The 60,948-nt window shown below is 29.5% G+C and overlaps 3 protein-coding genes and 2 long non-coding RNA genes across 5 annotated transcripts in view; 4 read left to right on the top strand and 1 right to left on the bottom strand.

Annotated features, from left to right (window-relative positions):
- The first annotated feature begins 267 nt into the window (after nucleotides 1–267).
- LOC107438334 (deoxyribonuclease-2) lies at nucleotides 268–18,197 on the top strand. The gene is made up of 7 exons (XM_016050606.4): nucleotides 268–667; nucleotides 2,039–2,222; nucleotides 5,016–5,085; nucleotides 8,378–8,533; nucleotides 11,772–11,978; nucleotides 15,138–15,385; nucleotides 16,747–18,197. Exons 1-7 carry the CDS (start codon nucleotides 549–551, stop codon nucleotides 16,852–16,854), a joined length of 1,092 nt encoding a protein of 363 aa, XP_015906092.1. The 5' UTR covers nucleotides 268–548; the 3' UTR covers nucleotides 16,855–18,197.
- A 2,777-nt stretch (nucleotides 18,198–20,974) lies between these two features.
- On the bottom strand, nucleotides 20,975–25,339 carry LOC147811049 (uncharacterized). The gene is made up of 3 exons (XR_015433131.1): nucleotides 23,783–25,339; nucleotides 23,137–23,278; nucleotides 20,975–21,086 (listed from the first exon to the last, which is right to left on the bottom strand). It is a non-coding gene; the product is annotated as an uncharacterized LOC147811049 (long non-coding RNA).
- Nucleotides 25,340–33,260: 7,921 nt separating this feature from the next.
- On the top strand, nucleotides 33,261–39,234 carry LOC147811048 (uncharacterized). The gene is made up of 3 exons (XR_015433130.1): nucleotides 33,261–33,381; nucleotides 35,143–35,234; nucleotides 39,078–39,234. It is a non-coding gene; the product is annotated as an uncharacterized LOC147811048 (long non-coding RNA).
- A 9,012-nt stretch (nucleotides 39,235–48,246) lies between these two features.
- Nucleotides 48,247–51,855, top strand: LOC147811047 (uncharacterized). Its single transcript, XM_087162203.1, has one exon. It carries the CDS (start codon nucleotides 48,247–48,249, stop codon nucleotides 51,853–51,855), a length of 3,609 nt encoding a protein of 1,202 aa, XP_087018329.1.
- Nucleotides 51,856–55,899: 4,044 nt separating this feature from the next.
- Nucleotides 55,900–60,948, top strand: part of LOC107449075 (deoxyribonuclease-2-beta) — a 20,310-nt gene continuing 15,261 nt past the window's right edge. The window contains exons 1-4 of the mRNA XM_071181802.2: nucleotides 55,900–56,073; nucleotides 57,710–57,893; nucleotides 60,564–60,636; nucleotides 60,712–60,867. Of these exons, the coding sequence (XP_071037903.2) occupies nucleotides 56,072–56,073; nucleotides 57,710–57,893; nucleotides 60,564–60,636; nucleotides 60,712–60,867 (415 nt within the window). The 5' untranslated portion in view covers nucleotides 55,900–56,071. The remainder of the gene's footprint in view (nucleotides 56,074–57,709; nucleotides 57,894–60,563; nucleotides 60,637–60,711; nucleotides 60,868–60,948) is intronic.

Raw genomic sequence — 60,948 nt, 5'->3', positions numbered from 1 at the left:
ATATAAAAAATTTAATTAAAAAATGTTTTTTTTTCTTTTTAAATTGTGGCTTATTATTATCCATATTGGCATTTTGCATAATTTTAGGTATCATTGCTGGCACTGGCTAAAGGGGGAAAAGCATTACTTAGCAGCTATAATAATCAATTGTGACGACCAAGCAATAGTAGATTATTAAATTCGTACATGACTGCGTCTTTAAAGAACGGCAATCTTTATAGCGCCATCTGCAAATTATATAGATGACGAATGAAAACAAGTTTTTATGATGTTTTCAGTAAGTCTTAACATTCGCAAAAATAAACAGTTAAAAGCGTATCAAAGTTGAGTCACATGTTGAATCACACTTCCGATAAAAACAAAGAGAATGGATATAAATAAAGACTATCTTTATATCTATGGATTTAAATGAAAACATTGCATCATTGATGAAAACATATGCTAAAAAGAAGTATCTATTGGCTTCCGAATAAATTTTAATGACAAGTTAATGAATTAACTAAGAATACTGTGTTGCATTTTATTGATACTTTATTCTGCTAACTTATATGTTCAACGAAATGCTTCATAATTTAAAAAATGTTTTCTATTTTATCCTTTTATTTTCTTTTGTGAATTGTTCCCAAGATCTCTATTGCAGGGATGAAAATAATCAATTTGTTGACTGGTAACTTCTTATTTTTATTCGTAAAATTTTTATGTTGATAATTGCTTATTACTTTTTAATTTTAAAATATAAAGCAGTCAAATGATAAAAAGGATTTCTTTCAAGTTTTAATGCAATTTATTTTCTTGGAAGTAATCTAGGAAGAATTTATTCTTGCCTTTGTCTGATACTACATTGTACTAAAATTGAATAAATTGAATGTACATAAATATTGATGTATTTTAGTTTTTACACATCTGAAGATTTATTTAGACTTTAAAGTTAGGGTTTCAATTTACTTTTGCTATAAACAGTTATTATTTTAATTACGTTTAAAGCAAAGTATAATGTTTATTTAACGTTACTCAATTAGATGTTCATTTAGATAAGAAGATTAAATTTAAATGTAAAAATTATTTATTATTTTTATGATATTTAAAAATGCAAAATATATGTGTCCATATTCAGATGTATAAAAAAGTTACATTAGTTTACGATTGCAATACTCTTTTGGTAGATTATATAAAGGCTTTGCTTGAATTATAATCTGAAATGTAATGTTAAGAAAAAGAAATAAGCTCTGAAAATTGTCTTTATTTATGCTTGAACTATATCTAAATATCATACTAACTCATAGTTATATGGGAAGCAAGATTGAACGTAAAAAATAAATAAAAATTAAATAAATAAGTAAATAAAAATTAAAAGAGAGAATGAAAAGTAAATAAATGAAAAAAAAAAAAAATAATTAATAAAATCTAATTGAAGGATTAGCTGCTTTACATTAATTTTAATCGTGTATACTAAGTGAAATTCTGGATTTTATATTTTAAAGTTTAATTCTTGGATTTTTATACAATAAAATTAAATTCATATTTAATATGATTTTGATATTCAAAACTGCTTACTTTTTATAAATATGCATACTAATATTTATATACATGTTACTATTTAACATTAGAGCATGACAGTGTTAAAAATGTTCACAGTTTCTAATAATTACGGTGAACAGTTGAAATTGTTTTTAAGTTTCTGTTCTATTCTCATAGATTGTTCTTAAGTTCCTATACTTTAGGAAAGAGGGAGCTTTAATCTATGTGCCATATTGTTTTACAATCTTTTTTTTCTCAATATTTTTATCTAAATACTTGTCAATTAAACTACAATATTTATGAGAAACCTTGAATTTAAGTATACAAAAGGATAATATACAATAAATGATTTCTTTTCTTTATTGAATTATAAGAGATATATTATTTTATTTGATTATTATGTTTTAATTTTGCATTTAATTAAGCGATTATTACTTGATACATTGTTATGAGATATAATAATTTTTAGATTAATTTCATATTTAAAATCTTTAAAATACTTACTTTATATTTTTTCTAGGTATGTAAACTACAAGCTTCCTAAAATTGAAAAAGGTTATTCTGGAACTTATCTTTCAGAAGGTAAAGCATATACTTATATTACTTCTAACATACCTGAATACTGGGCACTTTCTTCCAATAGCATCAATAGCAATGCATCGATGCTTGGTTATACAGTGCAACATTTGTTTAATGTTCAGAAGGTAAATTTTTTTTAAATTGTTGTGTGCTAATTTTTATTCAAATTATTATACCTACGCTTTGATATATCTTGCAATACAGTAGAGCGCTGATTATCCGAACTGCTCGGGACTGAACGTGGTTCGGATAAAAAAAAATTCGGATAATTGGAAAGTTGTTTAAAATCTAGTTTAGATTATTATTATTTATGCACTAACTTCCCTTCACACTTTGTCCAGATTTAGAACTGGCAGTACTATCTAAAATAGCTCTGTTTAAAAGTTTTTTTTATTTCAATTTTTGAATATTTTTTGCTTATTTTTTTTAGTTTTCTTCATTTTGAATTTTTGTTGTTGTCATATTTCAGCATTTTATAATTTTTTTTTGTCAATTATTGACTTTACTACATTTTTCTTTATTTTTTATTGCAAAAGAAATCCAGAAAAGACTTTTGTTTCAAAGAAGATGCTCTTTTTTAAGCAGCCATATCCCTTATTCTTTTTAAATAAATCCGCTGAACTGGATCAACATTATTTTGACGTTCTAGCCAATTCATTGCATTTTTCTACATGAGAAGGTCCACTATCTTGAACTTGATCACCTTCTTCCTCTTCGTCTGTGGAATTCCGATTTTCATTCAAAATTTCAGCAACGATTTCATCATTATTTAAAATTTGAAATCCTGGGACGTTTTCTGTGCATGGACCAGGGTTGGGTTTTTGCCGTCAAAAACTGGTTTTTGACATGACAGTGGTAAAAACTGTGTTTTTACCGGTAAAAACTGTCAAAAACCTACTGTTTTCTTTCATTTTTGGCATATAGCGGACAATAAATTTTTTTCACTGAATTGCCCTTATAAATGAATGTTGTAAATGATTGCTATTGAATTTGCAACTATATACATGTTTTCATATAGAAGGATATGCATTCATACGGAAATATTGTAATATACTTATTGAAAATAGTGATACTTAACTTTCATCATTATAGCTTGATTTGCAAAGGATTCAAAATTTTGCTCTTAATTGTTAGAAATAAACAAACAAACAGACAAAAAAAACTTGGAACTATTAATAAATTCAAGAACTAAAAAGAAGAATTTAAAATTTGGCATTTCTTAAATATTAGAAATAAGCTAAAAAAAACTTTCAAAACTTGTAACTATTAACTAACTCTAAGTCAGGAATGACTTGACATTCTTCAGTAATGTAATATGCCAAACAAAATGATGTTTGGAAATGTTGAAAATTTTGTTTAGCATCCTAATATTTTACTTCAAACAGTATGATTTGATATAATCATGTTGGGAAAATGCAAAAATCTGTTCTTAAATATCTTTTAACAACTTTTTTTCTAATTTTATTGCCCAAAAATGAATTAATTTTAAATCATAAGCAGTTAAACTCAAGTTAAAATACAGTTTTATCAAAATTGTGTTTTTGACAGAGGGTTTTTTGACATGACGGTAAAAACCATGGTATAAACCGGTAAAAACCGTCATGTGTCAAAAACTTGCCAACCCTGGCATGGACACCAGTCTTCTATTTCTTCTGCTGCATAACCTGGCATATTTTCAGTCAGAAGATCTACTGGTTCCAAATTTTAGAAAAATTGTTGATTAGTTAAAAAGTATTCTAAACTTGAAAAAAAAAAAAAAAAACTAATTCAGACATAGTTCGGATAATTGGATGTTCGGATAATTGGGGCTCTACTGTATCTAGAAAAAGCATCAGATATTGTATATAGTGTTAAACCGCACTTTTTTCAAAGTGTAATTGATTGTTAAGGATTTAGTTTAAAACTATTTTTTAATATTGATGGGTACTTTACATTTGTCCAGAATTTTTGTCAGCTAATAGCAGAGTTCTTCCTAAGTGTAAAATAGGGTCGGATATTTTTTTTAAAAAGGGTATTTTGAGTTTTGAAAGGGCACTAACCACTTAGCATCGTAAATATGTAAAATGTGTAATATTATGTAATAATTGAATTTTTAAATTTAACTCTCATACTATTTTATGAGTATATTTCAAAAAATAATCCTCTCTCATTATTAAAATATGAGAAAAATTTGTAGTTTATAAAAATAATTAAAGGCACGCTAAAGGCAATCTCTGTGTATATTTTTTTCAACAAAAAGAGAACTAACAAAAAATGATTAATTGATAAACAGTTTGAAAGCTTTTTCTATAATTTGAACTGAAAATTATGAAAAAAATGAACTTTTAAAGGTTTAGTTTTTTTAAAAAAGCTATTTATTTAAAAAATAGTTTTAAAATTTAAAATCTCTTAAAAAAAATATTAATATTCTCCCTCCCCAAAACAGAATTGTATTCCAGTGTCTAAATATCAATTTCATTTCTAAAGGGTATTTTATTTTGATAAATTTTTCAGAGCTCTTATTTGCTTTCGATTTTCCTTTTCCCAAAACTCTTTATTTGTACAAACATTAATTATTATATAAATTCAAGTATTGGAAATATTTCTAATCAAACTCTTAATATTTCAAGTCAGAGTATTAATAAGTTAAGATGTTCAAATTTGAAAAAATAATGAACAACTGATTTTTAAATTTTTTTCCTTTCAATTGAAATAACCAAATATATCTCATACGGATAAATTGTTTTAACAAAGAATACAGTATTGATTTTATTGTATTGATGTAAAATAAAATTTTTACTTTATTTCTTTATTCTATTCTTTTATTGAATATTGAATATTTAAATGCTTGTTCCTTTTTTTTTTTTATCTATCTTGTGTACAATTAAAATACAGGTTTTAAAAACTTTCATCTATAAGTTTTATTATTTCATTTTTAGAAAACTTCTTATCTCCTTTATAATGATGAACCACCTTTTGATAATGGAACTGCCATCGGACACTTGAAAGGTATGATATATCATTATTGTTGTTAAAATAACTAACTAGATATCTTTATTAATGTTTGAATATTCTAATTTATTTTTAGAAATATTAAGATTACCTATTTGTAGAGTTTTATAGTTTGCAATCATCTCAAAAGCAAATTTATTTGATGTGCTTAGATTTAACAAATCGATGTATCTTGGTATGTTTGTCAAAAAAAAAAAAAAAAAAAAAAAACTTTATTTGCTTTCATAATTGAAGCAGAAAAAAGGCAAAATTTTTTGAGTACTAACATGCTGCTCTTTTTCAAGACAATATGTGAATGATGAAAAGAAAACAGTTAAAAATAAAAAGAGGCATAACACCAATGACAGGATAGTAATGGAAAACAAAACAAGAAGAAAGACTGGAGTAGACAAAGAGGCAAAACTAAATATACATTTCCATACAGTATGCAGGACTAAGGGAAAATGTTAGTCAATTATTTTGAATTGGTATTTGAATGATTGAATTAAGACTTAAAAATACAGTGTAACGTCCCATATCCGGACGTCCCTTTTCCGGAAGGGTCAATTTCCCGGACACTTTTTAACAATCAAAATAAACAAACATTTCTTCATCTTCCCCACTCTCTTAAAAAAAAAAAAGTATTTTGACAGGTTTTTTCCTTTCTTAGCTTCTAGTGATCTATGCATTAAACCCATAAATCAACAGAAAAGAGAACAGAAGATCTACCAAGACTGTACCGTTAGTAACACTCCTCCTCTGGAATGCAGGAAAGGAGGGGGGGGGGGAGATTTGTTTTCAAAAGAGCACAATTGAGTCCCCTCCCCACTTCTTTCCTGTGCAGCTGGCTAGTAAAAGAGGCATTTCCTGGAACCTTTTTGATAAAGTGTTAGGGAAAGAAGTACTATGAAAAAGGGTAAACACAGCAAACGTTAAAGTGGAGGGGGAATCCCCTTTAGTCACACAAGAAAAAATAAAGAGAACCCAATCAGCATGCCACGCCTTTATGCTTGATTGATAGCCAATGACAGGAGAGAAAATAAGAACTTGTCACTTCCCCCCCCCTTCAACTTGAATGACAAGTAAGAAGGAAATGAATTTTGCTTCTTCACCTACCCACCTTAGTGAATGAATGACGGGAATTTCCCCTTCTTGCTTGAAACGCTCTAGTTCAAAATGGCGGAGAGAGCAATTAATATTTTCATAACTGTAAATTTTTTTAGTTTCCTATATTTATTTTTATAATAGCAATAATTATTTTTTTTAAAATATTTTGTTTTTGATTGATTAGATATCATTCTAATACTAAAACATTATTGCCCGAAAAATAATGTTATTTAATTTCTGCTTCTTAGATTCAGATCATTTTAATCTCTGTTTACCTTGGGGGTCTATTATACGGAAAAATCGATTATCCGGACTTCGGAAAGTCCCGCCGATTCCGGATACGCGACTTTCCACTGTATCAAGAAAAGGAAAAAGGGTAAACACAGCAAACGTTAAAGTGGAGGGGGAATCCCCTTTAGTCACACAAGAAAAAATAAAGAGAACCCAATCAGCATGCCACGCCTTTATGCTTGATTGATAGCCAATGACAGGAGAGAAAATAAGAACTTGTCACTTCCCCCCCCTTCAACTTGAATGACAAGTAAGAAGGAAATGAATTTTGCTTCTTCACCTACCCACCTTAGTGAATGAATGACGGGAATTTCCCCTTCTTGCTTGAAACGCTCTAGTTCAAAATGGCGGAGAGAGCAATTAATATTTTCATAACTGTAAATTTTTTTAGTTTCCTATATTTATTTTTATAATAGCAATAATTATTTTTTTAAAAATATTTTGTTTTTGATTGATTAGATATCATTCTAATACTAAAACATTATTGCCCGAAAAATAATGTTATTTAATTTCTGCTTCTTAGATTCAGATCATTTTAATCTCTGTTTACCTTGGGGGTCTATTATACGGAAAAATCGATTATCCGGACTTCGGAAAGTCCCGCCGATTCCGGATACGCGACTTTCCACTGTATCAAGACAATCTGATATGCTCGAAAGGAAAAGAATTTTGGTGGCAACAAAGTTAGATTTGTGTTTAAGGTTTCAACAATGTGCGGCTTGTAGATGATACATCAAATGTTTCTGTCATCTAAATTTAATCTAAATTTTGGGGAACTTTTTGTTGCCTAATCTATCTCAGATTTCATCTTGACCCTGTGGCAGAATTTTTTTGAGCTATCTGCGACATAACTGTCCAGCATCTTTCTGCAAGATACTTTAAATAATAAAAAACATATATGTTACTAATTTAAAATAACAAAAGTTTGTGTAAAAAAGTGTTTACAAAAAAATATATATTTTTATTTAATTGAACATGTAATAATTTTTTATTCTAATATTATAGGTGATATTCTCGCATTTTGTAGGGGATGGAACGTACAAATTATTTCTTTCCTTGCTTTTTGTAAATAATCATCACAATAAAAAAATAATTAAAAATCAGGAGATCCGTAGTAGTAATTGCCGAAAAAAGATAGACGATGAAATTGCTCGAATCGGACTTCTCAAATGCGTGTTTCCTTTTGAGATTAGGTTGTTGTAATAAATAACATCATATAAAAATATCTGATTTAAAAATTATGGAGAAATAAATAGCTATAACTGCCAAAAATTCGATAGAATTATTATAGAATTATTATTCAATAGAATTTTTATTAGTAGTAGAATTATTGCCTTAAGTAAATAATCAAATTCACGTTTCGAATTTTTCATATTGTTTGAAATATATCGGGATATTTAAAATCCATGTGAAAATCAATATCAATAACTGCCGAAAATACAATCGAAACATTACATCGATTTACGATACTATTGGTGTAAATTGAACACGTCAAAAAGTGATTATCTAAATGCATGATTCAAATATTAGGTGTAAATTTCTGTAGAAAAGAAAAGTATATATTTTTTTACTTTTCAAACGAAAAATCTTTCTGCAGGAACTCTGTACCGTTCTGAGACGATGTTGCTGTGTCGTTGCGATTCTGTCACAGGGCATCTTGATATGTTTTATTATAATGATGAGTGGTTTGTATCATAATAATAAATTCTGTTTAAGCAATTTAATTATTTGGGTTTTAAAAGTAATGCTAGGATGTAAAAAAACCCCCAGTTAATTACAGTTTGAAACTTATTCTTTTTTTTTTTATAATCAAACTGTTGTAATCGCAATGGAGATTGCTAATTTAGTTAGTATATGAATTATACTAATTATGAAACATGTTTGTTTTATTTTTTCATGTTTGAAACTTTAGGTATTGTTGCATTTGATGGGACTTCAGGATTCTGGATAGTGCACAGTATACCAAAATTTACTGGTATTGACAAGTATGAGTATCCTAGCAATGCCCTAGAAAATGGTCAAAGCATTCTTTGTATGTCATTTCCAGCTTCAGCCTTAAATGCTATTTGTAAGTCAATATCATTGAAAGTTATGTTTTAAAAATAATTTTTATTAAATGTTTAAATACATGTTTTTGAATCAACTCTGAGTTATATTTGATTTTAATTTTAAACGGATATTAAGTATGTGCTCATATTATTTAATAAAACTAATATTTCTATGGAATTTTATTCAGTATAAAATCAATATATTTCAAGCAATGGAATAATAATGAAAAAGTATTTTTATTTCCAACTATGTTTAGTTTTGCATTCTAATATTAATTGAATACTTATTGCAATATTTAGTTTCTTGTTTTGATCTCTCATATGAAGTCCAAGACAATATTATTAGGAGAAGTAAGATGTCAGTTTCTAGTTCAGACTTTTAAACTTTTTTCAAACAGACTTCTAAACTTTAAAATTATTATTTTTTTTCTGGACCTAAACTAAAAATGGATACATACAGTAGAGAACTGTTTTATCCTCTAGGATAAAAATTGGAAGAGTTTTTCTGCTCGTTGAAGTAACTGAAAATGTTTGGTTTGGAAGGCATCGGTCCAACCTAGTTTGCTGTTCCATGATTGATAAAAATGCATATTTTTATAACTATTTCAAAAAATTTATCACAATTTTTAACTATGGATATCTTTTAAAATATTTTTTCTTATTCTTTAGCAGTTGAAATATGAAGAATATAATGATTTGCTAGAATTCATCATTGTTAAAGCATATTTTAAAAATTTAGTGACAATATTTTTATAACTATTTCAAAAAATTTAACGCCATTTTTAACTATGGATATCTTTTAAAATATTTTTTCTTATTCTTTAGCAGTTGAAATATGAAGAATATAATGATTTGCTAGAATTCCTCATTGTTAAAACATATTTAAAATTTTAGTGACAAAACCAAGAATGAATAAATCATTAATGAATATTATTATAAATATTATAATTAATATTTTTAAGATATGAAATCTTAGTTTTAAAGTAGACTTTTGATTATGTGGTATCTTGATTTTCTTACACATTTGGTTATTCAATGACCTCTTTACTTAAATATTATATGTGCGAATATATAATAAATGTGTTAATATGAGAATAATATTTGAGATGGAAGCAAAACATCCTGAATTTTATTTTAAATAGATTTTTCATTGTGTTAGATAATTTTTTTTCTAACAGCGGGCGCTTGAAATTTAGTGACAAAACCAAGAATGACCAAATCATTAATGAATATCATAAAAATATTATAATTAATATTTTAAAGACATGAAATCTTAGTTTTAAAGTAGACTTTTGATTATGTGGCATCTTGATTTTCTTACTCATTTGGTTATTCAATTATCACTTTGCTTAATTATTATATATGAGAATATATAATAAATATGTTAATTTGAGAATAATATTGGATATATTAGATGTTCTGTTGAACAATCATGACCTGCTTTAAGTCTGAAATTAGCAACAGATTTCTTACAGAATGTATGACTATAGTCTTTACAACTTTCCTAAATCTTTTCCAATCGTTTTGAATTGGATAGTAATTCTTGCTCTGTTCTGTGTATTAATTTCATTGTAAATAGACTCTTTAAAGAACTTATAGAGAGTGGCAAAGTTAGCTGTTTTTCCTGTGTATCCATCTTTTCTAAAGAATCTGCTTTCACATTATCATCTATACCTACATGTGTTGGGATTCATTGAAATACTATGACTTTATTATTATTTTTAAGGGATTTGATTGTTTGTTTAATATGTGAGATTTGTGTGGCATAAAATTCTGTTCCTGAGTTTTTATTGTGTGAAGTTTTTAATCTTGCAAATGTTCCTAGAGATTGTCTCTTTATTTCTGTGGTAATAAAGATTACTGTTATATTTCCGCATGGCCAATAAAGGAGTGTTTTTTTTTATTGCACGTGTGATAATTCGAAGTACTTGTTTTGTACCCTCTCCAAAAAGTCTATTTTAGTCTTAAGTCTTGTGACTGTACTTTGCTTCCATATTTGATGAATATTTTTATGTATGCTTTATAAGTTTTGTTTAGAGTATATTGATTACAGCCCCATTTGGCTCCTGTTAGTCTTTTCATCAGTTCTTTTTTCGACAAGTATTTGATGTGATCTGCAAAATGCAGTCTGTTTTCCAGGATCACTTCTAAGTATGTGGGGTTATTACTATTATTGAAAATTGTATTATTTATATAGAGGTTCAAGACAAATTTTTTGTGTGTCGTATGGTGAAAATTTGGTAAGTTGTTTTTGACGCATTAATAAATATATTATTGTCCTTTTACCAATCATTCATTGTTTTCAGTACTTCATTCAGTGTTCTTTCAAGTGTTTTCTTTTAGTCTTGTTGTTTTCTTGTGTTTTTTGCTTTTTTTCCAAATTACTACGCCAACAGCGAACAGGCACAATTCTATGTTCTTGATTTTTTTAAGTTTAAGCACCAAATCGTTTATATAAATATTAAATAAGAAGCAGCTGGTAATGGCACCTTGAGGTAGTTTTATTTTGCTCTGTTAGTATTTATAATCTTTCTCATTCTAGCGAGTTTGGCTCCATTTTTCGGCAGACCAGTTGATCATTTTACCTCTGATACTATGACCATGATTTTATTTAAACCATGTACATTTTACTTGTCGAAGTTCTTTTTCAAAAGGGAACAGGCCAAGTAATTTCAGAGCAATAATAATTTAAAAATATTACTTTTTATTTGAAATAACAACTTTATTAATTTGTGCTTTTATTGGATAATTTGTGATTTTATTATTTATCTTTTGACTGCTTTTTTTCAGAGTCAAATATTTAAATCCACATTTTTCGGATTGGGATATCCTCCTCCTCTGAATTTTGTTTAATAATAATCAAAATTCGTTGAAAAAAAAAGTGTGTTCATTCAAATATTCTGTTTCGTTTTGTGACTTAAAATGTCACCTCTAATTTACTCATATATTCAAGACCTCAAATTAGAAACTTTCCACGATAAAATCATTATATCTAAAGTTATTCCAATCTTCTTTGCTATTCAAATGTCTTTCACGCTGTACAAGATATAGTTCAATTAATAAGGTAGTATTTTGGCACTTTCTCAGGGTTAAATTAATTTTAAATAAAAAAAAAAAAAATCAAAATGAAACTAAATTGTTATACTATGCTATGTTGTAACTAATGTTACATTTAGGACTTTAATTTATGTAACACACTTTTTACTGAATGTTTTTAATTTTATCCTTGATGATTGGTAATTGCTATTATTTTTCCAGGCAATCAGTTATTGTTTTCTCATCCCAAAATTTACAAATATGGAATTACAGATGAAGTTCTAGGATTGCTTGATGATAAAGCCCGGACAATTTTCTCAAAAAACCCTAATTTTGTTCATAAGCCACCATTTGAAAGTAATGTTGCTCTAAAAAGTATAAATCAAAAGTCATTTGTTAGTTTTGCTAAAGACAATCAGTTAGTAGAAGGTAAGAAGAGAAATATATCAATTTTTGTATATTTTATTTCATGTGAATAAATTACAAGCTGTTATAAATTCACTAGATTAAGTAATATTAATATTTATTATAAAGTAAACTGACATTCAAAGAAATTTTGTTATGTAAACTTTGCTTCAGCAGTCAATTATAATTCTATTTGTTTAAAATGTTTTTATATTTTTTAAAACAATGATTGAGGTATTAAGAGCAACTAGTGGGCTGCGCCCCCTGCTCTCTAAGGCTCGCCAACCCCCGAAAATTGCTACGCAATCTTATATGGTTTGCTTTGCAAACCAAGCTCGTTTCGCTCGCTACTAACTTAGGTTCATTGCAAACGCACAAAATTCTAAGAATTCAAAACAATAATTCAAATCCATAAAACAACTTTAAAAAAAAATACATCTTTTTAGTAAATACTAAGTCATTAAAATAAATTTGAATTCAAATAAATGACATGTAATTCGTTAAACCTATTAGAAATGTGCTATAGTATAAAATCTTAAGATAAAATTTCTAAAACTGATATCTCTTTAAAAAGGTTAAAATTTTGGCTATAATAAAGTCTATTAAAAATTTAAATAAGTGAATTGCAATGGAAAAACCTGCATAAACAAAACATTATGTTTTTAAAAAATAATAACCATGAACGAAAAGATTACTCACTTCTGCCTAGCTTAATAGTATGAGATTGCAGTAGCTGAATTGAGCAACCTGCTGATACTCTCTCTGGTTATTTCAGTTTCCATTTTAAAAGCGCTATATGTTGAGCCACCTAAGCAAGATTTGGCATGTGACATTTTTAGCGACAATCATTGGTCGATTTTCTAGCCTTGCCATTCGGGGAGTTGTAATGAGGCTTTTTTTTGTCGCAGTGTAAGAGAAATATATTTATAGATAAGGGTTTTAAGCTGATCAACTGGGGGCACATGAAGCAAAATTTATTTAGCTCCTGAACTATCAAGTAGCATGAAGCAAAAAGATCCTTTCAGGTTTGAAAAAATTCTGCAGTATTAGGAAGACGATTAATTTATCTTAATGCTATTTACTTTATTTTTCTTATTTAATTTTTATCTTTTTATTTATGCCTCAGTGCAAGTTTAAGGTTAATTATATTTATTTCCTTTTTCATTTTATGTTTATAGCAATGGATTTACTGTAGGGAGAGAAATGTTATTTTTAGCAAATATTTTCAAGTAAAATGACTATCCAAACATATAAATGATACGAAAAATTCTATTTTTTGTAAAACTTATTGCAACTATATAATTAAACCGAAATAGTATGTGATAAAATTCATTTTCTGAATAGTAAAAGTTAACTTTTGTAATAATGAAAATTTGTAATTTTATTATATTATTTAATTATATACTTATTCATTTATGCATTTTTTTCTCTTCGTATCGTTGGTAAGCTTTCTATACTGGATATAACTCAAAATGCATGTTTGCAAAAATGAACACAGCAAAAATGCCTTTCAACCCAAATTAAACAACTAAACAGGAAATTTCATGTTTACTTTTTCTTACTTATTTAAACACTAAGTAAATTCCAACAATTAAATTTACAACTACTTTTATAAATTTATAGGACCCGCAGCAATTTTGTAAAAACAACTGTTGACTTTTTAATAAAATGTACCAAGTGATTTAGTAGAATTGACTATATCATATGAATTTTTTTGATACACTTATTTATTCTTTATAAAGCAAACAATACTTATAAAAGAAGTTTAAAAAATGGAATCAAATGCTCTGTCCATTTTCGTAAGTTGCTATGACCAATTGCTTAAACACTCATTTTTAGCTACATTGATTTTTGTAATAATTTATTAAGAGCTGTGTCTACATTTGTAAGCATGCATTTTTAGCCATGTCCAGTTTCCTACGCACACATTTTGAGCTGTGTTTATTTTTGAAAACTATTTTGAGCCGTGTTTGTTTTGGTAAACACATTTTTAGTTATGTCTAGAATAAAAAGCTCTCTGATGATATGTGACTCATTCACGCCTCTTTCAAATAGGATTTATCTACACCCTAACCATTTTATTATTACAATACTTATGTTGGGTTCAACATAATATGTTCTAGTTTTTCAATCCCTTATCCAAAAATGTTTCTTAAGCAAATGCTGTCCTTGTATCAAGTTTTTATTTGATAAAAAAAGTTATCAGCTTTTTTGAAAAATTAATTTTGAGAAATTGATTACAAAAACATTTAAATGTCTTTTATGACTCTCAAAAGCTAGCATTTATGTAATTTTAATTTTTTACAAAAGAAACAAACCTCTAAAACCTCATTCTTTTCATTATTTGTAAGGCCTGTTTTAATATATATTGTATTATTTAAAATTAAACAGCAGTATTTAAATCATTGTCTAATGTAAAATGAAATAAAGATGATAAAATAAGTCCTGCAATTTTAATAAACCAAATTTGTGCAGCTTTTATTCATAATAGTAAAAAAAGTAATTATATGGCTTTGTGCAAGAATAATATTTTTCATACTAAATGCTTCAGATGAATTTTGAAAATAGACTTGCCAATTAAATTCACAAATAGCGAACTCTATTATAAAACAAAAACTAAATTCGTCATTATAGAAATGAAAAAACAAAGATTCGTCTTGATAGGACACACACTAAGAATGTCCCCAAAAGACTCAACTAGAGCAGGTTTGATATCGGCATCGGATGAGAAAAGAGGTTGGCTGAAACTGACCTACACACAAATGATAATAAAAGAATAAGGCATCCTGGGATGGCTCAGCTGGGAAAGTGCAAGGGAAGTGGCTTTTGACAGGCAGAGTTGGAACACTAAACTTGCAGCTTCATGCATCACCAGGCATAAATAGTATTAAGTAAAGTCACAGACTTTTGGTAAAAACTAATTGGAATTAAAAGACTCTAGGGGGCATGTAATTTTTCTCACTCTTTTTACCACACAAGAGATAACTGTTGTTACATTTATGCTTAGTTCTTGTACTAAATGAAACAGCTATATTATCTTTAGTCAAAATGTATGAAAAAAAAAATTAAAATTTTTTTGGTTTTTCTAGTTCTTACTCCAAGCGCCTCAATCACATTATCTTGCAAAATAATTTTATATTTCAAGATTTAGTTTGAAGTTATTTATCTTATTTTCCTTTCCAGATCTGTATAGCAAAATTGTTGCACCAGCATTGGGTACTTCATTGGCTACAGAAACATGGCGAAGAGGTTCTGGTGGTTACCTTCCACCCTCTTGTGAATCAAAATATTTAGTTTTAAACATTGAATCTATAAATATGACCATTTCCGACATAAATATCGTTTTCAAATCAACAGAAGATCACAGCAAATGGGCAGTTTCTATGGACAACTCTAAGCCCTGGATATGCATAGGAGACATAAATAGAATGGTAAGCTGAAGATTTTGCAAATTTATTATAATTTTTTTTTCAAAATCATAATTTTCCAATTATTTTGCACTTTTATATGAATGACTTTTATTGAGATTTTTGAAGTATGATTATGGTTATTTTAAATACATGTTTTCATACATGGTTATTTTAAATACATATTTTAAGATCATGTTTTCATGTTAATATACTCGTATGTTAAAAAATGTAACATTTAAAAAATTAGCGTGATTGAAAAATTTTGAACTTGTAATGACAAAATTACTGTCATGTTGTTTTTAAACATGGCTGTAATTAGATTTTTCTAGTTAGTTAATTTCCAAGAGAGCCAGTTATTTTCTTAGTTAGACAGTTATTTTCTAAAATTTTAATGGTATTCAATATTTAAATTTATTTTGCTTTTTACATTTATTTATTAAAATAGTACAAAAAGTCATGGTTAATAACTTTAAATTCATTTCATCTTTTTTCTTCATCCTCCACTTAAGAGCCAAATAATGGATTGTAACTCATAACGGTTCAGAAAAGTTTCATGAATAATTATAGTCACATAATAATAATGATCTAACTAATTGTAACTAACTGATAATTATTAGAATGTTGCAAAATAATTAATTGGATCAAATGAATGAAAGTTTCATGCCATTTATGTGTTGGCATTGGTCTGTTAAGGTTTAAAAATTGGTGGCTGTTGTTCAATCAATTTTGAATTAACTTTTATTCCATCAGTTCAAACTGCACCAGTGAAAACTAATTCCAAAGTAATTGATAAAAAGTAGCCAACTTTATCTAAGCAATTCATTGTTTGGATATTCATCAAAAAATTAAGTCAAGGATAATTAAAATAAATTAGAGGGATTTAATTGTTTAGCTGAGAAAAACTGAAATTTTAACCTACAAAATGTTATTAACTTTTATCCTTGGCAATTTAACGATCAAAATGAATTACTTTTAAAATGCACAGATAGTATTTTAATGATGCATATTAGGTAGTTGAATAAATGTTATCTAATCTAGGAATTAATGATTTTGGTTATATATCTCAAGAAAAGATTTAAATTTATGTAAGAGCATTACAAGTCAATAAGTGGCATGCTATGTGCTATTTACTGAAATTTGTGCTATTTATCTGTGGAAACCTTTTGTTAATCCTTTGTAATTTTAAGTGTAGGGGTAATTAGTACAAGTGTAGGGGGAATTTGTGAAATTTTTATTTATACTGCCATGCCTAGTTTAGTAAAAGACTCATGTTTCTTAATATACAGAGGTTGTTAATCTATGTTTTATGTAATTTGTCTGAAATTGCAATTGAAAGAGTTTTTGGTATGATGAAAAAATTAATAATTTATGTTAAATTATAGAAATCACAAGGAAAACGAGGTGGTGGTACTGTATGCTTCGAATCCAAACAAGTTTGGCAGGCTTATTCTTCTGTAATTTCCAACACTGACAAATGTCCTGTTACTTGAATTTTAAAAATTGAGTTTATTTGTTGTCTTTTTTTTTTTATACAAACATGATTTGATATAAACATGCTGTGTGTTTTTCTTTTAAGAACTAAATTGTGAATCTTCATTAAATTAAATGTTTATTTATTTATTTAATTTATTGGCTAATTTTTTAGTGCTGTGAAATATCTGAGTTTTGTTTTACGAATTTTATTATTCTCCTTCAAATATTATATGTGAATTGTCAACATTATTTTAAACAATAATATATTAAAAAAAATCATTTTCATTATAATTACTTGTTTTGTTATGTATTTGAATGTTCTTAAAAATATTGATAAAGCAAATTGTAGATAAATAATATAATTGCAAATATATTTGTCAAATTTTTTTAAAATCTAAAAAAAAAAAGTTAAATTCAAAAATTTAAATCTTCTGGGGTAAATGCTCGTTATCTTAAAATTTTGATGTGGATAAACAAATGCTGATGTAATGTAAAACATGATTAAATTTCATGGTATTAAGTAACACTATTTTGATCAAATTATTTTTGCAAATTGAGGTTATAAATGTCCTAATTATTTTCGTAAGTTGAGGCTATAAATGACCAAATTATTTTCGTAAGTGGAGGTTATAATTGACAAAATTATTTTTCTAAGTGGAGATTATAAATGACCAAATTATTTTTGTAAATTAAGGTTATAAATGACCAAATTATTTTTGTAAATTAAGGTTATAAATGATCATTTTATTTTCATACGTTAAGGTTATATGCAGATTGAGTAAATTTAGAGTTGGTTTATGAAAGATTTGTATTTGAAACATTTAAAATACAATACATGTAATGCAATATGAAATTTCGCAATTACTTTTCTCATATTAATTTAGAGTAGTTTATCAATTTATCTATTGGTAGATATCATATTTTCATAAGTTATTGATCTGTCCTTTTATTTAAGTATTAATGTAATATTTATCTATTAGAATTTCATTAGATCTGTTCTATTATTTTCATTTTGTATGTATTGTCATTTTTATTTATTGCCCAAAATTGAAGCAATTTGTGATTGGTATTATTAGTAGTATACTTAAGTATTATTTATTTTCATATCTTTTTGTGATTTGTTTGTAAAGTGTATAACATAATTTTTTTAAACCATGTCTTATAGATCTCTAGTGTGATTTTGGTATGAGATTTAATTTTTTAAAACAATTTTACTGAAGATGAATTGAAATTAAAACATAGATTTTGTAAATTATCTGTTGTTTCTGAATTTGATGCTTCTCAATTCATTGTAATCTCCTTTTATTTCAATTAATTTATTTTTGTTGGATTTATAATAAAATATGTTTTTGAAAAAAAATTTTTTTTTAATGTGTATTTTATTTTTAGTTTGACTTTTTGTTTTTATCTCTAACTTTTAAGTCTTGATATTAAATGTTAAATTTTCGATTTCAATATCATATTTGTGTATTGGTTTGCTAAGAGGGAAACCCTGAAAAGAATCTTTTATTATTGACTTAAGAACTAATGCTATTAACTGTATTTTTATATTTAATAGATATTTTGTATGATAATAAAAGTGTAATCACTCTTTTTCTTCTTTTTTTCCATTTTTTTCCCTATCTCCCCAAAGTAATTATTGTAATGAAAACAAAAACTTTTTTAGTTATTTCTGTTTGGTTTACGTAAAACAAATAATGAAAATCATGATGAAAAATGTATTTAAGCAGAAAAATAACTATGCCAGGTTAGTTTAAGAAATAAAATATCTCCTGAAAGTCAAAATAAAAATTGATGTAATTTCTGACATTGCTAATTGAGGTAATTCTAGCATTGCTGATTTGGAAGCAACAGAAGTGAGAATGGCTCATTTCTTCTGTGTTCTCTTTTCTTCAGTGTTCTTTTCTTTGAAATTCCCAAACCATGTTGTATCTTTAATTTTATATTTTTCTAATCAAAACAATATGCTAAAAATTTAAAAAAATTTCTGAAATTTAAAAAAAAAAAACGTGTATTTGCTAAGTTTAAGCTTGAAACATTTTTTCCTAAGTATAGATATTTTGATTTATATTCAAATTTCTTATGAAATCAAATGTTTTCAGAATTGAAGTGATTTTAATAAGCAGTGGGTACTGTATCGTTAAAGGAGGTTGTCTCCATCCATCTCGGGAGTAAGAACAGGGAGTTAAGCAAAATTAGTTTGTCTGCATTGAATTAATTGCCTCTTATACAAGCCACCATGCAGCTTTTTATAATTTTTCATCAGATAGCTTGTAGGTAAGTAATCTATTTACGTCGCACTAAGCGACGGTCTGGAAAACACCCCTGAAGGTGATGCGAAGACATGACATCACAATTTTGATCCTCTGTCGAGGGGATGACTCCCCTGCTTTGGTATCCCGATCTACCTGCGTGCGAAGTTGAGCACTTAACGATAGAACAGTTTAACGAGGACTGATACCACGCACACCGGTCCCCGGCACGCTGAGCAGAGTGATCACCCACCCACTTACTGACCGCAGCCAGTGATGCTTGAGTTCGGTTCTACTGGGTCTTTAAGATCAGTCCACTGCGGAACTTCAGATAACTCATAAAACTCTGTACGTTTGAAGGGGAAATAGCCTTATGTTCTGGTGGCTTAAGACATTCTTTTATTAATCTATTTTGAAGGTCAATGACAATCACCGACAAAAATGTGACGCATAAATTCTTAAACTCGGACTGTCATTTTAGTGTTGGTTTGACGGCACCGGCATTCAACATACTAAAAAGTACTGACCCGATATCATAGATAGTTGAAAACTTTCGCAATGCACTTTGGCGCTCTGTCTTTATTGTGATCCACTTTTTGGTCGATTTAAAAGTTCCTTCGGTTCTCCTGCTACCTTACTGTCTTGATGGGGCTCATCCGAACTTATTCACACCCCAAATCTTGAAAACTTATAAAAGAACATCAGTTTGAAACCATTGGCAAAGTAAAGAGGCTTGTACTAAGGCTCTAAAGGACTTTGTGGAAAAGGATTGTCTTTTTTTTCTTAGATGGTCGGAGACTATTGAGCAATCACGTAAGTAACTGCCCTTATGAAAAAATCGAGGTATAAACGAGGTATATTTTAAAGGTATAAAGGAGGTTGTTGTTTAAATACGTCGTAAAGGTTGAAAAGGGTGCAAATGAATACCTCAAAATCAACCTCAAATATACCTTAAATATACCTCCAGAGGTATATATGTTTCAGCCTGAAGTATATTTTTTTACACTTGTGGAAGTATTTATTCAACAACCTAAGGTGTGTCATTTTACACTTCAGGTTATTATAAATCTACCTCAGGTGTATTTTGTTCGACATCAGGTAATTGTTTTTCAACCTCAGGTATATAATTTTGTGCTTGTAGAGGTATATATTTATCAACCTGTGGTGTGTCGTTTTACACTTCTGGTTGTTATAAATCAACCTCAAATGTATTTTGTTCTACCTCAGGCAATTATTCTTCAACCACATGTATATAATTTTATGCTTGTAGAGGTATATATTTTTCAACCTAAGGTGGGCCATTTTACACTTCTGGTTGTTATAAATCAACCTGAAGTGTATTTTCAACAATTGGAAAGGTTATTTTTAATTAGCACCATGTGTTCCATGTTCTACCTTAAGTTATTATTTCGTAACCTCAAGTATATATTTTTGTATTTTTAGAAGTATTAATTTATCAACCAAAGATGTTTTTTTTAGCACTTACGAAGGTGAGGCGTTATACGGACCACCTAGTTTATTAATTTTTAGACTCACTATATAAAAAATATAATATATATATAAAGATATTATATATATTATATGAAGAATAATGTACATTACATTTTTTTCACTAGTAGAGATCATTTATCAACATGAAATTTTTAATATTAAACCTTCGGCAGTAATTGCTTCTTTTGTTAAGCTATAAAAGAAAGTTTCAAATGCATAATTCTTCTATAATTTTAATAGATTGGTTTAAATCATCTTAAAATAACACTTATCCAAATTCTACAGTTAGTAAAAATTATTTATGGGAACTCATACTCGTATTTTTAGAAGATAGTTGTCTAAGGTGCTTGAATTTTTAAAGCTATAAAACTACAAATTTAAATGATTAGTCAGCTGAAATTCAAAGTTCTTTTATTTAAAACTAAAATTTCACTTTTTTTACAAACCAATAAAATTATTTTAAAAACTGTTTGCGTTTACATGTTGAAACTTGTAATTATTGGAACCTAAAAGGAAAAAAAAAATAAATCAGTAATAAAGTCATATTTACAATAATAGTGGCAGGTCTTAAAATATTGGAAAGTATTTTTTTTATCATTTAAATTAACTGGATGAAATTAATTTTCCTTTTCAGATAAATATCTTCTGCCATTTCTATTCAATCCTCGTAGCTAAAAAGCATGACATGTATCACAGCCACAAAATAAAATACACTGAAGACAGTATTACCATTAACAACATTTACAGAAATTCAAATATACAGGGTGTTTATAAAGTCTCGGACCCATTTTGATGTTTAATAACTCATAAAATAATAAAGATAGATTAAAATTAATAACATGTATGGTTAGATAGACTCAAAAACTTTCATGAACCTTGTCAATGAACTTCCACGTGTGCCCCCTTCGTCGCACGGAGAATATCAAGTCGATAGTCAATATCACGCCAGGTAGCGGCAAGCATGTCGGCATCCACAGAGGCTATTGCGGTTGTAATTCTGGCTTTTGGGCCATCAATGTTCGACACGATCCTCCTGTAAACATTGTCCTTTATAAATCCCCAAAGAAAAAAGTCTAGCGGCGTAATATCAGGTGATCTGGGTGGCCAAGGAATTGGACCTCCTCGCCCAATCCATCTTCCTGTAAAATGGTCATTCAAAGAACTACGAACGATGATACCCCAATGAGGTGGTGCACCATCTTGTTGCAAAAAGACATGTAGCTGAAGCTCTTCTAGTTGTGGAAATACGAAGTTTTCCAACATGTCTAAGTATACGACTGATGAGATTGTCTTTTCTGTAAAAAAGAAAGCTACCTCTCGTGAAATTGACTATCGACTTGACCCCCTCCGTGCGACGAAGGGGGCACACGTGGAAGTTCATTGACAAGGGTCATGGAACTTTTTGAGTCTATCTAACCATTAATGTTATTAATTTTAATCTATCTTTATTATTTTATGAGTTATTAAACATCAAAATGGGTCCGGGACTTTATAAACACCCTGTATATTTGAATTTCTGTGAATGTTGTTAATCTTGTTGTTGTTTCCAATCTTGTTATGCAATTTTAACACTTTTTATTTTTCTATACATCTGTAACATTATGGTACTTGTAAGTTTAATAATTAAATTTCCTTCCCTTTCTTTTTTAAAAATCTTTAAACTCAATAAACTTAGTCTATATTTTTCAACTTTTTGCCAGACTTCATGAAACTAGCAGCTTTTTTTTAAATTTTTGACGCTGATTCTGAAAAGGACTTATGTTATTATCAATTACATCAGAGTTTCTTAAAAAATAGTTATTTTAATAATTTTTAATCAATGTAATCAAGAATCTACAATTGTTTAATAAATTAAAATTTTTAGGTTATGTACTAATTTTTATTCTTTTTTTACACTCAATCGAATAGAACAAATTACAAGCTGCTGAGGAGCATTTATTTTAAAGTTGTGAGTAATTTTGTGAGGAAAATGTCTAAGAGAGAATGATTTGAAATAATACTTTTAAAATAAGTTGAGTATAATATCTCCTATATAACTTATAATACCGAGCAGAATAAAACTAATAGTTAGTTGTTACGAACACTTGTTTAAATATAAATACACATCCCATAGGATGAAACTCAAAATAATGCATATTACTTTCAACAATAAATGTTTTTATTTGCAATTGATTTTATTCAATTCAGGATTAAAATTGCATACTATACTGACTTATTTCTAAAATATTTAAGATTTCCGAAATTCGCACATTTTTGAAGTAGTGAACCATAAACAGCTGCATGAAAAAGCTCATAACTTTGAAACAAATTGTCATATAAACTTGAAATCGGATTTAATTTCATTCTGCCCAATATTCTAATAAGTAATAACAATCTGCTTAGTAAATAATTAACGTGGGTAAAATGCGAGAAAATAACATGTAGTGAAAATAGCAGTTTTGTGATCAAACATGAAGAAGTGAGCTAGTACAGTTACTAGTTTTCAATTATCAAATATCTAGCAAATTATTGTTATCAACAATTACATAAATTCTGTAGTTTATTAGGAGAGATTACTTTTTCTTTTAGGTATAAATTCAGAACTATATCCTAGGGGAAGGCTGAGCAGTAGCTTGCTTGTCTCTTCTTCTGCGCCGCCGCGCATGTGCTATTTACAGCCTAGGCCATCTCAGTAATATCAGGGAACTGTGGATAAGCTCTGTAAATATATATATATATATAAACAATAATATAAACTTTGCAACAAATATCTAAACGATAAGCATACAGCTATAGTAGAATTTCAAAGCAAAATTGCTATTTTAAAAATTTTTCAATTTTCAATTATTTATTTATAAGAGAAATTGTGAACATTTTTCTCAATTAATCAGCGTGCATACTGCTACGTTAAAGCAAAAATACATTTAAGCAAAATAAAAAGAATAGTTCTATTTTACTGAACTACAAAAAATAAAATATACTGTGCATAACCTGCTGTAACGATTCACCAGTAATGTTACCCAAAACAGTGACGAGAAATATTTCGGTTATTCTCTCTTATTGCTAAGCCTACAACGATAGCCTCTAAGAATATCCTCCAACTTAAATTATTTAAGATCAGGACGCGTCGTTAAAACAAAAATAATAAAATTTAAATTTCAAAATTGAAGCATATGTGATTAAAAGGGATAAAACTAAATTAATAAATGTCAAGCACACTTACCGAATTTCGAATAGACTTTCGATTGTCAACACACACGCCATTTGCCGGCTCGCATGGAACTCTGGGAAGTGAGTTAGTTAATATGAAGTGTACTTTAAGCAACCTTAAAACAAGCTTAGGTATAAATAAAATGACTTCAACACCTCAATAAATACCTCACTCTCTTTAGTTGAAATAAGGTATATTTTTTTATACCTCATAAATACCTCAATATCGTTAGTAGAAAAAAGGTTTTTTTTTTATATCTCGTAATTACCTCACTCTCGTTAGTTGAAATAAGGTTGATTTTTTTATACCTCATAAATACCTCTTTTGTTACAAGTGTAAGAGAAACAACCTCGTATACCTTAAAAATCATCTTATCAGTCTGGATGATTTGAAGTGAATTTAAAACAACCTCAAAATACCCAAGACAAAATTTATGATGGTACCATCAAAGGATTTTGATGGTTTATGTTGGTTTCAACAAGATTCTTGATGGTCCAACATGTGTTGATGGCCACCATCATACAACAATTTCCATCATGGTTTGTTGGTTTTTGATGGACCAACAAATTCCAACATAGCAAGATGGAAAATGTTGCTGTATTTCTATGATGGTAAACCATCAAGTAATGTTGGATTTTTCATGGACCAACAGTAACCATCATATTATGATGGATTATGTTGTATTCCCTTTATGATGGTCAACCAACATGGTATGTTTACTATTGATGGACCAACAACAGTCATCAAAATATGATGGAAATTGTTGGTTTACATTTATGATGGTCTACCAACAAGTTATGTATATTAATGTTGGCCCAACAATAACCATCATATTATGATGGAATATGTTGTATTCCCTTTATGATGGTCAACCAACATGGTATGTTTACTATTGATGAACCAACAGCACCATCAAAATATGATGGAAATTGTTGGTTTATATTTATGATGGTCAACCAACATGTTATGTATGTTAATGTTGGCCCAACAATAACCATCATATTATAATGGAATGTGTTGTATTCCCTTTATGATGGTCAACCAACATGTAACGTTTATTATTGATGGACCAACAAAAGCCATCAAAATATGATGGAAATTGTTGGTTTATATTTATGATGGTCAACCAACATGTTATGTATGTTAATGTTGGCCCAACAATAACCATCATACTATGATGGAATATGTTGTATTCCCTTTATGATGGTCAACCAACATGTTATGTATGTTAATGTTGGCCCCACAACAACCATCATAGTATGATGGAATATGTTGTATTCCCTTTATGATGGTCAACCAACATGTTACGTTTATTATTGATGGACCAACAAGAGCCATCAAAATATGATGGAAATTGTTGGTTTATATTTATGATGGTCAACCAACAAGTTATGTATATTAATGTTGGCCCTACAATAACCATCATATTATGATGGAATATGTTGTATTTCCCTTATGATGGTAAACCAGCATGGTATGTTTACTAATGATGAACCAACAACAGCCATCGAAATATGATGGAAATGGTTGGTAAAAAATAGTTATTGCAAATAATAGCAATAAAACTGTTTATTACGATTTTAAAAAAATTAAGAAAGGTTCATTTATTTAAGTACCCAAATGCTCGATTAAAGAAGATAAAATTTTTATGCATATGTACACTACGCTCGAGCTTTTAATTAATAAACATAAAGTGAAATTACAAAGAAGGGAGAAAAAAAAGTGTATTGTAAATATTTTCATTAAGGTGAATTTGAGAAATATAGAACAATTAGGCCTTATATCAGGACTAATAAAGTTAAGAAATATTCATTCATAAAATTTTTATGTGCACGTGAACTGCTTGAGCTTTGTGTGTGACATTTTACTGAAAGGTTTAAAGTTGTTATTTAAATGACTAAATATGTGGTGAAAGTATTATTATGAAAGTTAAAAAATAAATGGTTATTGCTGTTTAGAAACACAAAACAATGAGGCACACGTCGGGTTTAACTTAATTAAGAAAAATTTAAATAAGATAAAATTTTTATTCGCGTGAGTGATAGTCGAATATAGTCTTGTGATATTTTGCAATATGGTAGGAATTTGTGGTTTTAATTGCAAAAAATGTAGTAATATGTTGTTAAAGGTTAAAAATTAATAGTAACTGCAATTGATAACATTAATTTGAATTTTAATTTCAGAAAATAATAAGGTATCATATCAATATTGATTGGATTAAAAAAGATTCATTCATATGGGTACACGACTGAGAAATTATGAGCACGTGTAGTATTTGAGCATCGTCTCGCGGCATTTCATTGAATGCTTAAAGGTTGTGGTTTAAATTATGAAACATGTGGTGAAATTATAACGAAGGGTTTAAAATAAATGGTTATTTCAATTCATAACATTATGGAGAATATTAGAAACACCAAACAAGAAGGCTACATATCAGGATTAATTAAATTAACAGAGATTCAAAGAAGATAAAGTTTTTATTCACACGTGCGGTATAGTCGAACGTATTTTTATGAAACTTCACGATAGGGTTGAAAGTTGTAATTTTAATAGCAAAAATCATAGTAATATATTGTTAAGGGTTTAAAATTTATATTAACTGCAATTAATATCTATAAGGTAAATTTAAATTCAGAAAAACAATAAGGATACATATTAGTAATAATATGATCAAAAAAGATTTATTCAGATGGGTATACGACTGCGAGGGCACGTTCCAATATTCGCACCGGTGTAACCGGTTGCACTGGTTTGCCGCACCGACCGTTCCAATATTAAAACCAGTTACACCAGTGCACTGCACCGATCGTTCCAATATTCAAACCAGTGTCACCAGTTACGCACGAAGTGCACCGGGTTTCTGGTCGGTTTGGTCAGTTCGCATGACGTCATTACCCTTATTTGTTTACAAACTTTATTATACTGCTATTGAGAGATCGTCAAAATTTTGCTGTATTTTTGAATGGATTTTAATATAAATTTGTTATAAAGACTTGTTTTATCATTGAAAATAAATTTTCTTGTAATAAGTTGAAATATAATAATTATTATTGGAAATGTATTCTGTAGATGAATCGTCTTGATGTTGTTTATAGCAATGGATATCATTCATAAACGTGTTATTTCTGATATTAGTATGTTTTTGTTTTCAAGACTAAGAATTCATCTGAATTTTAATACGTGTGGTGATTAGATTTACTTGATAGATTCACATCGAAAGAATTTTGACTTGTGATTTTCAATAAACATATCGTTTTGTAAATCAAACAACTATCCAAATCATTGATAAATTTTTAATAGCGATAGAACTTTAAAATCAGTAAAAGATTTATTGCTTCATATGCATTCATAAACATTTTCGTCCAATGTATATCGTTTTTAAAATAAACAAATCCAATCAATATTTGATTGTTAAATACATTTCTTTTGTGATATAAATTTTTCTTATATCCTTTCTATATTCCATAAAAGACCTGGAACGATGAATATTATCCTAGCATAATAACAAATTATGCTTTTAGTTTTTACTGTATTATACATCATATGAGTTTTATTAAAGAGACTGACCTAAGTTGTTAAACTAGGCCTTCAATGTGTTATGCTTATAATTTGTATTGTATGTATTTCTATTTCTTTTTATAATATTAAATCATTTCTGATAACCACAACATAGTAGTGATGATATGGAAATCTATCCTGATCTATGCCTCCTTCAGCACATGTGCAAATCAATGTCTTAGATTAATAACGGATGATATTATATAAAAGTTTAGTTTTTGTAAAAGGATCTTAAATGGAGCCCAACGACAAAGGTCATTCATTGGCCTGTGTTATTAGAACTAGACTTTTAATGCCAAAGGTTTTTAACATTTATATTTCTTTCATAATTGTTAACTGAAATAAATTCTGAAAATCACAATATAATAAACATTTTAGTATTATATTATAACATTATAATTTTGAACAATATGAAGATTTTATATGTTATTGGTAAATTTTTAATTTAAGCTTTGATTCTGTTTAAAATTTTAAAAAAATCGACTTCTATTTAAATTTCTTATTAGTTCATTACTTTTGTTTCAAGATTTCTATTTCTTAATGATAATTATTTTTTAATTCAAGGTATTTATTACGTGATTATTGATCTATACGTAATATAAATATTTATTTTTTATAACACTAACTTGAAAATTTCTGAAACACTTATTAATAACTGTTGTTTTGTATACTTTTTTTTTTGAATTATACTACTAAATCTAACTTTTGGCAAAATTTTTTTAAAAAAAGACTGAAATAAGTGAATTATTGACTAGCTTGTGTCATCTTAAACTTTCGGGTTAATATTTGAACTTAGTTTAAAAGTTTGATTTAAAACATTTCTGACAAATACAACTTAATAGTTATGACAGGGAGATTTAACTTTATGTGAAACATCTTTGTATACACCATTATTTCACACTAGTTGCAAACAATAGTTAAGTTTATCTGAAACGATTTTAAACTTGATGGCAAAGGTTGCTGTCACTATGTGTAATTATATTACTACAAATTTAAATATTTCTGTCCAACATGGAAAAATTTTTATTACAACAATATCTGCAGATTACAATATTAGTGAATTTCTTATTTTTGAATGTAAACAAATAAAAACGCTTTAAACTTTATCATTACTAGTTCATTTCTTGTTTTGTTGCAACATTTTTGTTTCTTAATTTTTTTAAAAAATTTAAGTTTTATATATATATATTTTACAATAAAATGATATTGTTGTGTTAAAACATTTTTTTTTTACTTAAATACTATAATTGTATAGTTGTGATGGAATACTAAAGCTCCCACTTGTAGCAAAATTATAATAATATCTTTCTCTCTTTTTAACACAAACTCATTTCAGGTAAGTATGTTATCTATTTATAAATATTTCTCCCATGTGGCACCATGGTATTTCTCTATATATTAGCAACACTGTTTAATGTTTCAAAGTAAATTTTAAACAGCATAAGTGCTTCACAGTAGAATTCAAGAAAAGTGGCTTGACAACTATTTTCTTTCTATTGCTAATACTATTAATGCTAATATAGAATTTCAAATAACTGGTAAAATAAAAAAAAATTTTGAAAAAAATAATTCAACAAGTAGCTTTTCATACCGAAATGTTAACTATATAAAAACTTGCAGTGCCTACATCGCCAAGCTACCACAGCACCTCCACATACCAGGCCAGTGATTCTCAACCTTTTTTTTGTTATGGCACACTTATAACGATTTCGAAATTTGACGGCTCACAATGAAAAAAATTAGATTAAAAGTTGTTTAATTACCTATTTTACTCTGTGTTAAATAGTTTGTGATAATAATTTTGAATGTGAAATAAAATATTATGTGCTACAAAATCACATTTATTAAGGGATTAATTATTTCTTTCGACCAATTTTTTATTATTTAGTAACAGATTTTTATTTTTTTGCTAGTTATTAATTGTTTGCTTGTTTTCTGTAGTTATTAACTGTTATTTTTTGTGGTTTCTTGTGAACTAGTTTTTTTGCTAATTGTTAGCTTAATATTTGTTGGTTATCCTATAATTTTTTTTTATATGTTTGTTTTTTTAGTTATCCTTTGTTAATTTGTTTATTAATTGCATAGCTTACTTTAATGATTAGCTCTTACAACATTTTTTAAAATCATGTGTCATTTACAATTTAAACACTTCCATCTTATTTTAAGATTGTCAGAGACAATATAATCACCGACAAAGATGATCACACGGTTAAAGCGTGGAAAAATTATAAAAAGTATATATATACACTTTTCTTAAATTTAAACTTTAGTCATAATAAAAAAAAAGCATTATAATTTTTATTGTATCATTTCTAATATTAGGCGGCACATTTTAAGAATTTGGCGGCTCACAAAAGTGCCGCGGCACAGTGGTTGAGAATCTCTGTACCAGGCAGTGGATGCTCAGACTTTAAACCGAATGGCCCTTTTTTTTTCTCCTCGTAATTAATCAAATTTGTTTGTCCATGTGCTATTTGTAAGTTAATAAAAATATTTGGCACTAAGCTTTACAGTTAGTTATGCATTAAGTATTTATTTAGAGTCATCTTGTAATTTTATAGAAATAAACACCATAAATAAAATATGGTTTTATAATATGTAATTAAGTTTGGTAAAGTTTAATAATTTTTTCATGATACCTTAGAGCATGGCCTAAAATTAATTTATTCACTTAAACCCGCTTTTCAGTTAAGTATTTTTTATTAATTTGTGTGTGGAATTTTGAAAACCAGAATTTTCAGAAAATCGTTATCTTGTGAATGGGAAAATTGAAGTGAAATATATAAATACTATATATTTTGGTTTTATTATCCAGTATTAGGAGGGATTTTTTTTACCATACAGTAATCTAATTTTTTCCTCTGTGTTAACTATTTTGCTAAAATTGTGATCAAAGTACTTTCAACTGGGGCAACAGCTAAAAGGTGAAAAAAATTTGGTTAATATATTTTTTAAAACTAATTATGCTGTTAGGATTGGAGGTGGGTTTGAAGTATTAAAATATTTAAAACTGATGTGCTCTGCATTCGACTTGATTACCGTTAAAGTTTATATATTGTACAAGATAATTTTGAAAGGTGACATAGCTTCTTGCCAAAGGTGGCTAGTATAAGAATATCTTACAATATGTTCACTAATAAAAATTACCTAACTTTTTCTTTTTTTTTTTTTTAAATGCTTAAACTGCAGCTAAGAAAAAAATCTCAACTGGATTTTGATCTTTTTAGTCCTATCTAACATATGGTTATTTTTAATTTCTGTTAGAGGAACTGAGGAAGTTTCACTTTAAAATTTCTTCATGTAAACAAATTAGCTTTCGTGAAAAATTTCACTATGAAAATATATTCATTACACAATTTGCTCATAATTCAATTTGCTCATAAACATTGCACCACATACCATCTCTATCAAAATAGAAGCTGTGCTAATTTTTCTGAATTCTGGCAATCAAATTTTAAACTTATTTTGACTGTTTGTCATTGACATTTAAGCTTACAATGAGAAACATTTCAAAGATGCCATCTCATGTATTTGAAATGCTATCAAATTTACATTTTAAAAGATCTTATTATATTAAGATAAAGTTTCTCTCTTGAGAAAATTCATTATGAAAGTAAGTTTATTATATATTTAAAATCAATTACGCTATTTACATGAAAAATTAAGCTTAAAGCAAGCTAAATATTTTTTTTAAAATTTAAAAAATCAAAACTCACTCTGGGCAAGGAGGAAAAGAACAGTGTATATTCGAAAATATGATTTCCAAAATATTTCAAAGAAAAACAATAAAAATTGTACTAAGCAGATTTTTATTTTTCTCTTTAATTTTGTTAAATATTTAAATATAAAACTTAGTGAGATGATGGATGCATTTTAAAATAAACATTTAAATAGGAAAAATATGCAATAAGAAACAGAAGTTTTACTTTCTATCAACTAAACTTAAAAAATAAATAAGATAAACTGAAACTAATCATGATATTTTGCTTTATTATATGAAACAGCTTTACAAGTCTAGAAATATATATTCTTTAACAAGTAATGCAAAAATAGAATGGCCAAGAAATAAATACAATGGAACAAAAAATGAATTTGTTATCACTAATATATTTTTCTCAAAGATTCCGAAAGAGGAGAGCGTCTGCTTCTGGTTGCTAATGGCAACCAGAACTGACCTAACCGCACCGATCGTTCCTAAATTACGGTGTGAACTGAGATCACGTGACTAGTTCGCTTTCGTGTAACCAGTGTCACCGGTGCGAATATTGGAACGCAACCCGAGATTAAATTATGAGCATGGTTTAAAATAAATGGTAATTGCAATTCAAAACATTATGGTGAATTTTAGAAGCACAAATCAAGGAGGCTATATATCAGGATTAATTAAGTTAAAAAAGATTTAAGTTTTATTCACACGTGCGGTATAGTCGAACATATTCTTATGATACTTAACAATGGGGTTGAAAGTTGTACTTTTAAATGCTAAAAATGTAGTAATATGTTGCTAAAGGTTAAAAATTGATAGTAACTGCAATTATATCGTAATAATATATCGTATAATATCGTAAAGGTGAGGTTTAAATGCAGAAAATAATAAAGCTACATGTCACGATTAAGTTAAGAAAGATTCATTCATATAGGTACACTAGTGATAGATTAAATTTTTATGTGCACGTGCACTACTTCAGCATTGTCTGGTTACTGAAAGGTTAAGACTTGTGATTTAAATTATTTAACATGTGGTTATTGCAATTAATAACATTATGGCGTTTTTAAAAAATACAAAACAGTAAAGCAACATATCAGGAATAATTAAATTTAGAGGATTTAAATAAGATAATTTTTTTTAGAAATTCTGCAATTTGTATAAAAGTTCTATTTAAGGTTAAAAATAAATAGTTATTAAATATAATAACATTGAGGTAGATCTTCAATTTACAAAAAATTATGCGTATTCACAGAAATTAGAACGATTCGTGGATTTAAGTAAACGAGTGATAGATTAAATGAGAGGAACAAAAGCCTTAATTTGTACTTTTTCTTAAATCGTGCATATTCTAGTAACATTTTACAACGGCGTGGAAATTTACTATAATAAATAAAAATTATTATATATATTGCTTTGGTTGTCGTAGGTCATTAAAGTAAGGGTTGTGTGATTGTACTTGTTTTCCAGTCACACAATCTAGGGCCTAGAATTCAACTTCTGCCACACCCATACATCACACCCATTTATATGGCGGAACCCATTCATAAATCCAATCATTCATTCACGGATCCTAATTTTGACCTGAACCAGAGAGCGATCAATCTCCATTCCAGTACCCCCCCCCCCAGAGATTAAATCTGTTATGAGAACATGGAGAACTTTGTGACCCAACAGATTTAACTTTCAACTGTCACCATTTATTACACGGGGAGTCTTCGGCGGTTGGATTCTTATTCCCGTTCTCACGCACGTGAGTCCAGCACCTTGCCAACTAGGCTATCTCGAACTATTATACAATTGGAATAATATATAGTAATTGCAATGATTAATATATTGAATTTTAAAGTTGCAAAGGAGTAGGTAAAAACTTAAAAAATACTTATTAAATTTATTATTTAAGTATTTGTTGGTGATGTCAACACACAAAATCATAACTCTGAATAACTTTCGATCTAATGATAGGATTTTCAGATTCTATTTTCAGATTATAAATTTTCTCTATATCCCTGTACCCATGGTATAGCTAAGAGACCGAATACAAGACTTTCGATTCCTCCGATTTTACGAGATTGTACATGGCATGTACTCTCGGAGGGTCTTGGCTGAGTCAAGGATCGAACCCCGAAAGATATTTTAATAGAAAATGAATGTAAAAAAAAACACATGTTTCTTTAGCTTTTCTTGTTGCTTCTATACATTCGACCCTGCGTCAATCTCAATCAGGAGTGCAGTGTGAATAGTACTTAAGTGTTCTTTTCAAATTTTACTTTTGGGGCGAGCAGCAAAATATCAGCTCAACTTCTTATTGTTTGTTGACTGTTCACCCTCGTGCCGGTGCAATCACGTAAGTTTTTATAAAATTATTTATTCTTTTAATTATATTTTCAGTACCTTTTCTTCTAGATAATTTATAGGGGATATTTCCGTATAGTGATCTGTCGTGCCAACTGCAATTGCCAAGGTACCAAGTAGATTTTAAACTTGTTAATGTTTTTAAAAATAACACGTAGATGTTTGCCCGGGGATGGCTATGAGTTATACCTTTCGAGTTGGTCCCTTTCAGTAATGTTTTTTTTTGTTTCTCTCGGGACACTGCCCGGAAATTTCAAGACTTGGCGATTATACTTCCACAGATCATGGTACGGAAATCTCCATTTATTTTTATTCTTTACCTTCTTGTGTAAAAGTGCAATGTGAACTCGAAAAGTGAACTCGAGCTATAAATTGGCTGGGGACAAATCATGAATTCTATTATTATTTCATCTACCATCAGTATTCTCCCTTATCGTTTTTTGAAGGCTCTGCCTGAACTTTGATACCAATAAATCAACCCCTTTTTATAAAAAATAAACCGATATCTATTCAGATTCTATCTAACCGCTATCTATTCCCTAATTTATTCAGATTCAATTTTGATAACAATTAATTCTCTGTTTAAAAAAATTAATAATTAAACATTGATAAAATTATGTGTCTTCAGAGGTCTGTCCAAGCCAAATTTATTACCGTTTAGCGGTACCTTCAACAATTCAACTTAAAGAAAAACGGTAGTTTCACACAATACTTTTTCTTAAAATTTTATTTTTGTGTCTCATACGAAATGATAAATCCATATTTTTATGTTGATTTTTTAATATAATTTTTTATTTTCACAAATTATGTCTAAATTTTCACGAAACAGGTATCTTTCAGAAAAATCTAGACAGTCCCTTGGTCTTTAACATAAACAGTGGGAATTAAAATAAATAAATAAATTTTTTATTGATGTTATCTAAAAGATATTTATAACATAGAAAATGATGGATAAAATAATTGTGATTAATGCTGTTGAAAGTCTTTTGAATTTAGTCTCTGGTGTAAGATCGTCATTCAGAAGCGAATACAATTGTCGTACGCAAACACTCGGTGCATATGGCAGTTCAAAAATCCTGAACCTCCGTCGCATGGAAAGACATATGTTTATGCGTCTGACTGAATCTCACGAGATAATCTCTTCTGAGATTGAGATTCGAAAGGGGTTTAGGTAGCCCAAAGTGTTGCAATAAGGCTTTGTGTCCCGAATCTTAGAATTAAGTCACTGAGCAAGTAACTTTTGAGACTAAATTTTAAGACTGGTATCCTACAACACTAGTGATGCTCTAAACATTAATAAGCAATTTTGTTTTTCTCTCTCATTTTATTGTTATGATCTTCTGTTTTCCCAATCTTTCTTGATAGTTTGATGTGAGCTTTTTTGTTATCCACAATGCACACATCTATATTATGTAAAGCAGTTAAGGATAAAGTATCTAACAATTAAACTACTTTAATTAAACTACTTTAAATTCACTCCTGCTATTTTATCAATTGTATGAACGACAAATGTTCTGATAGCGATACCCATATTCACATTTTTGTTTATATTCTGTAAAGTGACTGAAAATTTACTACAATTTTAAGATTGTTTATTACCATTTTATTATCCTTATACAAGCATAATTTGCTGAAAATTGTTGTAAACATAAATATTTCTTTTAAAATGTTCATTCCATTCTAAACAAGGTATTTCCTATTTAGGGCAACAAAATGCAATTTATTTTTTTCTATTAATTGACTTTCTTTTCAGTTCATTACTTTGGATGAGTTAAAAGGAACATTTGAACGTAGAATCTGTTGATCATTAGGATTTAGTTTCCATTCATCTGTTTGAGAGGATGGGTAAGTTTTGTTAGTGCAAAAAATAATCATTTTCATTTTAAAATTTAGAATTAAGAAGTTTTTTTTAATTTTTCTTCAATTAAATGTGTAAATTTCTTTTTATAATGTCTAACTTTTATTTCATAATCTGGAGTGATTTCTGTATATCTAAAAATATCAAACTCGAAACTTTCTAAAATATACAAGATCCTGGAAAGCACTTTGTTTACAAAAATTTAAAAAAACCTGAAGTAATTAAGGTTTAAAAATAAGGTTTCCAATTTACTTGTCGCCATCGTACTTGTGAATCAAAATTTCGATATCTGACATAAGTATTAATTTGAGTTTTTGCATAGCATTAAGAGTTGTTATTTGGAAAATTTTCAAAAAATTGCAAATCACAGTCACATAGTGGTATGGGCCAGAGCTGTAGCATTACTAAAGCCTCATTTCATTTCTAATAATTTATAATGTTTTTGTTTCTCAGTATTCGAAATGATTTTTAAAATAAGATTTTTAAAAAATGTTGTGCGTTTTTTGTAGCATTAGAAACAAAAAGAAAATTCTGTTAAAGAAATTATAAGCTGAGTCAAACGCTTGACATTTCTTTTGGAAATAAATATTTTTAATGTGTCCTATTTTTTCTTACTGTTGTCACTACCATTGCTTTTAGTTTTTTTAAACTTATTTTGTCTTTTAAAATTTTCTTGAAAAAGTCGAATGAAGTGACAATTTTGTCACCAGATAATTAGTTGAATATTTTATATTTAGTTAACTGATCGTTTGCTTTTTTGTTAAAGTCTTCGTTTAGGACAACCTTATTATTTTATTACTAATAATTTTTGGAGCATTGAAGTCATTTTTCCGGCTTACTGTTCTGGACTTAAGAATTTGTATATCTTATTTCTAAGACTTCATAGTTTGTTTGCAAAAATTAACGAAATTAGTAAGAATTGCATCTCACATAATGGACATAATTATACAATGAAAACCTCTCAGGAGAGACCACTCTCTGATTCTCAGTAAAATGGACTTGGGAATGGAGGTTGGTTGTTCTTAGAGGTGTTACCTTCATCGACTCAAAGTTACATGATTTTTCACAAACAATTTTAATTATAGACTGTCATTCTCTTGGTATTGAAATGTTCCTTGTGTTGATGTCGTGAAAACTGGATGGGTGAATAAAATTTTATGTTAATAGAAATTATCCCTTCTAATATAATTATGTGTGAAACAAAATGTACCAACTATGTATGGTATAGTTATTTTAAATAAATAAGAAATTATGTTTTTAAGTTAGCATTTAATTTTTTTTCTTCATAAAAATCAGCTGTAAAAGATGAGAAGGGATTTGTTTGTTTGAGATGCTGAGTTTTTTCTAATTAACTTTTTTTATATACTTAAAATAGCTAAAAGTAATCCAACAAAAATTACTGATTAATCAAAAATAAATCATTCAACTCTGATTACTAAATTATAGTATTTAGTGCAATTTGACTACAACATGAGGTTGCAGATATCTGAGAGAACATCAGAAATAATTCTTTAAATAAAAACCAAGCAAATATTTAGAATACATTTTAAACTACTTATTTGTTTTGATATTTTATTGTGTTTCCTTATTTGACCTTTTCCTCATCTTGTGCAGAGATTTCGCCCAATTGCTGGGAGAGGTTTTTATGGTCTCTGCTAAAGTCCATGGAAAAAATACCTTGCCTCCCTAAAGTGGTTGTAAATAGAGATCTCAACGTAGAGGTGATCTTTCCTGGAGGTTTCACTGTATATTGCATTTTAATGCAGGGCAACAGTTTTATTAAACAGATGTAGAATTGTAATTTATTAATGTTTAATCTTTAACTTTCTTCCAAGCAATAGCAATAATTATACCTATTTTCATATATTCAACAACTTTTAAGAAATGGGTTAAAGATTATATTTCGTCTGTTAAATTTCTATCTTATTTAAAATAGGAAAATTGACTTCAAATTTTTATATTATTAATTTTTTATTCTTTAAAACACATTCCAATAAACTGTAATAAGGTACTACATTTAAATTCTTCATTATTTAGCTTATTTTTATTATAGTTTTCAATTGCTTACAAGTATAAAATATTTAAAAGTTTACACAGTTGTAAAAGCTTAAATATTATATAACAAAGCAAATATTTGGTTGAGCCAAAATTAGATGTCTTTTTTTTCTCTTATTAATCAATGAAATATTTTATTTTTATCCATCAAAAATAATTTTTCCTAATTGCTAATATTTATTGAAGAATAGTTAATGTATAATTTATTTTACAGTAATTTTATTTATTTATTTTTGAATAAGAGAGAAATCATATTTTTACTGCTGTTAAGCTTCTAATTGTTTTGTTTACTGATTACTTCTTTTCCTTAAAACAATTTTCCCTTATAAATTTAACACTAGAAAGACAAAAGAAGCCAAATTAACCCCTTTCATATTTTTTTGGTTTCTCTATAATTACAGTCTTTTATTTTTATAATTTAATTCTTCATGCATTCAGAATTCATTGAAACTCCCCAAAAACATTTTATTACTTTACTTGTACCATTTGTAAAGTTTCTTTTAAGCAAAAAACATGTACTTTCCGTAAACATAATTTTACTATACCACACTTGTCCATCTGCCATTAATTTACAATAGCTGTGCTATGAAACCCAATACATTCTAGCTTTCATTTGATTTTTTGTGATTAAATCCTACTATTTCACATGGTCAATAACTAACTGTATTATAAATTTTGCCCTAATGTAGCTGAATGAAAACGTGGGTTTGATATAATGTATTTTTATAATGTTAAAATTCAATGGTACCCACTGAAACATTGTTAATAGTTGACAAAAGTTTCTAGTTCTGAATATTTAAGATTTTTTAGTTCAGTAAAAAGGTGTTAGAATGGTATGATGTAAGTGATATCAAAACTAAAATAGCCTTAGCAGATGGAGGCAGCACATGTGGCCTCATAACGAATCAGGAATCGTTTTTGATTACTTACAGAGGCCTTTTTTGAGTTTAAATGTTTAATAACTAAATAAGTAAACATTTGGCAAAAGAAAACAATTTTACTTTTGGTTTTAGGAGAGAATTTCCAATAAGTTAGGATTGAAAAAAAATTAAAGAGATGCTGTACTTGTTCATTCAAACACTAACTTACTGAAAGTGCTGAGTATTTCTGACCTTCCATAAATTGTTCCAATTTAAGTGCTTATTTAATCATTCATGCCTTAGCAATATAGAAACATGTTAAAAATACAGTGTTTAGTTTAATCAAATATATTCATTAACTAATTAGAATGAAATACCACAGAATTTCAATGATCAAGCCTATAATATATTTTTATTAAATAATTATATTAAGATTTTGGATGTGTAATCACTAACCCCCTCAGTCTTTTTAAGGTATACAGCAATGTTCAGTTTTTCTAGTGTTAAAAATTATGCAATATTTTCTCCCAGAACTATATTTATTTTATATGTTTTCATTATTATTACAGGACTGTCAACTTTCTACGCTTTTTTTCAAATATTTATTCTAGTGCTACATAAGTTTATGTTTTAGGATATTATTTTCTATTTATTTTAGCCAATTTTCCATGCCAGTACTCATAAATTCGTTCATATGCAATGCGATTTTGTTCTAGGTCTTTTGTTTTAAGGCTGTTGGCAAATTTAACAAAAAATTTTAAAGCTTTGATTTTTAAATGTCCACCACTTTATAAAATATTTTTTAAAATGCTTATAAGCTGGCAGACCTGTTATTATTTTCAGCATAAAAATAAGCAAACAGCTACTGTCATTTGTTTATCTTATGTGTTTTAATTTGATTTTTTTATTTTGCAGTTATAATTCGAGAATTTATGGGAACGAAGTTCATCAATATTGTATATTGAAATTCAACATTTATGTATGTCAAATACTCTTGTAGATTATATGTGTAAAAAAAAATTATTAAAAGTATAAATGTATTAAATGTATTTAAATAAATGTTTTCAATTTACATGTTTGTCTTTATTTATCAAAATTCTATTTTTTGAAATCTATTATATATTTTTTGTAAATTGTACTTATAAACTATAGGAAATTTTTTTTCTCTTCAATCTTAATGTTAAATTAAAAATAAATTATGGAATGCTATCTTGTTTTAAATGTAGGAAAAAAAGCTTTCTGTAAGTTAGGGTCCGCCAAATGATTAGAGTATCAAGCTTTAACTTTGCTTAATTTAATTTCAATATTATAATGAAACTTCTACATAATCATAGCCGATATTGACATAGTATTCCATACAATAATAAAACTTAATATATTATTTTCAAATGTAAATTGGACTAACGTAAGGATGTTCCAATCATGCTTATTAAAAAATACATGGATTGTGAAAAGTTATAGTTGTAACCAGCCAATTTTTTTTTACGATGTACTTAGTGGTTCACCATAATGAAAACAGCAATATATATTGGTTTTTTATGTACCAACAAACAAACTGAAATATGGGTAAAGGCTAGTCTTAACGGTATAATCAAGAATTAGTATGATTGTTGTTGAAATTCGTTCATTTGTGTTTTGTTAAACTATGGAGCAAAGTTGGATTAGCTCATATTTGTTCAACATAGGTTGTTCCAAATTCTAATATGAAGTGATGGTACCAAAGAATAAAATGGTTTTTTTGTGACATTAAGTTGGAAACCATCAACACACGTAGGTTTTCTAACATGGGGTGATGGTCAGTCTTGATGGTGGCAGCAGAAATTAAGCTGGTTTTTGATGGAATGTAAGTTGGTAACCAACAAAATAAGTTGGTTCCTGATTATTTTTTGTGTTGGACCATCAAAAAATACCATCAAACCACATTGGTTTTTGATGGATTTTTTTTGTTGGGTTATTGAAAAGTACCATCAAAAAATACCATCAAACCATGTTGGCTTTTGATGGATTTTTTTTTGTTGGACCATTGAAAAATACCATCAAAATATGTTGGTTCCTGATAAATTTTTTTGTTGGACCATCAAAAAATACCATCAAACCATGTTGGTTTTTGATGGATTTTTTTTTTGTTGGACCATTGAAAAAAATACCATCAAAATAAGTTGGTTCCTGATAAATTTTTTTGTTGGACCATCAAAATATACCATCAAGCCATGTTGGTTTTTGATGGATTTTTTTTTTTGTTGGACCATTGAAAAATACCATCAAAATATGTTGGTTCCTGATAAATTTTTTTGTTGGACCATCAAAAAATACCATCAAACTATGTTGGTTCTTAATGGATTTTTTGTTGGACCATTGAAAAACACCATCAAACTATGTTGGTTTTGTCTATGTTGGCCCAACAAAAATTTGTTTCAATTCCTAATATGAGGTGATGGTCAGTCTTGTAGGTACCATCAGGAATTAAGATGGTTTTTGATGGAATATAAGTTGAGACCAACAACATATGTTGGTTCCTGATTAATTTTTTTGCTGGGCTATCGAAAACTACCATCAAACCATGTTGGTTCTTGATGGATTTATTTGTTGGACTATCGGAAAATACCATCATACCATGGTGGTTTTGTTCATGTTGGTCCAACATAAATTTGTTCCAATTCCTAATATGAGGTGATGGTCAGTCTTGTTGGTACCATCATAAAATATGATGGTTTTTGATGGAAATTCATGATGGTTACCATCATATTCATGTTGGTCCATCAAAGAAAAACCATCATAAAATTTGTCTTGGGTAAGCTTAGGTATAAATAAAATGACTTCATATACCTCAATAAATACCTTTTTATCGTTAGTTGAAATAAGGTAAAAATTTTTATACCTCAAAAATACCTCTTTTGTTACAAGTGTAAGAAAATAAACCTGGTATACCTTAAAAATCTCCTTATCAGTCTGGTTGATTTGAAGTGAATTTTAAACAACCTCAAAACAAGCTGAAGTATATATAAATCAATTTCGTACACCTTAATTACTACCCTTACGAGGTATAATTTTTATTGCTGTTTTCTCTGCAACCTTAAATATACCTCAAAACAACCTTAATACCTCAAAAATACCTCAAATCAACCTTAAATATACCTTAAATTTTCATAAGGGTGGATCAATAGGACCACGCACGTGACCAACTTGTCTGAGCTTACTGGAAAGCGTTAAAAATGTAGTGATATTATTTTCCGGACAAACTCCGTCAGCAATAAATTTCAAAATTTGATTTAACTTATAATAAAATTTGTAAAGTTTCTGCTATTTTATCCCCAAAGCAGAATTTTATAAAGCGCTGACTTTAAATAGGCTTAACTTGATCTAATAGTCATTAGTAACAGTTGCTAACTCACAGCAGTTATAAAAATAGCATATTATTCGCAAAAAAGCATAATTTCATATTACTAGGGAGACTTTGAAAAACAGCCTTATAGCCACGAGGCACTCTAGAATCTTTCCTGCTTTTATTTTTTTACTTTTAATTTTGCATCCGACTTAATCTAATGCACTGTTAGGCAGGCCACACACTGAGGAGCGAGAGGTAAGAAAGAGGCATATAGCTGGCGAATTCATATACTTTTGCGTTAGGATGCGCAGAGGTGATGTACTCATGGTAATGCATAAGTATCGAACCTGCCTCTCGTATGCCTCTTACTTAACGCTCTCTCAGTGTGTGACCTGCGTTAGTTTTTATTGTATGTAATAGTGCTGGTGTTTGGTGCAGTTTAGACGCTTCTGACTATTGTGTTATTAAATTCTACAATCAATAATTACTGTACTTGAATATCGTCATCACTTCTCTCAAATCTTTCTTTTAATGATGTTGCGCTTTTAAATATAATTTCCTTATATGATCATATTTCTTTTAACATTATAACTACTTTATTCATTAAAAGAAATCGTTATAGTTTTAAATTTCGATGCAGCTTCTATCTTTTTTCTATCTTTTTAAATCAAATATGTAGAAACATATTTGATTTTAAAAAGATAGAAAGATATTATAGTTAGCTCTATTTTAGAAAATAAGGAACTTACAGTTATTTAGAATTGTTTTTTGCTATTTCATTATGAATACCTGTTTACTTTGATAAATGTCTTTGTTTTTGTAATATTATCGCCCTTCCTGTTTCATTTCCTTTCCTTCACGTTTTCTTATTTATGTCTCCCACACTAGTGTTAATGAAATATAAAGTAAATATTTCTGTCTAGTTCTAATTAGTTATTTTCTTTCCTTTTAACTATAAATATATTTTCTGAATTTATACATTTTTTTAATTTTTTTTTTATAATTTGTTATATTTCATAATCCTCGAATGTTACTGACCACCTACTGAGCGATTATGTTTTGTAACATTTATATAAAATTCATATTCCTCTGCAGTTTAATTTTAATTAAAGTTGTTTTTATTGGGCACTTATTGCCTTTATAGCCTTAGTTATAGCCATATAATAATATTTGATGAATAACACATTAGTATCTTAGTTAAAATATTAAACGAAATCGAATTTTTTTGTGGATTTTATTTGAAAGATATGACACTTAACGTAGTATAGTAAAATAATTTTACAAAATTAATGCTTTTGGATGAATAGCAGTATTTCGTTAGATGCAGTGCATCCCGGACATCGTCTTTTGCTACACTGTTCTGTTTGGTCCCGCAGTGGACTGATCGTTAAGACACGGTTCCCAGCAGATCACCGAAGTCAAGCATCACTGGCTACGGTCAGTGTGCGGGTGGGTGACCACTTGGATCAGTCTGCGTAGGGACCGATGGTGTGCGGTATTGGTCCTCGTTAAACTGTGCTACCGTAAAGTGCTCGACTTCGCGCGCAGGTCGTCGGGCTACCGAAGCGGGGGTGCCATCCCCTCCACAGAGGATCAAAATTGTGATGGCATGTCTTCGGATCATCCTCCGGGATGTTTCTCAGACTGTCGCCAATAGCCCATTGTGCAGCTCTAGTGCGACGTAAATTAACAACAACAATAAAAACTGTTCTGTCTGATTCCAGAAACTATTTGCCCGATTTCCATTTTCTTGTAGTGAGGTTCCAAAATGGTCGATATACTAATCTCGAGCTCTTGACCTTCACAACTTTCGGTTTGATAGTTAACGACTGCTAACTACAGCTTATTGAGCGAGGCGATATTTTCAAACAGATAATTTTGTTTTCAATATAAAAAAAAATGATAACATAATTTATGAGTTTAAATCTGTTGCATTTCATAAGATATTAGTGTTGTTAAATAATTCTGGTGAGTTTAAAATGAAGTTTTGTTTGAATTAATTATAGATATATCATTAAAATAGGCTACATAGTTGCTATATTAAGAAATTACTCGCTTTTTTGGCAGTCCTGATTTGGCTTCTTTAGACTTGCTTATTACTATTAGTGATTGTTTGCAAGCAGTTCACAGTACATGTATCGGTGGTAGTATTTAGTTACAGTAAGTAGACAAAGTTTACTTTACAAATTCACTTTGCATAGTGAACACGTTCAGCCGAATGAACTCAAAATACTCAGGATACAGTAACTAGGAAATATTAGCAGTAAAAAGCGTGCAGCGCTCCTTAGTGTAGATAACATCATCCTTATAGGACATGTTATAGAACTCTGTATTAATCTCTGTAATTGATCTAAAAGATTAAATTGCTCGCTTTAACGTTTTTATTTTACTTTCTTTACTGGCGTTTAAAAAAAAACTGAAAAAAAATTGTCAGGCAAATTTAGGGTTGTGGTTTCGCTTTTTCACCTTATAGTGAACTATGTGCTAATTCTAAGGATTAGTTTACGCCACACAAAATGACAAAAAAAAGAAAGAACCTTAGGAACTTTTGATCTAATGATAAAGTTTTCTCGTACCAGAACTCAATCTTGATGGTTCGAGAGCCTGACAATATTTTAAGTTATGAAATCAGACACAAAAACGTACTTTCTCTAAATAAGTATACCTCACACTGAATGGTTCCAGAGAATAACCTTAAATATGGTACCTTATATATGGTAAATATAATCTTAAATATGGAGTTCGCCATTTTTCGGGAATCAATAAGTAATGGGGGAAGAAAATCGATATTTTTTTCACGCAATTGTAAAATTCATTTACCAAAAGATAATTAATTACTCATCATTTTTAACATTTAATTTAATAATGGTAGAATATAGTGATTTTAAGAGTATTAAGATGAATATGAGAAAAGTGAAAGAGAAAAGTGTAAACAAAATAAATCTATATATATAAAAGTGAATGTGTGTCTGTTTGTCCTCTATAGACTCCTAAACCATCCGAGAGAAAGCTATGAAACTTGGCATACAGATAGTTCAAAGCACGAGGAAGGTTTCTGTCGACATTAGAACATTCCGCGACAAGCCGTTTCAGCGATATCAGCGAAAATTGAAATGGAATTTTCTGATTGGTTAAAAGTTAGCCATTGTTTTAAATTTTGCTATAAACGATACAGTTTTCAAATATCTTGAAGATAACAAGAGTGATATTTTCTATCTTATAGCTCTATTCTTTTTGAAAAGTAAATTACATATACTGTAATATTTAATTATAATTCGAGCAGGTTTCTTTATATTAGGTGAGCACAAGCAAGTAAGATTTCTTAATTATTTTAATTTAGTATTGTGAAAACTGTTTAATAAATATCAAGGCAAAAGCAAATTTTATTCAAAAAATATCAAAATAACATTTAATTGGTAATGTAATATGACGTAATGTAATATTGACTAGATTGTTTGTATTATTGTTATAATTTGTTAGGCTCCTATACTATCAGAGCTGACCTATCAAGCAATATTAGAGCAAAAAAAATGCGCAAGTTAACGTTATGTTAGTATTGTGCTTATGTTAGCTCTTTGGAGCAAAAATAGATGATGAGTCTATTATTCACGTGATATCAAATTCAGTATCATTCCTACTTTACAATGACTGAAGATGGCAACTTCTATTCGCGATCGCAACGAACTATAGGGGGCGTTGTTGTATGAGACGCATACCTGCGATTTCTATATGAACCTTCATTCAGTTACTCTGGAGACGTCGTTAATGTAGCGTGTAGCATTGCAACGTTCCTTCTTTAATGTGGCTTATTAAATTTAAAAAAGAAAAATGCTTGATATTCTTTCTTGTACAACCGAAAACAAAATGGTATCTTTTTTTATTAGAGAAGGAATATCCAAAACACATCGGAAATATATTTGTACATTAACAGAAAAAAATATGTATATTCTTATAAGAGTTAAAACCTAATGCCCGAGAAATAGTATTACTAAATTTAATGATATAACATGAAAGGCCCATTTAAACTTTACATTCTATAGTTTTAAGAATCATATTACTTCAAAAATTAAAATGAACAAAAAGTATACATAAGCCTCATAATTTTATGAAATTTAATTTTGTAAACAAAGTTTTTTGACAACAATTTTTATCAAAAAATTTCAAGTCTCAATAAAAGTCATTATTCAGAAACTAAGAAACGTAAAATAAAGAATGCTGACGAAACAAAAACAAAAAAAAAACAATTCTTTTTTGTCGCCATTTTTAGTGCTACGAAAATTCGTCTTTGGGATTTGCCAAAAACAAAACAAGATGCAATTTTATTTTTTCAGGAGGGAAATATTTTACCGAAAAAACGAAAATGTACCAATTCCCACAACATGAAACTTTATCTTGGTAAACGTACGTTTTGGAAATGGAATTCATTTGGAATCTTATTTATCAGAGTTCATATGGCGATATGATTGTTTTGAATCTATGCTAAACTCTATATCGGCTCATTTTCCACCGAAATCCGATTGACTATTTTGATTTTAAATAAAGTGTTTTATTTTATGAATTGTCGCAAAAATTTTAAGTGTAGATTGGCGGCACTTAAAAACCGCCAAATCTGTAGCGGCGGTGGCGTTAATACGTAAGTACCGAATTTTTATTCCATACTTTTCTGAATCATATTACTTCAAACATTGGAATATACAATAAGTATACATAAACACATAATGTTATACCATTTAATTTTTCAAAAAAAGTATTTTGAGAACAATTTTTATCAAAAAATTACAAATTAAAAAACGGAAAATAAAGAATTCTTAGGATAAAAAAAACGATTTTAAGAATTCTTTACATTGAAATAAAAACTTTCATATTGTTTCTTTTTTTATTATTCTTATAGTTCTTAATCAGAAGTAAAAAACCATTCTGTAGAGAACCATCATCAAATGAAAAAAAAAATATTTAAAAGCAAATTTTTTATTGTAAAAATCATTGCACTTACCTGATTTATAATTCCTAGAGTATTCCAAAATGATAAGTTCCTTGTTTGAAAACTTTATTCTCAAATAATAGATACATAGTTTATCCCTTCATTACTTTTAGATAACATACTACACAGCAAAATTTTAAAATTGATATGAATTTGAATATGTAGCTAAAAACAGAATAGCTGAATTCTAGTTGAACTTATTCTTTCAGAACTAAAAAAAACTTACCAAGAAAACGATTGAAATTAATTAAGAATCAGCACAAATGGCACTATTTCAAGTAACTTGGATAATTTTTTATTGTTGTTTTCCGAATTATATGGATACAGAAATATATACTATTCTATAACGAAGAAGAATATGCTATAACTATTACAATTCTGTATGTTCTGAATTCATATTTATTCACTGGAATGACGAAAGCAATGTTGACTTTACTTTAATTCGTAATGAATTGAAGACAGAAGAAATGCATTTTACCTTAATACACACATCTGTAACAGTATCCGAAATCGGAAGTCATCAGTTGCAAGTTTGTTGATAATAGAAATTAAAAATTATTACGGAATTTTTCTTCAAATGTTTGGCGTGTTCTGTTCCTGATAGATTTACTAATATTCTGGAGATTTTTTTCAAGTTCTTCGGCATTTTCCTTAGGGAAATTTTGTTTCTTATTTGCTGCTAAAAAATGGCGTCTGATTCTGTCAATGACTTTGATGGAACTAAATGAAAACGTGATAAATTAATGTCTGATATTTACAGGCTCCCGCTAGACGGAGTACTCGAGCGTTGCGATCGCGAATTATTTCTTATAGGATGTAATACGTTTGTAGGTTGTTTTTTAAGATATCAAAAAACTTTTGCAGTTATTAATACGAGAATAAACTATTAATACGTGAAAATTATTAATATTTTCTGGAAATACGTTTTATTTAACTCCTCAATTATGCCACCAAAGCGAAGTGCCATTGGTCGATCTACAAATCAAGCAAAAAGGAAAAGAAAAGAGCGAGCTTCAGAAACAAGTGAGCAGAGACAAGCTAGGCAAGAAAGAGAGCGAGATCACACTGCTCTTGCTCGATCATTAGAAACAAGTGAGCAGAGACAAGCTAGGCAGGAAAGAGATCGAGATCACACTGCTCTAGATCGATCATTAGAAACGAGTGAACAGAGGCAAGCAAGGCAGCAAAGGAATCGAATTCGCGGGACACAGACAAGACGAACGATACATACTGATTTGAATTTGTGTGGTTTCAATTACAATCCCCTTTACAATTACAGTCTTCATCCAAGTGTAATTATTGGAAAAATGGATAAAAAGTGTACGTATTGTGGTGCTCTAAAATTTAAAAATGAAACACCAGGTATGTGCTGTGCAGGTGGAAAAGTAGAGTTACCAAACTTGCGTTCACCACCTGAACCATTACTAACTATAGTATCAGGTGAAACAAGTCAATCAAAAAATTTTTTGAAAAATATACGCCAGTACAATTCATGCTTCCAAATGACATCGTTCGGAGCAACGAATATCGTTAGCGCAAATTTTATGCCAACATTTAAAGTGCAAGGGCAAATTTATCACCATGCTGGATCACTACTACCCTTGCCAAATGCTGATCACAAATATCTTCAGATATATTTTATGGGAAATACTGACGAACAAATCAACAGACGGTGTCAACTGAATATGAGCACTAAACGAGAGATTGTCGATGAATTACAAAATTTGTTTGAACAACATAATGAATTAATTAAATTATTTAAAACCGCCATTGAACAAATGCCATCTGACGATTACAAAGTAATAATAAAAGCAGATAAAACACCTGCTGGTCAACATCAAAGAAAATTCAACGCACCAACGATTGATGAAGTGGCAATTGTCATAGTTGGTGAAGAATTTACTTCTCGCGACATAATTCTTCATCGTAGAAATGGTGAAGTCCAGAAAGTATCAGAAACGCATCGTTCATATGATGCATTACAATATCCCATTCTATTTTGGCAAGGAGAGGATGGATATCATTTTAATATTAATATGAGAAATCCTACAACTAATGTGGACATTAACAAAAAGGTCAGTGCTTTGCATTATTATGCACATCGAATGATGATTCGTGAGAATGCTGATAATCATGTATTGAATAGCAGACAATTATTTCATCAATACATTGTTGATATGTATGCAAAAATAGAAAGTGAAAGACTCCTCTACATACGACTAAATCAAGTCAAATTGCGTTCTGAAGAGTACATCCATTTACGTGATGCAGTTGTAAATGATGGCAATCTCAGTGAAATTGGAAAAATAGTCATTTTACCATCTACAGGCAGCCCAAGACACATGCATGAATATGCACAAGATGCAATGACGCATGTTCGTGCATATGGTCGTCCAGATTTTTTCATCACATTTACATGCAACCCAGCATGGGATGAAATAAAGGAGCTTCTATTAACTGGACAATCGCCATCAGATCGTCATGATATTTCTGCACGTGTATTTAAACAAAAGTTAAAATCCTTAATGGATTTTATTGTCAAACACCATGTATTTGGAGAGACGCGCTGTTGGATGTATTCCATTGAATGGCAAAAAAGAGGTTTACCACATGCGCATATTTTAATATGGATGATGGAAAAGATAACACCTAACAGAATTGATGAAATCATCTCTGCAGAAATACCAGACATTGAAATTGATAAAGATTTGCACGAAATTGTCTCAAAAAATATGATTCACGGTCCATGTGGCTCACTAAATAATAATTCACCATGTATGTCTGATGGAAAGTGCACAAAGCGGTATCCTAGAGACTTACTTGCTGAAACTATTACAGGCAATGATGGATATCCACTCTATCGACGACGATCTACCGAAGATGGTGGAAAATCCATTAAACTAAAAGTACTCAACAATACTATTGATGTTGATAATCGTTGGGTAGTACCATATTCTCCATTACTACTAAAAACGTATAACGCGCACATAAATGTTGAGTACTGCAATTCAGTGAAAGCTATAAAATATATTTGCAAATATGTGAACAAAGGAAGCGATATGGCAGTGTATGCACTGGAAAATACAACTGCTTCTAACGATGAAGTCACCCAATATCAACTGGGACGCTACATAAGTAGCAATGAGGCTGTATGGCGTATTTTATCATTTTCCATTCATGAGCGATATCCAACGGTTGTTCATTTAGCAGTACATCTTGAAAATGGACAGCGTGTGTATTTTACATCAGAAAATGTACGTGCAAGAGCAATGTCACCACCGCCAACAACATTAACTGAATTTTTCACATTATGTAGAAATGATACCTTTGCAAAGACACTACTGTACTCTGAAGTACCAACTTATTTTACGTGGAATACATCAACAAGAAAATTTCAGCGTCGTAAACAAGGTAGAGCAGTACAAGGACATCTAAATTTATATTCCACAGATGCATTGGGTCGTTTGTACACTGTACATCCAAATAACGCAGAATGCTTTTACCTGAGATTATTATTAATCAATGTTCGTGGACCAACATCTTTCCAAGAATTAAAAACAGTCAATGGCCATGTGTGCGCTACATTTCGTGAGGCTTGCCAGAAATTAAGTCTCTTAGAAAACGACGCTCATTGGGATATTTCACTAGCTGATGCTTCTAATACAGCTCAACCACCACAGATACGTACACTATTTTCCATCATACTAACTACATGTTTTCCGGCTAATCCAAAGGATATTTGGGAAAAATATAAAGACTATATGAGTGAAGACATTTTACATCGCATGCGTAGAATAAATGCTAATCCCAACATTCAATTTACATCAAATATATACAATGAAGCATTGATTTTAATTGAGAATGTATGTTTGACAATAGCCAACAAATCACTGACAGAATTGGGAATGATTGCTCCAAATAGATCTGGTAATGGCATTTTCGATCGTGATATACAACGAGAAACGCACTTCGATGTTAATGAATTACAAGCATTTGTTCGAATTAATCTGCCGAAACTGGTATTAGAACAACGAACAGCATATGACACAATTATAAATGCAATATCTAACAAGAGTTGTGGCTTATATTTCTTAGATGCACCTGGAGGTACTGGCGAAACTTTTCTTATTTCAATTATTCTGGCAACTATAAGATCACAAAATAATATTGCACTTGCTATTGCATCATCTGGTATTGCAGCAACTCTTTTGGACGGTGGTCGAACAGCACATTCAGCATTGAAATTGCCATTAAATGTGCAGGTAATCGAAACTCCAACATGTAATATTAGCAAAGATTCTGGGATGGGAAAAGTGCTAAGATCATGTCAGCTTATAATATGGGATGAATGCAGCATGGCACACAAGAAATCATTGGAAGCACTCAATCGCACATTAAAAGATTTGAGAGGAAATGAGCAGCTCTTTGGTGGGGCACTCATTTTGCTAGCAGGTGATTTTAGACAAACTCTACCAGTTATACCCCGTTCAACACCAGCAGATGAATTGAATGCATGTCTCAAATCATCAGTATTATGGCGGTATGTGGAGAAAATATCTTTAAAGACCAATATGCGTATTCAATTACAACAAGATGAATCTTCCGAACGATTTGCAAAACAATTGCTAGACATTGGGAATGGTAAAATGGAAATGGACCAATCCACACACTGTATTACATTACCAGAAAACTTTTGTTACATTGTAAAATCCACTGATGAATTAATTGCAAAAGTTTTTCCAAATTTATCGCAGAATTATAAAAATAATCAATGGGTTAGTGAGCGTGCTATATTGGCAGCCAAAAACATTAATGTGAATTTAATAAACTGCAAAATTCAAAATGAAATACCTGATGAAGAAACAACATATAAATCCATAGATACTGTTGTCAATCAAGATGAATCAGTTAATTATCCAATAGAATTTTTAAATTCATTGGATCTACCAGGAATGCCACCGCATATTTTATCTTTGAAAATTGGTTCCCCAATCATCCTTCTACGAAATATAAATCCACCACGACTATGCAATGGGACTAGGCTATCAGTAAAAAAATTGATGAATAACATAATTGAGGCAACCATTTTAAATGGAAAACACCAAGGAGAACATGAACTAATACCACGCATTCCCATGATACCAACGGATACTCCATTTGAATTCAAACGTCTACAGTTTCCTGTACGACTAGCCTTTGCAATGACCATTAACAAAGCACAGGGACAGTCATTGCAAGTATGTGGATTGCATTTGATAAATCCATGCTTCACGCATGGACAGCTGTACGTTGCGTGTTCACGAGTTGGAAAACCATCAAATTTATTTGTTCTTGCACCAGATGGGAAAACAAAAAATATTGTATATTTACAAGTACTACTAAGATAAAGTTCACCATCAATCATCAAATATCCTTCATTTCATGATGTATTGTTTAATACCACAAGTGAAGAAACATGTTTATTCTACCATCAACTATGCATTTATGTTTTGTTATATTCAAGTGACATATATGTAGGGATAATTTTATTATTAATTTTCATTTTGATGTATTGTATAAATTTGATCATTAATCACAGCAACGTGTGAGCGGGTACAGCTAGTAAATAAATAAACTATAAGTACAAATATATAATCGTTTTTATAAATTTTATGTGAGACCTAGATCAGTACTATTACGCAACTGAGCCAGCAATTTAAAAATAGTAATTTTAATGCAAATAGCTTTTTTAAATTTCCCATTTATTTATATTTTAAGAATCTTTATGAATAACGAAATCTGCAGAACCAACACACTGGAAATGATCACCAAAGCCAACTAAAGATAAAAGTAAAATGATCAAAACCAGTTTGTTGGTTGGATAAATTCAAAAACAGTATTAGTGAATCGAAGGATTAGGAACGATTGTCGCTAATAAAAGTTCATAATTACATTAAATTGAGTTAATAATTACATTTAACTGAGTTAATTTTTGTGTGTATAAATGGTGAATATCAATTCATATTTATAAGAATTTCAAAAATACATGACCGGGATGATGTTTCTTGTATATTCAGTAATATGAACACATTATTTTTTTTAAAAGTTATAGTTATTTTTAAGATCAATTTTCAATTTAGCATTTGATGTGCACTAAAACTGTTACGTTACACATATGTTGGCTTGTGTATATTAAGAAAGTACTCATTATAAGCCCTTAGTATTAAAAATATGTAACACCACTTAGGGAAGGATATCACAAAAATGCTTTCACAGTTGTGGTGGGATTCGATTCCGCTGCCTCCTATCTACAGAAATTTCGCGCGCAGGTCATCGGGCTACCGAAGCGGGGGTGCCATCCCCTCCGCAGAGGATCAAAATTGTGATGGAATGTCTTCGGATCATCCTCCGGGATGTTTCCCAGACCGTCGCCAATAGCCCATGGTGCAGCTCTAGTGCGACGTAAATTAACAACAACAACAACAACAACCTATCTACAGAGCGACACCGCTCGGCCTTGAAGGCAACTAAATCTAGTATTTTAAACGTAAGAGCAGTATTCCTGGATTCAAGATCGTAACACTCGAATACGCGATCTGAGGAGGAGACCAATTCCATGTCTTGACCCTTCCCTCTCCCCCTGTTCTCAGTTGCATGGGAATGCAATACGATATTTTCTCCTTCAAGAACATTTTTCATATTTAATTATCAACAATATTTTCTAAAATTTCCGAGATGGTCTCTTTTAGACCTAATGTTTAATGCAGCTTTCAATCCCAGATAGTATCCTAATTTACGAGATTTTAATCTATTTGTAAATGAAGAGCGGAACTAACGCGCTTCCTTCACCTATGACTATCCAGAGGCTAGTAGTGAAAACATGTGAAGTGGTGCAATAGGTAGAGAGTTCTGTTCTGTGCCTCCTACAGCCTATTTCGATAGCCAATAGTCACCTATTTGCATTGTCGGTAGTCCCGCAGTGGACTGATCGTTAAGACGCGGTTCACAGCAGATCACCGAAGTCAAGCATCACTAGCTACGGTCAGTGTGCGGGTGGGTGACCACTTGGATCAGTCTGCTTAGGGACCGAGGGTGTGCGGTATTGGTCCTCGTTAAACTGTGCTACCGTAAAGTGCTCGACTTCGCGCGCAGGTCGTCGGGCTACCGAAGCGGGGTTGCCATCCCCTCCGCAGAGGATCAAAATTGTGATGTCATGTCTTCGGATCATCCTCCGGGATGTTTCCCAGACCGTCGTCAATGGCCCATTGTGCAGCTCTAGTGCGACGTAAATTAACAACAACAACAACAGCATTGTCGGTAAAAAATATTAATAGAAAAATGTAATTTTAAACCTTGCAAGTAACTTAATGAAAGTCAAAAGGAATTAAAAAATCATGAAACGATTTTTTTAGAAATTTAAAAAAAGATATTAAAAAATTAAGTAACAAACTAACAATTTAAACACGATTTGGACTCACAAGAAATCGGGACTTCATTTAAGCGAATACGTTACATTATAATTAATAAAGTTGAGATGTCTCTAAGAAGTTTCTACCTGAGGAGTATTGTCCTTCCGCCAAATGTTATGAAGCTTGGAGGCATCAGGTTCCAATCTGGCCCCAACCTTTAGTATCTTTGTGCTATCTGGGCTGACCTTCTATTATGAGTTTTTCAAATTTGTTAGAGCTTAAGCCGTACTTTTAATTGAGCATACAAACCTACATATGTATCTGAATAAATAAATCAGAAGAAAAAGAGCATCTCTCGCCCTTTTTGTTATAATACATTAAGGTAATGAGTTTATGGGCTCGACACCTCATTTTGATAAAGGGTTGTAAGTTATCCAAAATGTGCAGTCCCAATCACATGTAATATGACTACAGGTAATATAACCAATTTTAGTGTAACTTATATTTATTTTATTTTTATTTTAAGTTGTTGTAGTTCATTTACGTCACACTATAGCTGCACAATGGGCTATGCGCGACTGTCTGGGAAACATCCTTGAGGATGATCCGAAGACATGCCATCACAATTTTGATCCTCTGCAGAAAGGATGGCACCCCCGCTTCGGTACCCCGACGACCTGCACGCGAATTTTTATTTTAAGAAAATGTTTATTTAATTTTTTAAAAAATAATTTATTTCATTTCTCTCATTTAAATCGATGGGTAGATACCTTATTTGCATCGCACTAGAGCTTCACAGGGGCCTCCCTGGCCGAGTGGTGTTGCCCACCAAACGCTCTGTTAAGCGTGGAGGTGACGGGTTCGAATCCCGCCGTAACCCTGGATGTATTCTTCGTGATGTTCTTCTCAGTGTTGTGCTATCTGTCCTTCTACTTGACAAAGGTTTATAAGCCTTAATTGAGCACACAAGCCTTCAAATGTATGTTGTACCAATAAACCCTAGGGCTGCACAACGGGCTATAGCAAACGTCTCTCAGGATGATCCAAAGACATACCATCACAATTTCAATCCTCTGCAGAGGGGATGTCTCCCTTGCTTTGGTAGCCTGATGACCTGCGTGCGAAGTTCAGCACTTTACGATATAAAAGTTTAACGAAGACTGATACCTTGCATCTTTGGTCCCTATGCACACTGATCAAAGTGGTCATATACTCGCTTACTGACAGCAGTCAGCGATGCTTGACTGCGATATTCTTCTGGGAATCGTGTCTTTACGATCAGCACTGTAAGCTTCTCTTATTTAGGGGTACATTTTAACAGGTTTATATATACATAGTTTTTTCCACTTTTCATTAGTTGATATTTTATTTACTATTTCTTGTCATTGATATTTCATTAAAAAACTCTTATCATACTTCAAGTTTAAAAAGAAAAACTTTCAATTTCCACGAAAAAAAAATGGCTTCATAATTGTGCTGAAAAAAAAAAAGAAACGAAAAATGTACATAAAAAATTACTCTGTCCAGAATAGAGCATTCGATTTCCCATGTGTTAGATACAAAATAACCCTAATCAAGATTTTGAACAAAGCTCGTAAATAATGATTTCAATGGTTTTAAAAATGATGAATTCAATACCTAAGACAGGGAAGATAGTATTATTGCAAGTCATTTCTAAATGAGAAATTAGATTTTTTTAGTAGATGTAGAATTGTACCAAATATAATCAGAACAGCTTTAAAATGCTCTATAATAAACAATTTTAAATTTAGTTTTTAAGTATCACTGGCAGCTGTCAGTGAGCAGATGGGTGAAAACTTTGATCAGCCTGCGAAGGAACCGAAGGTATGCAACACCTCCAAGGAGAGGTAAGGGCTCTGCTCGGATCAATTTAGTTGCCCGAAGTAACGTACATGAACTATGCTGTGGGGGACTATAAGACCCTACGTTCGGACTACTAAAGGATCGGTTTTCCAGTTTATAGAAACCTGTGCGGAGGCGTCTCTTCTCGGAAATGTTGGGGTGAGTGGTAGAGGTTTTCGCTCAATTGTTCTACGGTAGTAAAGTTCTCAACTTAACTCGTAGATCGGCAATCTATCAAAATACGGAAAACCCCTTTGCAGAGGGTCAAAATTGTGATGACGTTTCTACGGGTCATCCTCAGGAATATTCCCAGATCGACGCCAATAGTTCATTGTGTAGCTCTTCTAGTGCGATGTAAATAAAGTACTACTTCTACTACTTAAATTTAATTTGATATGTATTAAATAATTCAAAAATAAACATACATTTTTCTATTATATGGGGATGAACTAATTTTGTTTTTGAAAAATTTCTTATCCTTATCTTCAGAAATTGTTGAAGAAAGTTTAAAAAAGTGCAAAACAAAATATTATTAATCGTCATCGAAAGAAATCGTTGAAATTAAATTTGACGAAACGAATATCACCAATTCAAAATATTTACGCTTATACGTTACTTTAATTGCTGTTAGAAATAGATAACGTACGTTTTTATTTATTTATTTTTACATTTCCGTTATGATAAGGAGTCAGTTTCTTCAAACATTAAGAAAAAGAAATCAATTTTTATTTTGTTGTTAGTTTAGCCTTTATATTGAAAAAATAATTTTTCTTTCGAACATTTAATGCATGCTTCTCTGTAAATTAGTTTCTGAGTAAACCGCCTCTTTTATATTTTTTAATATGGAAAATTTATTTTTATTTCTGTTATTAGTTAGTTGTAGTGTACACTTTTCTTTTGCATTAAGATGTAAAGATGACAGAGGAAGAAATGTTGATTGGTAAACATTTTATTTCATTGATCAATCAATTTTACAGTTATTATTGGTAGAACTAAATATAAATAAACGAATTATTTAACGTTGTGAAAAATAATGTATTTATGTTCAGTTAATAAAACAACAAATGTAAAGTAATTTTTTTAAAAATTAATTTCAAAAAAATTAATGCTTTTTTAGACTTTAAATCGCTAGTCAACTAATTCTAATTTAGATTATAAAGATAAGAATAAAAGAAAAAAATTCTTTAAAAACTGTTATAATCAATGAATAGACAACCATATAAAAAATGAGAGAAAAGAATTATTTACTCCCCTAAGTATAATTGTAAAGAGTTTTTTTCTTTGTATTTTATGTGATAAATATTAAAATAACTGTTATGTACTTAGCAAATTCTCCAGATTTTTCGTGGGAGATTTTTTTTCAAATAATTAAAGTGGTAATAGACTTCAAATTTAAAAATTAATTTTTTTAAATATTATATATAAGTCAAGTTTTGAATATCATAGAATTAGAAATGCAACATTCAACCCCCCCCCCAAAAAAAAAAACGTAAACATCTGCACAAATTCCTTTACGAGAGACATTTCAAAATAAAAAATAATTATGCTAAAGCGTTTTTATACAGGCTACAAAGAAAATATTTTTATTAAAGCTAAATTTTTTTAAAAATTTTATGAAGTTTATTTTTTTTATAAAGGCTACAAAGTGTATATATAGTTTCTATATGGTTAGTGTATATATATGTTGTTGTCGTAGTCGTAGGTCATTAAAAAATAGGGGGTGCGATTCATGGTCAAAGAATTCGAGTTCTGCCACACCCATACTTCACATATGTTTATAGGGCGGACCCATTCATACATATATTCATTCATCCACAGATCGTAATTTTGATCTGAACCAGAGAAAGATCAATCTCCAATACAGAACCCCCAGAGGTATAAAGTATGGTGTGATATAGAATATACTTGATATGGAATTATCAGAATATACTTCATATGGAATTATCTTTGTTTACCTTTGTTAAACTAAGAAAACCCTAATCCATTCCAGGTTTATCCTCTACAAATTGCCTAAAATTTCATCTGAACCAGCTGGTACACCTCTTGAAGATGGTGAAGCTTACGCTTACATTACATCACAGGATGAAAACAACTGGACATTGTCTCCTCACAAAATAACTTCCCATAAATCCATGTTAGGGCGAACATGGCAAGGATTGAAGAACAAGGAACAGGTAATATTCCTCTAAACTCTTAAAGAAATTGGTTCAATGTACAGTAACGATAATGATACCTTAAACTTATTATATCGCTCAAATTTGCCTTAACCATAATAAAGTGTGTCTGTTGACCTTCAGGTTGAATCGTAGTATCGTTAATTCGTAATAAGAAGGAATAATTCGGATACCAATATGGTTCAAATTAGTGTCGCAAATTTGAACGACCCTTGACACAGAATATTTATGAAAAATATTCTTATAGTTTTTCGTATCATTTTAGGTTTTCATTTCGCATCATTTTAAGTTAAAATAAATGAAAAAATATTATATTTTCAGGTTATTATATTAACAGGTGTTTTTTCTGCGTTAAAGGTAAAATCTTCCAAACACGTTTCATTTCCAAACAATAATTTTTCAGATTTGCACTTATTTGCTGTTATTTAGATCTAAGAGAAACATCAATCCTCATTGAAATGTTCTTATTCATCATTGAAATTTTTTTAATTTGCAAAATTAATTATACATAAATTTTTGAATTTGAATGAAAATTGTTTTTTCTAACTTCTTTTTTTAGATTTTACATTTTAGTACTAATATAATTTCGATAATCTAACAGATTTTTTGGAGTAACTATTATACTGTTTCTTATACTGTTTCTATTAGTATACTGCTTCTCATAACTTAATTAGAATTAGTATTCTGTTTCTTATAATCAAAAAATAGCAAAATATATTTTTACTTGTAATTGGATTGTCAAAAAAAAAATATATATATGTAAAAGAAACACCGGTGTTCAAGTCAAACGATTAGTTCAGCAGCTAAAAAATTTATAAAAGTTTATCTTTTAAATATTATAATTTTTAATATAGAATTTTATAAGTTTTTATGTAATTTTCAGGGCTAAAATATATACGAAAAACTTGGACAAGGGTTAGCTTGAACTTTTCTTGTTTGATTTGTTGTTGATCAATACCATTTTTGAAAACATGGTTTCGAATAGAATTTGGAAGTTCGGAATAACGTTGCAACGATAGATTTTTCAGTATTTACGTCATGTGTATTATTCAATTTTATTTTTTATTTTGTGCAGTACTTAACTTTATTTTGAAACTTTTTGAAACAATTATGAAATTTAATTTTCAACCCCAAAAGAAATTTGTTTTTCTTAGAAGAGGTGCTTTAAATGGTGACTGCTGACGTAATTGTAAACTATGACCCGACTTCTTTTGGCTCGCTTTTAGAGTATTAGTTTTATAATGTTTAGTTTATTTAATTTTATAACCCGCGTTCTACAGTTGACCTATTCGAGTTTAAGGTTGTCTGAGCCCCTGAATTTGAACGTAACTCCAGTTTCACCTCTCAGATTTATCGTATTCTGAGCACAGCTCCCCCCTGTTTTTTTTTCTTTCATAACCAGCGAATGGACGAACCAATTTTGAATTTACAATTATCAATGTTCAACTTCGCAGACATGTAATTTTGAACCCAAACCAACAGACGAAAGAATACGTGTATTAAATATTGGGACAAACTAGTCTTTGTGGAGGACTTTTTGATGAAACTAACCAAAATTTGCGTTATTACACGGAAAGTAAAACCATAAAATCCACCAACCGTTAGCTCAGCAGAAATGGAATTCTAACCCATGATCCGCCTATCACTGAATATATTTTACTTCAATACTGTTGTCTGTGCAAGTCGGAGCAAAATTTCAATCGAACAGCAATCGTAGGGATTTTAACCTGCTTCCTCTGTATTGGGATTCGAGCGTTTTTTCCATTTGGCCATCGCGTAACTAATACTGTTTATGTAATTATTAAAAGCAGCCTAAATAATTAGGTCTTTTATGGTTTGTGCACCTAAAGTGACCCAGTCTGAGCAGTTTCGTTGATCCTCCATACTTTCTCTATTGTTAAGGTTGTGGGTTCAAAACCCAACGAAATCCTCGATGTATTTTTGCCGCGTTCTTCTCTAATTTGTTATGTTCTTCATCTTGACAAGGGCACATAAGCCGTGCTTTGTAATGGACACACATGCCAGCATATGCATGCAAACAATAAATTGTATAGTTTATTGTTATGTCCGTTTTATTGCACGAAGAATTATTTTGCATTTAATATGGTAGTTTTTTGTTGTACCAGGAAAGGATATAAATACACCAAAAATATTGTTTTCATCGAAGCTATTTATTTTACAAACCAGCGTATGGTCTGAGGTTTGTCGAAAATCATATTTTCTTGCAGACAAGAATACCACCAAAAATTCATATTAAAGTTGTTTTAGAACCTTTTGTTTAATATTTAATTAATTCTTTTCAAAAGAAGTGAACAAAATTTCAACAAAATTAGTTTCTGTCTATTGCGAAGGAAACTTTTTTACAAAGGTTTTCAACAGCTAAATTTTCAAAATTTTTCGATAAAAATTTCGTAAATTATAATTAAAATTACTTCCTTTGTATGCAGAAATTTAATATTTTTTTGTAAATAAATAAAAATTTTTTTCCTGTCACTTTAAACTTCAACAAATGGTATTTCTTATATTTTTTAATTTAAAAATTGACTTTTGTTTCTTCCTATGACAAATTTTTACTGAAATTTTTCCTACTTTGTGTAATTAACGATAACTTTTATTTCTACCTATTAAGAATTACTAATAACTTACCTTTTTAATGAAAATACATTACAGACGGCAACCTATTTATTCTATAATGACGACTCACCAGAAAATTTCAAAGGCTCAGCTGTTGGGCATTTAAAAGGTTTGTTTTCTCTTATTAAGATTATGAAAAAGAAATTAAGTAACATTATTAAAGAAAGTTCTTATTTATTATAAGGTTTTCTTGCATTTGATAACCGGAATGGGTACTGGCTAAGTCATAGCATTCCAAGATTCGGCCGAATGCATAGTTACGAGTATCCCGAAACTGCAGTTACAAACGGGCAGCACGCAATTTGTATAACTTTTAATGTTGCTGCACTGAAAAAGATAAGTGAGTATAGAATTTTAAAACCTTATTTGTCAAGCATACAGTTATTGTGTCGTTTTATTTAAATTTATTGACGTTTCTTTC

The sequence above is a fragment of the Parasteatoda tepidariorum genome, chromosome 4 (assembly GCF_982258835.1).
Source record: "Parasteatoda tepidariorum strain Cologne lab strain chromosome 4, Ptep-v5.0, whole genome shotgun sequence".
Classification (NCBI taxonomy): Eukaryota; Metazoa; Arthropoda; class Arachnida; order Araneae; family Theridiidae; genus Parasteatoda; species Parasteatoda tepidariorum.
Note: the sequence above shows the minus strand (reverse complement) of the source record. Positions and strands in the feature narration are given on the sequence as shown.

What these genes read in the sequence shown, in the direction of transcription:
- LOC107438334 (XM_016050606.4), top strand. Translation starts at nt 549, where the DNA reads ATGTTCAACGAAATGCTTCATAATTTAAAAAATGTTTTCTATTTTATC. An exon ending in TTCAGCCTTAAATGCTATTT is followed by an intron (nt 8,534 to 11,771) that starts GTAAGTCAATAT and finishes TTATTTTTCCAG; the next exon opens with GCAATCAGTTATTGTTTTCT. An exon ending in AGACAATCAGTTAGTAGAAG is followed by an intron (nt 11,979 to 15,137) that starts GTAAGAAGAGAA and finishes TTTCCTTTCCAG; the next exon opens with ATCTGTATAGCAAAATTGTT.
- LOC147811047 (XM_087162203.1), top strand. Translation starts at nt 48,247, where the DNA reads ATGCCATCTGACGATTACAAAGTAATAATAAAAGCAGATAAAACACCT.